Consider the following 71,398-nt stretch of genomic DNA (forward strand, 5'->3'; position numbering starts at 1 on the left):
CTGTGTTTCTATATACTACCCTGCTTTTTAAGAAATGCTATTTTATTAAGTGTTCAGTTCTCCTAAGGCAGGGTTCTCCAGTGGTGCTGTGGCATTTGCCAGGGCTTTCCTTGACACCCACCAGACTTTTCAGAAAGTCACAGAATCACAGAGTTGGAAGGGGCCGTACAGACCATCTAGTCCAACCCCCTGCCCAGTGCAGGATCAGCCGAAAGCATCTGGATCAGCCCAAAGCAAGTCATTGTAAGGCAGGGCTTGCTATTGGCTGCCCTCATTCAAATGAAAAAACTTTTCCACTGGACGACTGGGATGGGTAGCAGGAGGGGTTCCAGTCCCCTTTCAGGCTTTCCTTATTCCCAGGAGGAGTTAAGAGGGACGTATTCAGCTTGGCTCTGCCTCCTGTGACAGCCATTGGGGGTGGCTCCCCCCCCACCTCTCTCAAAATCCAAAGGTCGAGGACCCCTGTACCAAGAAGTAATAATAGGGGAGAGTCCAGTAGCACCTTTAAGACTAACCAACTTTATTGTAGCATAAGCTTTCGAGAACCACAGCTCTCTTCATCAGATACATTGTCAGCTTTCAAAAACCAAAGCTCTCTTCGTCAGATGCATTGTCAGCTTTCGAGAACCACAGCTCTCTTTGTCAGATGCATTGTCAGCTTTTGAGAACCACAGCTCTCTTTGTCAGATGCATTGTCAGCTTTCGAAAACCAAAGCTCTTTTCGTCAGATGCATTGTCATCTGACGAACAGAGCTGTGGTTCTTGAAAGCTGATGATGCATCTGACCAAGAGAGCTGTGGTTCTCGAAAGCTCAGGGCCAACTTCCTTCCTCTGGCAAAATGGTTTCTTATCCACACAGGCTTCTGCCTCAACAAATCCCTTTGCCATTAAGAAGCAACAAGAATCCTTGCTGGTTGAGCCGTGGGATGGCTGCCCTTCCGGGATGTTTCCTTCTTCGAGGCATAGGATAATGGAGTGACTTGGGAATTTGTGCTGTCATTTTTGTGTGTTTGCAATCTGGGCTTGCTGTGCTTGTCGAGATTGTGGTTGGTATGGTCATTACAGAAAAACTTGTATTAACCTATATCAAAAGACTATAATCAAAAAACAAGGTGGGAGAAAGTACTAGACTCTGAGACAAGATGGTGGAGAAAGGCATTTATTTTGAAGTTCGATCTTCACAATTCTCCTCCCTCACACACACTTGGGTTTTAAGTTTTCTCAATTAGCTGAAGACAGGCGGGAAGGGGAAGTTAATTGCTCCCAAGCTTCCCCCATCTTGCCAATAGCAATAGCTCCTGGCGGCCAAAGACAATGAAATGGCCAGCTCACAGCTTGGAAGGAATCTGATACCTAGAAGGGGACAGGGGAGGGGGGGGAGACCAAGGGGCTGGAACGTTTTACTGGAGATTTCAGGAAAGGATTCTTTGACCCAGAAAGGGGAAGGGGAAATCCCTTAACACAGAGGGGAAAGGTTCCCTTTTGGCTGATTCCAACGGGAGAAAGGAGGGCCATTTCCGTATGTCTTACCTGCCTGCGGAACATCGCATGAAAGACCCGGAAGACAGCGTCTTCTTGCGCGAAATCGCACCAGGAAGATGCTGTTATCCAGGAGTTTTGCGCAATTTCGCTGTCTTCCTATTAGACATTGAACCTTGTGCTCAAGTGATTTCAGCCAGGCAGTGGTTTCCGCTCATGAGAGTAACTTTACTGCAAGAGAACTCTGTCGTGGCTCCCGGAGGAGCCAGATATATACACCTCAAACTCCACCCCCTTTCAGTAACTGCCCAATAAGAACACAGGCACCAGGATCCTTCATTTGCATGCAGTGAACAAAAGGCAGCAATTGGCTCATAACCCAGAGGAACGATTGGCTGCTGCTAACCCTAATTCTCAATAGGATTGGATACCTGAGGAGCTCCGTTTTACTCGAAGCTAGTCCAATACATAACACTTCCGAGTCTTTCGCATGATGTTCCACAGGCAGGTAAGATGTGTGGAAATGGCCCATATCGCACACCTGAGCTCCATCTCGATGGCTACCATTGGCCCAAGGAGCAGACAAAGGGACAAAGACTCCAAGGTAATGGGAAGATTTTAGACCATTGTAACATAATTCTTACTATGGTATTCTCCATTACTATGTATGGATGTGAAAGTTGGACAAGGAAGAAAGTGGACAGGAAGAAAATTGATTCATTTGAAATGTGGTGCTGGAGGAGAGTTTTGCAGATACCACGGATGGCCAAAAAGGCAAATAAGTGGGGTCTCAATCAAATCAAGCCTGGATTCTCCCTAGAAGTTGAAATGACGAAACTGAGGCTTTGGTCACATCCCTTGTCTCCCATACAGTCCACCACAGTCTCTGCGTCTAGAGGCGATGCTTTTGTGTCCCTCTCCAGCACTTGTGGTCCCTCTTCTCCTTGGTTGCTCGCTGGGCTCCATCAGCAGACCACCCTAGCAGTTCTACGCCCACCAACTCTCCATTTCCTTCTCTTGAGGAATCGTCGTGGGGGGCTGGATCGACATGTTCTTGTCTTCCACAGTGTTCTTTTTAAGAAGTCTCTGGTTTTAAGCTGCCATTGTTGGCATTTGATTCACAGTGTCATACGGAATCCAGATTTCGCCTTGGATGAGCTGCTCCACCGCACGAGTGCCGCCCTCATTGACAAGAGGCTCCTCTGCAAGGGAAGTCTCAGACTCATTCAGAGCTTGCTGGGGAATTGACACAGCTGGGGGTTGGGGGAAAATGCCCCCTGCAACGTTCCCCAATTCGAATGCCTCTATTTTTGCAAGAGGTTGCAATCATTTCTAACTCTCCGAGTAGCATGTTTTACTGCACCTGAGACCTGCAGTTTGGAGTCTCACACGTGTGGAAGCAGCTCTAAAGAAAGGCCCAGCGGATTGCACCCCCCACCATGTTTCTTGTGCAATAATGTAATGCTTTTTGCGGTTATCCTGGAGAATTTACCACACACAGTGAACTTGAAGCATTTTTCCTCAAGCTGTCCCCCCCCTCTGTTTTACATTCTTAGCAGATGTTCCATAACAACCAGGGGTTTTTTTCTGGGAAAAGATGTGGTGGAACTCAGTGGTGGAACTCAGGACTGCACAATGACGTCACTTTGGGTCAGCTAGAACAAGGGGGGAGTTTTTTAAAGTTTAAATCGCCCTTGGCAAAAATGGTCACATGGCCATGGCCCTGCCCCCTGATCTCCAGACAGAGGGGAGTTTAGATTGCCCTCCGTGCCAGCGGCACGGAGGGCGATCTAAACTCCCCTCTGTCTGGAGATCAGGGGGTGGGGCCATGGCCATGTGACCATTTTCAAGAGGTGCCGGAGCTCCGTTCCACCACATTCCTGCTGAAAAAAAGCCCTGATAACAACCATCATCTGGGGAGACCCAGGAGCTTGGTGGCCATGCCGGCGCCTCTGCCTTTCTAGGCCAAGAAGCGCCGAGTGAGTCAGCCGTCAATGGGCTCCCATCGTCCCATTCCTTCACCTGCCCTCTTACCTGTCCTCCTCCTCGACTGGCTGGAGGGTAAATATAACCTCCTGAAAAGGCTGGGTAAAAAACTCCAGCTGCAAATCCAAATTCCTAGGTCTGTGGAGAGCTGAAAGAAACGAGACGGGGAAATTCAAGGGAACGTTCTCCAAAATTTAGTCTTCTTCTTCTAACTTGACCTTGAATCCATGGGTTTTGTCGTTGTTGTTGGGTAGTGTTTACTTTGTCTAGATAATACGAATTAACACCATTCATTCATTTCTTTACTTACGGTCATTTGACCAATCATGTAACACCATTGCACTAAAAAGAAGGTTCAAAGCATAGAATAGAACAAATCAAACAGCGTGGGGTTAAAATCACATTACAGTACGATATGCTTTCCAAGACCTGAATATCACCAAACAATATCTGGCTCCTGGATAGGTCATCTTGGCATTCTTATCAGGCAGAAGGTAATCAGGTGTCGCTTTTTCAGTGAGACCAGAAATTTTATCCAATAACGGTATGATTATCTCATCACGTGCTTCCTTATAATATGGGCAGCTAAAAACATAATTTTTAAAGCTCCCCACCACACAACTGAATTTTAGGATGGGCAACTGAAATGCTCTCCCTCAGAAACTAAGATTTATACAAAATTTCATTTCAACTTTGTCATGAGCCACTTGCTTCGATAATTCAATGGGACCTCTACGTACAAAGGCCGGCTGGTTCTGAACATTCGATGCTAGAGACGAAAGACAGGGGAAGGCTCAAGCTTTTATGCCTGAGCTTCTGGAAGCATCCAAGCGAGTAAAATGCCAGACCAGGTGAAGAATGGGTCTGATCCACCCAGAGCCAAGCTACACGTGACGCCTGATACAGGTTGGACACTTGTCAGTTTCCCTCAAGTTTTGATGGGAAATGTAGGCATCCTGGTCTTGCAGCTTACAGAAGTTTACATAGCGGCAGTCTATGAGAGGGAGAACATGCGGTCGGGAGGGGAGTGCAGGCGTCGGGCTCTTACCGGGCACCCCCCTTCCCCTCCACTGGGTGTGTGTCTGTGGGTTTCTGTAAACTTCAATTAAATGGAGAGCCAAGCTGTAAGACCAGCATGCCTACATTTCCCATCAAAACTTGAGGGAAGCTGACAAGGGTCCAACCAGTGTCAGGAGTCACTTGTAGCTTGGCTCTCATTCTTCTGTTCTCGCGTGCCTGGAGGCCTGTATAAGGGAGCGGAAGGAGCAGTGGCCAAGCATCCGAGCACCGGCATCTGTAGTTGCTGGTTTGTTGCACAATTTCAGTGCAACCCTAAGCTTTCTAGTTTCTGACTTTGGGCTCGTATGCATAGACTATTTATTGTATGCGTTGCCAGGGCTTTTTTTTTCTGGGAAAAGAGGTGGTGGAACTCAGTGGGTTGCCAGCACAGGGGGCAACTCTTGGTGGGAGGTGGTGCCCCTGGTACCACATGTGCGTGCAAAGTGCACACATATTCCCAGGACCAATGATGTCACTTTGGGTCAGCTGGAATAAGGGGGGGGGGGAGTTTTTAAAAGTTTAAATCACCTTTGGCGAAAATGGACACATGGCTGGTGGCCCCGCCCCTTGATCTCCAGACAGGGGGGAGTTTAGATTGCCCTCCACACCGCTCCAGTGGTGCGGAGGGCAATCTAAACTCCCCTCTGCCTGGAGATCAGGGGGCGGGGCCATCAGCCATGTGTCCATTTTCAAAAATTCTGGAACTCCATTCCACCACGTTCCACCTGAAAAAAAGCCCTGTGCATTACAATGAAACTGTTTCCCTGTCTGAGATGTATGTGTGTTGGATTAGCCTCATGGGGTGGAGCGCCTGCTCCTTAGTTTTGCTAGTTAATTCAAATTCTGGACTGCTTGAGCTCCCTTGTCCTGAAACCAATTGCTCCCATCCCTGGGTCTCCTTGCTATTAAATACTTGCTATTTTGAACACACCCCTCTCCACAGTGTGCACGTAGTCTTGACCTGCAAGCAAAGGGAACATCTGGCCCACAGCTTCTGGCTCACAGCTTCTCCCCAGAATTTTCCTCCAGTCCCTCGGCACAGCTGTAGATTTCCATGAAAAATTTTAGCACCTTTGAAGCTAGGGTTTTCTCATTATATTGCACCCAGAGAATAGTGGTGTAAATGCTTCGTAGTCTCCAATCCTTGACAGCCCCCCAACCTTAAACGACTTCTCACACACAATCATGAATCGGCTAGCAGAGTCACCAGCACAGGGACCAGGCCCTGCAACAGACCCAGATGCCAGCTCTGCCCTTATATCTACCCAGGGAATACAATTACAGGACCCAATGGCATCAACTACACTGTCTCTGGCTCTTACAGCTGCTCATCCTCCAATCTGATATATGCCCTCATGTGCCAACAATGTCCTTCTGCTCTGTACATTGGACAAACCAGCCAACCTCTATGCAAAAGAATAAATGGACACAAATCTGACATTAGAAAGGGAAACGTCCAAAAACCAGTGGGAGAACATTTCAATCTACCAGGACATTCCACCAAAGACTTAAAGGTTGCTGTAGTTCAACAGAAACCTTTCAAAAACAAAATCCAACGGGAAGCTGCTGAATTGGAATTCATATGTAAATTTGACTCTGTCAAGCTGGGACTGAATAGGGACTATGAATGGTTATCTTATTATCAGAGGTAACTGATTTCCTCAACAGAAGCAAACTGATCTCCATATCAGAAAGAGCTGTTTGCATCTCCATATCAGAAGGAGTTGTTTGCATCTAACCCGCCCTCCCCTCTCCTCCTCTATATCTGACCAGTTCCTTTTTGCCCTCCATGCATCTGATGAAGAGAACTGTGATTCTCGAAAGCTTATGCTACAATAAAATTGGTTAGTCTTAAAGGAGCTACTGGACTCTTTTTGATTTTGCTACCACAGACTAACACGGCGAACTCCTCTGGATGTAATGCTAATGTAACCCCCATGAGCTGACTGGTTTCGCCCAGTAGGATGGAGTTAGTCTCTGAAGGCCAGCAGCTGAGGAAGAGGCTGGCTGCTGGGAGCTTGATAACATGTTACATGCTGTTATCGCCTTGAATAATTCCCCAAGAAGAGGAGAGAAGCCTGAGTTCCAGTTGCTTCAAACTAGAAGGATCGTGGCAAAAGACTCCGTCACTTGGTGGAATCCAACAAGTTGAACTGTTTACCTTGAGTGGTTTTCAAAGATGTTGTTGGCTGAAAGTTGCTGCGTATGTTGATGGTGATGGAAAGTGCTCTCAAGTCATAGTTGACTTATGGCGACCCCTGGAGGGTTTTCATGGCAAGAGACCAACAGAGGTGGCTTGCCATTGCCTGCCTCTGCAACCCTGGTCTTCATTGGAGGTCTCCCATCCAATTACTAACCTAGGCCAACCCTGCTTATCTTCTGAGATAGAATCATAGACTCATAGGGTTGGAAGGGATCTCCAGGTTCATCTAGTCCAACCCCTTGCACAATGCATGGAATTCGTAATTACCTTCCCCCCCACACACACAGTGACCCTTGCTCCATGCCCAGAAGACAGCTCACCTGGATTATCCAGGTCAGGGCTCTGTAGCACTTAGGAGTTTGTTTAACGAAAGGGAAAAAAATAATTGTATTGTAGTAATTGGTAAAAGGTATGGATTTTTTTTCTTAACTTATATTTGTAAGAAATTTTGCTTCCTAAGCCCCGTAGAACCCGTATGAAACCCATTAGCTTGGACTGAAGTGACACACACATTCCAGGCATGAGAAATTAAGACTTCATACACAATTTCAACTTTTGGTCTTTAATTGTAAAGGACACATTTTTAAAAAAACAAAACAAAAAAAAACGCAACCCATATCTGCGCGCTTGATGACATTTTAAGACAATATAATGTTATATGAACTTCAAATAAAAACTTCAAAATAAAAATGCAACGGCCATTTCCTGCAGCCACTAAAAGCCATTAATGCAATATTTCCCATTATTAGGAATTTTGCAGGAGACTTCACCAGGAAAAAAAAAAGGATATGACATTTTTAAAGGCAAAGTTGCATTAGAATTTGCTTAACTTTCCCCTCACCATTCAGCCCCAGTCCTGATTATTCCACCAACCCCACCCCCACAACAAATGAATCACTGTTTCACTTTTCTCTAAAATAGGTAAAGCCAACAATGAGCAAGGGACAGTGTGGATCATTCAGGATGGTGAAAACCAAGGCAGATTATGACAAGCTCTACAAAGATCTCTCCAAACTGGCTGAGTGGCAGGGGAGGATCCTGGGGAGGGCAGGGTTTGGGGAGGGAAGGGGAGGGAGCTCAGCAGGGTGTAATGCCGTACAGCCCACTCTCCAAAGTAGCCATTTTCTCCAGGGGAACTGACCCCTGCACTCTGCAGATCAGTTGTGACTAGAGATGGGCACCAACTGGAAAAAAAAATGAACCATGTGGTTCGTGGTTCGTCAAATTTCATGAACCACGAACTTTCATGAACCTGCCCCTGGTTCGTGAACTGGTTCGTTTGGTTCATGAAAACGTCACACCCGGGTCAGAAAATCATCACTTCCGGGTCAGCAGAAGGTCTGCAGGAAGTCCATTCCCTGTTGCCTAGGTAACTGATTGATTGGCACCAGGCTGCCTGGAGTGATGAATCAAAAAACGAACCAAACGAACCAGCCTACCACCTGGAGGTTGACAACCCGACCGCCACAGCAGCTTTACTCACCTGAACAGGGCCTTTGGCAAAGAGACCACCCTGCAGTTGGACTAAATCAACAACTCCCCATACAAGTGCTTTCTCCTTGGTAGCCCCCACTTTTTTGCATAGCCTGCCTGGGGAGGCCAGGGAAGCTCCCACCGTCCTGCCTTTCTGCAAACTATGCAAGACTGAATTATTCAGGAGGGCTTTTGACTCCAGTTATAGGGCTGGGTCATGACTGCCTTGGTCGGGACAGGGATTATAGACTAGGCTCCTGGGTACTGTCTGCTGATGTAGATGTTCTCCTACTGGGTAGTTCAATGTTGCTAAAGATGTTAATTACTTATACTTTAATTTAGAAAGGTTTCATCTCTGTGTTTGGCTTTCTTCTAGTTTTCAGATTTGCAGGTACCATACTCTACTGTGTCTGTTTTAATGGAATGCTCTGTTGATTATTTTGTGTTTTTGCTCAGTGATTGCCCTAGCTATTGATTATGTTGTATTCACTTGCAGTATACAATTTGCCTTGGATCTCAGTCACAAAGGTGGACTATAAATAAACAACAACTGATCTTCATAGTCTGGAGATCGGCTATAATTCCAGGAGGTCTCCAGGCCCCACTTGAAAATTGGCAACCCTGCTAGTGTGTTGACAGCTTATGAACTAGCCCAACTAATGAAATCCCACAAATCTTTAACAAATACGGCATGCAACACAAGTATATACACTCACTTTCTGTTGCATTTGATCAGCAGGACAGAGCGTCAGTGAAAGGAAGTCCTGACCCAGCGGACTGAACCCGCTCTAGTTCATACAAGATAACAAAAGAGGGGTACATTTCTTAGGAGATCAGTTCCAAAATCGTTACTGCAAGACGGGGATGAGAAAGCTCAGGAAATTGTGTTCTTGAAAGGAGTGTGGGTGTGTTGGGGTGGGTGTGTTCTGGAACAGAAGTTGAAAAGGTCAGGCAGATCTCAGTAGGAAGGAAGTCAGGAGCGTCAACAGGAAACGGAATCTCTGAGCAAGGATGACCCAGAAGAGCCTGGGGGGAGAAGGAGAAAAAAGAGGGGTCAAGGAAGTGGTCTGGTGAGCTTGCTATCTATATCGCTGGCTGAAATAACAACAACAACATTCGATTTATATAGCGCCCTTCAGAACAACTTAACACCCACTCAGAGCAGTTTACAAAGTATGTCATTATTATCCCCACAACAAAACACCCTGTGAGGTGGGTGGGGCTGAGAGAGCTCTGAGAGAGCTATGACTAGCCCAAGGTCACCCAGCTGGCTTCAAGTGGAGGAGTGGGGAATCAAACCCTGCTCTCCAGATTAGAGTCCCGCGCTCTTAACCACTACACCAAACTGGCTCTAAACTGGAAACTGGATCCAAACCTGACCAAATCATTCAGCATGGAACTGTGGGAACAGTATTTGTGTGAAGGTGTTAGAGATCTCCGTAAGAGCTTTTCATCACCACACAGAACCAACGGTCATGCGTGCACACACCCATGCCATTTGCGTATTCATTGTATTGGACTGTATTGCTCTCTCTGTTCTAATGTATTGGTCTCATGCAGTGACCATATAGCTGTGCTTGTAATGTAGCCACACAGTCATGCCATTCTTGCCTGCCTGAAAATGAAAGTTTTCAAGTAACAAGTATCTCTGAAAGTTATCTCTAAGAGTATGCTGTACTGACCTTGTGGCTGGAACCAGAAATGTAACCGTTTCCCAGGGGAGAGAGAAAGACTTTGATTTCTTTGTAATCTTCTGCTGTTTCTATCCAGACTAAGCTATTGTGTTCTCACGCAACTTCAGAGGTTTTCACGCATAAATGCACACTGCGCCAAGGGAGGGGGGAATAGTACTCCCTATATCAATAGTGCCTTTGCCTGTATAATCATTCCTGCCAACTTTACCATCTATGGATGTACCCGTGAACTTAATGGATCCCTAAATAAAGACCTTTTAACCAATGCACTGGAGTGCTTGCTGTGAGGGGCTTGGGGATCTATCTGCAAAGGACTGCCGTCCCTAGAACTGACACCAACATCCTTAGCCGGGATGGACAACTGGGGTGTTAAAGCAGCCCTGGAGAAAGCTAAATAATAATGGCCCCTTGGCTACGCTTGTTCCTCTCTCTGGTGTCCCTCCACTGCAGTCACCTGCTGGTAGGTGAAAGGGCTGATCCTCGAGTTGGCAACCATAGCCAGTCCATCCCCCCACGCTCCAATCCATCCTGGGGTCTTTTGAAGGGAACAGTCTTGCATTTCTAGCACCAATGTCAGCGCCAGACCTGCTTTAAAGGCAGTGCAAAGGAAGGGGGGGGGTCCTGCCTCCCCAGACCTCTGCTTCTGTTCCTTCTCTTCCCACTCTGTGTCTTGTAGGGCTGATCCTGAATTGGTCCTGCCTACTGTTTTGACATAAGGCTGATTTGCCAGCTGCAGCAATTTCTGAAGCAGGTGACTTGGCCACAGTCCCACAAGCCACGTAACATCCAAACTTGTCTCCTGTCCACAAATGCTATGTGGGTCTGTCCCTGAAGGCTGCAGAAGCAACAGTTGGTACAAAATGCAGCGGCCAGAATCCTGACTGGGTCGTGTTGGAATGCACACGTGAAAACCAGCAGTGCTTCGGCTGCCCTGGCATCTGCCCAGCTCCAGCACTGGTTTGGACTTCCAGGGCCTGACATGGCCTGAGACCAGAATGAACGCCTCCACAATATCAACCTGCCTGAGCTCCGAAGTCAGTGGATAGCGCCTTCCTCTGAGGCTGACCTCAACTGGCTTTTCTGGATGCTGCCCCCCCTGTGAAATTCCCTCCCCTGAGAGGCAAGGTAAGTGCTGCTTCTTCGCCTTCCAGAGGAAACAGCAGACGCTGTTACTCAGGGCCTCCTTTTAACTAGATTCGACAAAGAGGATGGTGTCCCGTGATTAATTTCCCTGGGCTCTTGTTATTGATCTGTCTGATGGCATTATTCTGTGGTAGTTTTTTTAAAAAAATCTCATTTGTTGTATATTTTAAATCCTGAGTAGCTAGCTATCTTGAAGACCCATAAATGGGGGGGGGGGGCATATACTTGCACTAAATAATGAAATTAAAGCAAATTTACGAAATAGACTGCAAAAACGGGAAAACTGAAACTGTGGATAAAGATGGAAACAGCAACAACAAAAAGAAATGATATCAGGTGATTACAAAAGACCCCCCGGGTTCTCCCCCCACTCCGCTGCCCCACGGAAAACCACCACGCCATGTTTTTTAGTCCGTTCATTTCCATGCACAGAAATGTCCTGTTTTTCGGCAATAGACCAGGAGTGAAGGCAGACATGGTTTCTACGAATTCTAGCAGGCTGTGTCTTACCTGCCTCTGCTAACCCCTGGAGTTACTCAGCCGGTTCATCCCAATCCGGTCTAGAGGAATTCCAAACCGCCGCTTCGGCACTTCCACCACTTTCCTGCAGGATGGGAAGAATCGGTCGTTGTGAACTTGTGTGACACAACGGAATTCCTCCCTGCAGGACGGCAGCAGGAGGGAGGCTAAAAAGAGCTCAGCTACTCTGAGGCCATTCAGTAGCCAGACCAGCCCCTCCGGGGAGAACATCTGACCCTTCCATGGGTGGTCAATTGGCAGACATCCAGGAGCAAAGCTTTCTCCACATCATCTCCAGGCAGGGCAGGGGAAAACCCCATCACCTATGGGGTTTCTCCCGTGCAGCCGCTAAAGACCCGGGAGTCGTACAAGGGGAAAAAGGGGAACAATCCAGTGAATAAGCTGCCTCTGCTCTGCCCCCTGGCTGTGGTTGCCCTCTTGCTGTCCTCATTTGCCCTCACTGCCCTTCACTTCTGTTCGCTGAAGTGACCCGTGCAAATTTATCAATGGAATCCTGAGCCAATGTCAAATATGAGCCCATCACAGTTGTGTGTTAATGAAACCATGTAAATTGCCACAGACAATTGAATTATGGTAGCATGCAAAATGAAGTCACAAATAGTGAAGGCGATGCAAAAAAAATAACATCGCTGAGAAGCAGCAGCGCCCCAGGGAACAGGACCATAGACGATGCTGCCTAGAACGGCGTAAGGCAGCTCCGTCTGCTTGGATGGAAGTCCCGGGATGGAAGCTTCGTATGAAGGCGGCTCCGTTTCGGTCTCTACAAGAAAGGGAGAAGCACCCTTAGATACGGAGCTAAGCTACCAGAGTGGAAACTCACATCTAAGGGAACAAAACAACGGAACAATAAAGAATCTTACAGAATATAGAATTTTAAGTGATTTACAGTGGTGCAGTGCATGTAATATCAAACAAGTATATAAATATAATTCATGCAAAATTCATACAAAACTCACAGGACAATGACAGACACGAGCAAACGGCCAAATGTGGAAAACTTTCTTATTCCAGCAATGATACTTTGAAATTGAACAAGGAGATGCCGAAGGGAGCCAAAGTTCGTGCACAGAAAGCCGTGGGGAACCACTGCTCCTGTTCTGGAAAATATTTAAGTTGACGCTCTCATCTTGCTTTCTTTTGTCAGATGGAACAAGGAGGTTGCACACTGTGAAGGACCGAAGACCTGATAAGGAACCAGTCAACAAAACGCTTATTTCCAAACTGCATCGGGGGTCAACAGACTTCATCACCATATGTCTCCAAAGGCCACGCTGACGCTTTAACAATTCCAAGCAGCAGTCCGACGCACCCCTCTTTGGCCGTTTGCTCGTGTATGTCATTGTCCTGTGAGTTTTGTATGAATTTTGCATGAATTATATTTATATACTTGGTTGATATTACATGCACTGCGCCACTTTAAATCACTTAAAATTCTAAAAGATATATTCTGTGAGATTCTTTATTGTTACATTGTCTTGTTCCCTTAGGTGTCCGTTTCAGTCTCCGGCATCTCCAGCTCCGTGGATCTCAGGGCTGCTGCAGCCCTCAGGGAGGCATTGCCAGGCAGAGGAGCCAGGCCAGGAAGAACGTGGCTTGCACTGGCTCCAGGAATCAGCGGTCGGAGCTGGAAGAAGGCAGCCCCATAGAGTCAAAGGGAGCCGATGAACTTTGCAAATGCTCAGCGAGGAGGGAAGTGTTTCCTTGGCCACCCATTTCCACCACCTCTGCTACTTTTGAAGTGACCGTATCACAATGCAGGGGACCGTGGGGTGGCCTTACCCAAAGCAGCTTATATTATTCTCCTCCTCCACACTATCCTCATAACAACCCTGAAAAATATAGGTTAGACTGAGATATTGTGACTGGCCCAAAGCAAGCTTCTATGGCAGCAAGCTTCTATGGCAGAGCGGGGAATTGAACCTGGGTCTCCCAAAGCCTAACACTCTAACCATTGCACCACACTGGCTGTCAGGAGTGCAACGGGACTCCTTAGTATCAGAAGCGCAGTGGGAGGGATCTGGTAAAATGCTGCCGCAAAGCTGTATCTGCTGTTTCCAGAAGGCCTAAAATATCAAGATCTGCGGAATGAACTGACTGTGTAAACAGAAGGGACCCTGGCAAATGTTATACAGATTAAGGATTAATGTTCAACACAAAGCAAACAAGGAGGCGACCTGACTTTGGTGAGGAAAAGGTGCCCTCTAGTGGCTTTCTCACACTATAGCAATGATTCCATTTCCTCTGAACGGAGCAATTCTACTGAGTCCAATTACAATCCTCTAAGGCAGCTGGTCCCCCAAATCTATTTTGCGTGTTATACAAATCAATTTGCACAATAATGTGCAGAGCATGCAAATTATGTTGTTATGCAAATCAAGCACATGCATTGAAGCCATCTTTCTTTACCGGTGGGGTTGTGTCTGCTCCTGTGGGGAAGTAGCCTTGGACTACAATGGAGAAGACACAGATTCAAATCCCCCACTCAGGCAGGAAACTAGAGATGGACACGAATTGAAATACGAACCCAAGTTCGGAAGTGACGAACCACGAACCAAACAAACTGGTTTGTGAACTGGGGCAAGTTCGTGAAAGTTTGTGGTTCGAGGTTCGTGAACTGTGACGAATCACGAACTGCGCAGTTCGGTTTTTTCCCGGTTCGTGCCCACCTCTGCATGAAACTCAGTTATGCTGGGCCGGTCTCTCTCTCTGCCACGACAAAGCAAGAATGATGTTCAGGGGCCAGATTCTGACTGGACCTGGTACAAGAAGTTTTGGGGATTTTAGCCTTCCCTCCATCTCATTTTCCTGGAGAGCTGAAAATGGAGGTTGCTCCGTCCCTGGCTTCCCTTTGTGCCACGCTCATGACTGGAATCGGGGCCCTGCCTGCTTCATAAATAACTGAATTAATGCCACACTGCTGGGAGCTTTGTTCACTGCCCTGATTTCCTCAGAGATTGCGAGATTTTTTTTTAAAAGGTAATACAAATAAAAAAAGAAGTTAAAAGCCATTGCAATGTTGGGGAAAGAGCAGGCTCGTGGCCAGAAAGTGGCGCCTCCCTCATCTCATGCCTGGGCCTCCCTGCTCAGAGCTCAGCAAAGTTGGTGGTGGGAGGGGGGGCTTCTCTGGCATTGGCCTATGTTCCTCAATGAATAATAATAACAACAACATTCAATTTATATACTACCCTTCAGGACAACTTAACGCCCACTCAGAGCGGTTTATAAAGTATGCCATTATTATCCCCACAACAACAACCACCCTGTGAGGTGGGTGGGGCTGAGAGAGCTCTGAGAGAGCTGTGACTAGCCCAAGGTCACCCAGCTGGCTTCAAGTGGGGGAGGGGGGAATCTAACTCAGCTCTCCAGATTAGAGTCCTGCGCTCTTAACCACTACACCAAACTGGCTCTCAGGGGTAGGAAGTTCCAAGAAGAAGGCGGAGCTTCTTGTTTCCCACCTGAGTCCTGAATCCCCCCCCCCCCCCAGGAGAAGTCCCCTCTTCCCTTAGTGGGTCAATTCAACCTTGGCTAGAAGGGAAGGGAGGGGAAGGACTTCTTGGGCCTCATCTGCAGAACTGGTCTACGCTTGTGGCTCGTTGCCTGCCTGCCTTGGGAGCTTAGGAGATGGGGCAAGGCATGGGGATGGTGCTGTGCACCGTGCTGCCGTAACTTCCGACTGACACCTTGGGCACAACGACAGTATGTCCTGTCTGGGGTTTCACATGGGATTGACCGTCACACGTTATGACATGTCATTTCTGCCCCCCACATTTCTCCCACCGGCCAAGAAGCGAAGGGCCATCCTCTGGAAAGTTGCCTGCCTGAAGAGGACAAATGGTAAGATTAGTAAACCAGCCTCACACACAAAAGAGCAGGTGGTAAACCTGGCTCTGGACTTTGGGACTTCAACCGAGGGTTGCCAACCAAGCTGGAGCAAAAAACCTCTTTCCTGTCTGTTTATTAGAGGCTCACTAGGACGTTTTTTGCCAGGTGATGCTATTTACCTTTGTGCTGCAAAAAGCCTGAAGGGCCCATTTTTACACTTAAAGGAAACTATCCTAAACACGTCTACTAAAAAGTAAGTCTCATTTTATTGAATGGAACTTACTCCCGGGAAAGTGTTCTTAGGATTGCAGCCTAAATCTCTACTGGAGGAGCAGAACATATTTCTCTGGGCCATTGGCAACCTTACTTTAAACTGGTAAAGAGTCCAGTAGCACCTTTAAGACTAAACAACTTTACTGTAGCATAAGCTTTCAAGAACCACATCTGACAAAGAGAGCTGTGGTTCTTGAAAGCTGATGATGCATCTGTCGGAGAGAGCTGTGGTTCTCGAAAGCTTATGCTACAAGAAAGTTGGTTAGTCTTAAAGGTGCTACTGGACTCTTTACTATTTTGCTACTACAAACTAACATGGCTAACTCCTCTGGATCTATTACTTTCAATTGTAGGCATTGGGAGGGTCACATGATGGACTACCCCCGCCCCTGCAAATATATTGCATACAAACAGAAAAATCCAAGGTAGACAGAAGGCAGGGAGAAGAAACTAGTAACACACCTAGAATGCCAGAAATATCTAGACTTCTGGATACTATGATGAGGTGATCCTATGTGAGTTTCCCAAAGACCTCAAAGCAGCCTTCACAACAACCCTGCAAGGCAGTTAGGCCCAGAGACTGCCTTTGGGGCTAAAGGGGAAACTGAACTCTGACCACCTAAGTTCTTGCTCCTTCCAGTTCCCTTCTACCCTTATTAGCTGTGGCAGAAATAACCCCAGGAGAAGACCAGAATATTTGCATTCCTCTGGATTTGCTCACCTCTGCTTGGCTTTCAGATCCAGGGAGCCAGTTGAAAGCCTGTCGAGGGGGGAGCCAAAGCCCGGGAAACTGCGCTTCTTCTTGGTCTCAGTGACGTCGTTCTCGAGGGACACCAGTTCATCCAAGAGCAAGAGCTTCGTGGCCAGATCAGCAGCCGACCTCTCTTCGTCGGAAGGGGATGGTGGGCCCATGCCCAAGACGAGGGAAGAAGCAAAGGGCTGCAAAGGAAAGGGAGAAGGGTTGGATGCTGGCCTTCCCCCCTCCCCTAGCATGGCCAGGCAAGGCATTGGTTCAAGATCCTGGGGGGCAGCCTTCCTTGTAATGCCCAGGTCAGGTTAGAGCCCCATGGTGCTCCTTTCCCCCCACCCTTCATCTGTATGCATGACACTGTCCTTTGTATCTGACGAAGGAAGCTATGATGCTCAAAAGTTCATACCTTGGTAATCTATATCCAGACAAGTTAGCCATGTCAGTCTGTAGTTGCAAACTAGTAAAGAAGAGTCCAGTAGCACCTTTAAGACTAACCAACTTTATTGTAGCATGAGCTTTCGAGAACCACAGCTCTCTTTGTCAGATGCATCTGACAACGAGAGCTGTGGTTCCCGAAAGCTTATGCTACAATAAAGGCAGTTAGTCTTAAAGGTGCTACTGGACTCTTTACTACCTTGGAAATCGAGTTGGTCTTTAAGGTGCTACAGGACTCAAACCTTCCTCTTCTACTGCAGACCAACAAAGCTACACACCTGGAACTGTCCTGTTTGGATTCTGCAGGATCAATCCCAACTATTATCAGGACGGAAAGAGGGCAAACTACAAGGAGCCGATAAGGACAGGAAGAGGGAAGAGGTTGGGGGAGTCCTTCGTGAGGAATGCGGTCAGTAGCTCAGGCCCAGGGCTGGTTCTCAGGCCAAACCACACAAGCGACTTGGTGGGGAGGCACAAGGAGGGCACCCATGCTGTCCTGACTCTTGGCTCATTCCCAGCCATCAGTGGCCATGGGAGACAACCGGCATCCCCTCCTGGCGCACACCCAGAGGGCGGGCGTGTCAAAGTCAAGCCCCTCCTTGTGGTGTTGTCGATAAAGGTGTCTGGTGTCCAGTGCTCAGAATGAACAACTACTTGAGCCTGGGTCGGGTAGGTCCCCGAGGGGGGGGGGCAGTCAGCATCTTCTCATCTTGTCTCCTGTTTCCCCTACCTCCTCCCCCAGGGGATCTCTCAAGGAAATTCATCACGTTTCATTTCACTGAGGTTTAGATTCCCAGATAATGAGCACCTTGTCTGCTTGTCCCTGCCGGAGAAACTGGAGAGCACCCGCTCAAGGCCTCCACTGGACCTGGAGATCAAGCACCAGCTGTCTTTAGAGGTGCCCCGGTGGAACTTTACGGCAACCAGACAGGGAAACCTGTGGGTGGGGTTTGCCCTCCCCTTCAAGTAGGGCAGGTTTTAAGAAGACTTTGCCTTTCTTTTTGTGGTTGCCAACACTAGCTTGGTAAATTCCTCAAGATCTGGGGGCAGAGCTTGCAGAGACGAGGGAGTTCAACAGAGATGGGATGCCAGAGAGTCCCAACCCTAACCCTAAGCAATCTCTTTTAGGGGAAATTTTGGGAAAACTCCAGGCCCCACCTGAAGGTTGGCAACCCTGCTTCCTGTGCCTGCATCAGCAGAGAGTGCCATGGACTCCAATGTGTCTGCCTAGTGATGCTGGAACAGCCTCTGGTTTGATTTACGCAGGGCTTTTTTTTCAGCGGGAACACAGTGGAACGGAGTTCTGGCACCTCTTGAAAATGGTCACATGGCTGGTGGCCCCGCCCCTGATCTCCAGACAGAGGGGAGTTTAGAGGGCGTGGAGGGCACTCTAAACTCGCCTCTGTCTGGGGATCAGGGGGCGGGGCCACCAGCTATGTGACCATTTTCGCCAAGGGCAACTTAAACTTTTAAAAAATCCCCCTTGTTCCAGCTGACTCAAAGTGATGCCATTGTGCGGTCCTGGGGGTGTGCACGCACTTTGTGCATGCGCATGGGGTACCAGGGGAACCCCCTCCCACCAAGAGTTTCCCCCTGTTCTGGCAACCCACTGAGTTCCACCACCTCTTTCCCCAGAAAAAAAAGCCCTGGATTTACGGTTTGTCCACAAACTGTGATCAGCAAATTGAATGCTTGAAAAAAAATGTTTGTTTTTATCCAAACAGTTTACTGATGCGGAAAAAGCCAATGGACCCTGCTGGTTCCGCCCGGGCTTTCCCGCAGCTCCCCTCCCCTCCCTCCCCTCCCCTCCCCTGCCGCTCCCTTCCCGTTCATGAAGCCCACCCGCTGGGCTTCCTGCTGCGAGATGCCGTCTTCATATGGTTTGGAGTACTAAACGAACGCCTCCCCTTCGCAATGGAGACCTGCAGCTAGCCAGGCTCTCCAAGGCCCCTCGGGCAAAGCGGCTTCTCTGCCCTCCTTCATGCCACTCCCCAGGATCTTGGCTTTCAGCAAAACCTTTCCAGAAGCCCCCAGACCCCAACATGCCTGCTCCTTTGGCCCCCCCTTCCCCTTCTATAATCCTGTTGGGCAACCCTCTCCGGTCACATCATCTCCGGGGGCATTTTGACAAGACCTCATTTCACTTGCAAGGTGTTTTCTGCGGCGGGAGCCTTATAATAGGGCGAAATATAAATCTGGCCACTGGAGGGCACTTTCCAGATAAGAAAGGGATTGTCTTGGGAGAAGGATCGGGGAAAGGTACCATGCAGTGACTTTTGCTGGGCGGAAATGCAGACATCACATTCCAGACGGTCCGCTTACCTTTTGGGATGCCTCAGCCTGCAAAGAGGGGCCGCACGGCCACTGGAACAAGGCGGCGGCCAGGATGAAGTAGGCAGCCACTTGCAGCATCTGCAAAGCAGAAGAGGTCATCTTTTGGAGAGCCGCACAGAGTTGCCCAGCAGCTGGGCCCAGTCCGCAGCCCACCGCACGGCTCTGCACCGGCTTTTCTGTGTCAGAAGCCAGAGGCAGAACCTGGCGGTGGTGGTCCGGCTTGGCTTCATCACACTGCAAAGCACCATGGGCCGGATCCAGGCACTGTGGCAGCAAGTGCCGGAGGAAGGAAGGACTGGCTTCTTCTCCACTGGCCTGAAGCTCCCCTGATGTAGAAGGCCAAGGCGGAGGTGGAACTGCAGCTTCTTGCTCGGCAAGGAGCAGGAGGCACAAGTTCAGGTCTTCCAAAACTCCCAATTTTGGCCTGCCTCCCCATCTCCAAGCCCTGACCTGGATAGCCCAGGTGAGCCTGATCTCGTCGGATCTCAGAAGCTAAGGAGGGTCAACCTTGGTTAGTAATTGGATGGGAGACCTCCAACGAAGACCAGGGCTGCAGAGGCAGGCAATGGAAAACCACCTCTGTTAGCCTCTTGCCATGAAAATCCCACCAGGGGTCGCCTTAAGTCAGCTATGACTTGTGAGCACTCTCCGCCACCACCCCATCTCCAACCCCCTTGCTGCTTATGCACAGAATGGGCTGTTCTGAGGTGCCTTTGACCTTTGGAAAGGCTGGCCATTTTGCATCCTCTGCAGGCCATCTGGAAGAGTCGGGCCTGCAGACGGCCTCTGCCTTACTCTGCCCCCCTTGGATCACTCTGCTCTACCTCAGTTGGAAGAAGGACTTTTTCAGCTGGAGGACTGGGAATAGAATGGACTCAGGAGCAAGGGCACCTATGGTTTCCTGCAAGCATCTAGAGGTGCCCTGTTTTAGACAGCATTTTTCTTGGAGTCTGATGACAGGCTATAGATCCAGAGGAGTTAGCCATGTTAGTCTGCAGTAGCAAAATAGAAAAGAGTCCAGAATCACCTCTAAGACTAACCAACTTTACTGTAGCATAAGTTTTCGAAACCACAATTCTTGCATCTGACGAAGAGAGCTGTGGTTCTCAAAAGCTTATGCTACAGTAAAGTTGGTTAGTCTTAGAGGTGCTACTGGACTCTGTTCTGTTTTGATGACATGCTAGATTTTGTGGTGGGTGGCTGTAATTGCTACCTGGTAATTCATTTGTTAACCACCTTGAGTCATCAGAGACTGGTGGGGTACAAAAACTTGAATACACTTTAATAAATCAATACACTTGGAAGCCCTTATTTCGCTGGGCTTTGGGGGAACTGGATGCAGAGCTTGTGCTGCCTGCTGCAGGAGGCTGCTTGTCTCCACTGCGCCCTGCGTGCACATTTGGAAATAAATACACACTATAGTAAAAACAATAGTCTTCTGAGCTCTCTGTCGCATCAGATAAACATAAAACTTTGGACTTCTCACTGCTCAGGCAATACCTTCGAAACCAGGAGGCCTAGAAGCATGCAATTTAATTTTAAATATCACTTCCTAGGAGGTTTTTTTTGTGCACTCCTGCAGAATCACAAAAAGATTAAAATTTAATAACAATGCTTATATAATAAAGCAAAAAGATCTTATCCTCGTGCTTTGATTTGATGGTAAAGAGGAAAGGGGAGTCAAGAGGAAGCGTGCGTGTCCCTAATGCTCAGCCTCACTGGCTAAAATCCCCTCCCCTGTCATTAAAGCTTGCAGCCAGCCCTGGACAAGGATTTTACTACAGGTGTGTGTGGGGGGTGGGGATTGGCTAGTCACAGTGAGGTCTGTCACCTGCAGCATCTTGGTGTCATTTGTGTTTGGGCTCACACCCTGAGGGTCAACCAGTGCTCAGTGCAGAAGGTGGGAAGGCCCTTAATGAAATCTACAAGCTGGCTCCCCCCATTATTTGCCCCTCTAGTCTAACCCCTCCCTGTGGTCCTCATAACACCCGCCCCAGCTCTTCCTACAGGGAGCAGGACAAGAGTTGGGGAGTGCATGCTCACAAACTATGCATGTTTTGCTGAGGGGTGTGTGTCGGTTTTTGCAAGCCAGGCAGAGCCATCAGTTGTGCAGGAGGGTCTGCGCAAGTGGGGGAGGTTCGGCATTGGAGGCCAGGCAGGAAAGCCCCCCTGGAAGAGCAGAGTGCGCCTCGTCCTCCATTCTGCATGCTAAACATCCACAGCTCTGGGTTTCTGAACCAACTACTGAGATGATCCCGAATGTGCTCGGTGTGTCCCTTTTGGAATGACACCATCATCTACCCAAGCCCAGTCAAGATAGGCAATGCTCCTCTGGAAAACAACCAGTGGGCTGAAATCAGGACCGCTGGGTCCAAGCCACAGGCTATGCACAGCTGCTTGGTGGCACAGGAACAGCATCTGGGCCCTGAGGGTGGAAGGAGGGTCAGAGGGAGGGGTCCAAAATAAGACAGTCCTTCAAGTACTTGAAGATGGTGATACAATGACCATCTTCAAATACTTGAAGGGCTGTCATAGAGAGGATGACGTGGAGTTGTTTTCCGCTGCCTCAGAAAGTCAAACTAGAACTAACGGGTTGAAATGAAATCAAACGAGTTTTCAGCTAAACATTAAGAAGAACTTCCTGACAGTTAGAGTAGTCCCTCAGTGGAACAGGCTTCCTCTGGAGGTGGTGGGCTCCCCTTCTTTGGAGATATTTAAGCAGAGGCTAGACGGCCATCTGACGGCAATGCTGATTCTGTGAACCTGGGCAGGTCATGAGAGGGAGGGCAGGAAGGGTTACATCAGTGCTTGGTTCTCGCAGCCCCTTCTTACATGCCCAGGGTAAGGCCGATCACCACCTTGGGGTCAGTAAGCAATTTTCTCCAGGCCAGTCTGGCTAGAGATCCTGGAAGTGTTTTGTGATCGTCTGGCCATGGGGCTGGGGCCACTGGGGGGATTCTAAAATAGCCCCCAAGTCCCAGGGCTCTCTGTTGCAGTGTGAGGACTTGACCTCTGCCCGGGTTATGTTTCTCCAAGGCCCCTTTTTGGACAGGGAATCCCACCTGAGAAGTGGCTCTCCATCCTGCACAACGAACCACATCCTGATTATCTGGATATGGAAGTGGGGTGTGTGTGTAAAAATAAATGGCCCGGTTAAATACACACAGTTTTCATGGTGAAACATCTGCACTGCTGTTCATTCATCCCTGCGAGCTAAAAATAAGCACCGGTATACTAATCAAAATAAACAGGACGGACCCGCTGTACAAGAGTCATCTTGACTTGGGCAAAATTAGTAGCGAAGGAAAACGGGCCAGCCGAGTGCCCAGCGTTGCTCTCCAGAATTTGAGGGGCCTGCCTGAGGTGGGGCTGCCGTCTGGAAACAGCTCTGTGCTCCCCAGTTTGTGGGGTGCAGCAACCCACCAACACTGCCAGTGTGGGGGTCGTGGTTGACATAGCCTCCAGCTATTCAGAAAGACTGGCTTTATGATTATAGTGCCTTGTGCAGCCTCTTTGGGAGGGGAGCGCACAGGCATCTCACCGGGCTTGGCCTTGCTCCCCAAATCTCCGCTGCTCTCATGCGGCCAGGGCTTGAGCGGAAGCAGCACGGAGAGGGATCCTTGGTGGCAAGAGCAGAGCCACGTGGAAAGATGGAAACATAGAGCTAGAAGGCACCCCAAGGGTCATCTAGTCTAGCCCAATGCAGGCAATTCACAGCGATCTCCCCCCTTCAATTATTATTGTAATAACAATAATAACATTCAATTTATATACTGCCCTTCAGGACAACTTAACACCAACCAGAGCAGTTTACAACGTGTGTTATATTATCCCCACAAGAAACACCCTGTGAGGTGGGTGGGGCTGAGAGAGCTCCGAGAAGATGTGACTGACCCAAGGTCACCCAGCTGGCTGGGTGGAGGAGTGAGGATGAGGAATCAAACCCAGCTCTCCAGATTAGAGTCCCACACTCTTAACCACTACTCCAAACTGGCTCTCAAATACTCAAATACTCAAGGCCTCGGAACAGCCTGCCCAAAAGGAGCCCGAGTTTTTCCTCCAAGCTTTTGGTTTTTTGATTTTCAAAACTGTTTGTCTACTGCTGGTTTAAAGTGTTGCCCAGTTCAGGCTATTGATCTGAATTTTGCGTCTCTTTTTAATTTTATGCCAGGCTCCGAGTGGCTGAAAGGAGGCGGGGCACCGTCTTGTCTGGGTAGGTGTCGATTTAGTTATCTTTTCAGGAGAGGAGGAGGAGAACATTCAGGACAGTTTGATGCAAGTCCCATCAAAAGAAACTTTCTCCTCCGCGTTTTTCATGCCCTGCCCTGACCCTTATTTAATCATTCCCAGATTACAAAGCCCTGCCTCCTATTTCCCACTTAAAGAAAGTGAAGGTGAAGATCTCCTGAACCGGAATCCTGGAACTGATACTTGGGGACAGGGCTCATTTTGAGGGGGAACGGGCCGGAACACAGTTACAGCAGTTCCCCAAAGAGGTCACGTGACAGGTGGCCCCACCCACATCACTCTCGGCCATTTGGGGCCCATTTCAACCTGGATTGGGGCCAAAACGGCCCAGATCGGGCCTCTGACAGGTAGTGGATCACTCTCCCACTCAGCAGGGGCCCGATCCTGACCATTTTGGGCCCCTTTTTGACCATTTTCAGCCCCCTTTTGCCATTTTGGGCCCAATTTCGGCCCTGAATGGCTAGGATTGGGTCCAAAACAGCCAGGATAGGTGATGTCAGGGGGTGTGGCATATGCAAATCAGTTATGCTAATGACACACTTCTGGTGATGTCAAGGGGCGTGGCACATGCTCATGAGTTCCTCCAGCTCTTTTTCTACGAAATGACCCCTGCTTGGGGGTATGCAGTTGCAGGTGGGTAGCTGCGCAGGCCTGCAGTCAAAGAGCAAGAGGACACTTGGTCCAGCTTTCCCCTGGCTGCCTCCTGGCTGTAGGGTTGCCAACTCCAGCACGGATGCTTCCTAGAGATCTGGGGGTGGAGTGCCTGGGGAAGGTGGTCTTTGGGGAAAGAAGGGAGTTTGATGGGGATATGGTGCCACAGAGCCCCTCCCCTAAAGCAGCCATTTCCTCCAGTTGGTGGCTGGAGATCTCCCAGAATTACAACTAATCTTCAGGCCACAGAGATCAGTTCCCCTGGAGAAAAGGGGTTCTTTCAAAGGTGGACTCTACGTATGGCAATAGACCCCACTGAGGTCCTTCCCCCCACCCCTAAATCCTGCCCTATCCAGGCTCTACCTCCAAAATCTCCAGAAATTGCCCAATCAGGAGCTGGCGCAACCCTACCTCCAGGGGAACTGCTCTCTGCTCTCGGGAGAACAACTGTAATTCCAGGGGAACTCCAGTCCTCACCTGTAGGTTGGCAACTCTGCTCCAGGGCAGCGTCCCACCAGGAGCTTTACTGGGAAGCTAAAAGGCCAGCCTGCCCCTGCAAGAGGCCAGCTGTCTCCACCACACCCCATCTGTGTCTGGCTTGGATGGGGGCTTTTGGCTGACCACTGTTGGAGGCAGAGCCCTGGGCAAGGAGAACGCTGTCTTGATGCAGCAGGACTGCTCATCTCGGAGCAAACAGGGCTGGGGGCAAAGGAGGGAGGAGCCTTGACTGAGGCCACCAATGGAGGAAAGGGGCACTTGCTCAGTGGATTGGGGGGGGCTGCCTTTCAAGCCCTCTTGGTTAAGGGTTAAGATATCTTTTCCCTTTAGGAGTCCACCAAAGTCCAGCTCTGATCGACATCCACAAGCAGCAGCAAAGTTTCTTCTTGGAGAAGCATTAAGTGGCCAGAAATCAGCATTAAAAAAAAAAAGTATTCACTTTCTCAAGTTATTGTTAAACATCAGGGCGGTTCTTTGTGCCACTGTGGCCCATGCTGAGGTCCATCTTCACAGACACCTGGGCTGTTGCCCAAAGAACAGAGCCCCCTGGAAAGCAAGTGCCCCACAAGCCAGTGGCATCTCCTCGTTTGCCCGATGCCTACCCAGTGACGCAAGCAAGATGCATGGACAAAGGATGGAGAACGCTCAGAGGGCAAGGCAGTTATCTTTGAATTCATACCTTGCAATCTGCTAAATGCCACAGATGCTTCTCAGCTCCCCCCCGCCTCCTTAGATAATCTTATTTTGCATTACCGGGAAAATGGCTTGGCTGGAATGAATCACGAACGTTTTATCCCCTCTGCCCGCAAATTATTTAGCCCAGTTCCGTTGGAAGGAGAAGTGACGTCAGGAGTTGCACACCTCTCTCTCCTTCTTTTACGTGCAGGTTTATCATCATAATCATAACAGACGACCATAGGTTTAAACAGACACCCATTTCCAGGAGTTATCAAAAGGTGCAGGGATTTGTCATTGAGAACAGAGGTGACTTTGCAGCCAAAAAAAGGACTCAGATCAGCTAGAAGCCAAACTATCCTGGGGGATGGAGGCATGACAGCGGAAAATAAATAGGTCAGAATACATTCAGGACCTACAGAATTCCCAAGATCAGGATGGGAGTTATTCCTTTGGATGAAAAGCAAACCGAGAAAGAGCCCCGATCAGCCAGACGAAGGGTCGCTCAGCATGTGACTTCTTTTACGAGTTTGCCACAGAGCCAACCTGTGGTCCGCGCAGCCACACAGCAGCTCCAGGGAATGGCTTCGATAAAAAAGGAGCGCACAAATGGACTCGGAAAGCTGCCGCCAGGAGAGAGACAGTTCATGTCTTTCCCCAAGCTTTATTTCTCTGTGCAAAAACAGTGTGTAGGGGGGAGAGTTTTCCCATTTCTGCTGCCGTACATGCACACAATAAAAACCTCCATGTGGAGCAGCCCAAATGGGGAAATCTTGCCTTGGACATGGAGGTGGTTCCATTTAGCAAGCATGGCTAAAAGACTTGCCTGAAAGCTCTTCTTCAGCCCCACGGATTTCCTGAGAAGAATTAAATCAACTGGCATTAGATCAGTTCCATTCGACTTCTTTGTGGGCTGGCCTGCTGTGGTAGGAAGTGTCGGAAGTCTCTGAAGCTCCTAGTACTTTGTTTATCTCAATGAGGAGATTACCGGTTAATTCCAGCCAAACATGGCTCGATCCAACCTGTAGCTACATGAAAGGAGCCCTTCTGTTCTCATCTCCCGAGAGAGAAAAAGAATCCACCAGTAGGCTGCTCTTAGTAAAAAATAAATAAATTGCTTTGAACTCCGGTGCTGCCAGGAAAAGGCATCACGTAGAATGCCAGATAATGTATGTCATTAATCACTTTTGAAACCCAGTGTCATGATTTCCGAGTCTTGAGAAAACACACTGCCTTTAGTACAGCCACGCAGGGTTTTGTTAACATTTTCAGCAGTTCTGCGTCCATGCCACGGCTTTTAGGTAATTTTTCAGCGCTTCGTCCAGAAATATTTACTTTTTCATTTAAACTGCCCTCAGTCACCCCCAGTGATGCCTGGGCGGCAATCTTTGCTCGGTCTGCGGCACCGCATGACCCCGATTGGGTGGGAACATCCAGGGGAATATCTGAACCATCTTTGCATTTTTCCTGCAAAATTTCTATCTCACCCAAATTGCTCGATTCTACCCCAAAAACAGATGACAAAAAATATGACACTACTTTGAACTGGATAATTTAGGCAGCATCTTATCGAAACATACTGACTAGAGATTTGATACATCTCTAGTCAGTATGTTTTGATACGACGCTGCCTAAATTATCAGGTTCCTAGTAGTGTCATATTTTTTGTCAGCCCTTGTTTCTTTTGAAGAAACACATTTGCTCCCTGCCACAGTGAGTGGAAACCAGAGGTACCTTTGAAGAACCCACTTCTGTGTCAAAACTGGTCACTCTTTCTTATCCTGCATTTTTGATAAAGTTGGATCATACTGGAAAACCACCTCTGTTAGGTTTTTTTTGCATGAATCTCCCTTATTAACCCATTTGTAGCTTACCAAAGATAATAGACATCAGGAAGCATAAATGTGTTGTGCCTAGAGCAGAGAGTTTTATTTCTGCCGCTTTTGTCCCATCCCACAAACAGAGTCACTTGCCGGTCTGTATCTGGTGGTGCTGCCAGGTATCTTCAGCAGTTTGTGGTGTGATGGGAACACACACACACACACACACACACACACACACACACACACAAAAAGAGGATACTTCAGCTGCCTTTTTTAAAAAAAACTGCGTGTGCAGAACAGAATAATTCTAATTCAATCAACAAACTTTTGCAGCTTAGGAGAGAGCTGGTTCTTTCCTGTTCTTTTAATAAAACGCACAGGGTTCTAACTTTAATGCCTGGACATTATATTATCCTCCTCTTCCTCCTCCTGCATTCTTAGTACTGCTCTACAACCCGTCACCTGCACTGCAGCCAGGGGCGCTGCTGAGAGCTCCGAGGAGACCCTGTTTGGCAGGCAAACCTTCCATCTTTCCCAGCTTTGCTTCGCAGCTGGCTGACTTGCATTACCTTGCCGGGGGGCGGATTTCGTTTTCTTTCTACCTCATGCTGCTTTCGTACCTGCACAGAAGGTGGAACAGATTTTCCCCAGGGTCATGCGTGGTTGAGGCCAGTAATCAAAGGATGCTGTGTATGCGTCTGTGTGTGGAAAACTATGACTTCCGTGGAGCTGTGTGAAAAGCATGCTATAGATCTAGACGGTTGGCAGCCAATAATGCTGATCAGACAGACATGGGTGAAACCAAGTGGGAAAACTTTTTGTTTTTTAAAAAGGGACATTTCCCCCCCCCCCCTAGTAGTGGACTTTCCTGGATGCCCAAGCTGCCCTCCATGCCCTCCTCGCCCCTCAGCCTTGCTGTGAGGAGGCAGGAAGGGAGCGCCTGCTCTCCCACACCAGGTGCAGAGGCCGCATGTCGCGTGGGCACTCCTTCCTCCCCCCTCAGCACTAGAGTGCTGTGTGGAGGCAGTGGGGCGTGCCCACCCTCCTTGCCACCCACTCACCACAGCAAAGGGAGGCAGAGAGCTGGGCTCACCCCCTACTATAATGGAGGAAGAGAGGGAAGGAAGGAAAGCAGGTTCCCTGGAGCCGAGGGCACCTCCTGGGGCTGCCACTTGCCACCCTGCTGCTGTGGGTGGGCCAGCAGAGGGGTGGGGGCGATGCATGTGACGGGGGTGGTTGCCTTCCCCCCACCCCTGGCACCCTAGACACTTGCCTTGGCGTGGCTAGTGGATGAGCCAGCCACTGCTGTTTTTGTTCATTCTTCATTGAAACAATTGATGGACATGCAGGGGGAGAGGTGGTAAGAAGTCAGCGGGGGTTAATATGCACCATTTTCTGTGCAGAAGTTACCCAGAAAAAAGCCTTCAGTGGATCACAAACACCCCAAACTGCACACTGGACAATCATCTTGCGGCTCACTGGTGGGTGCTCGGTCATTCCTCACTGGGGGTCTTTATCTGCTCCCTGAGATGTACTGCACTGCAAAGTTCATAAACCTACACCATGTTATTTGTTTCCGTCCCACTGAGTTCATGTTGTACACTAATCTCGGTCTCCATGGCTACCTGGGGCTTGCCTCAACAATGCCATGTGACATTCTGCAGCCAATGCAACTTCTGAGCTGGAAATGACATAGCATTACACGCTGATCTCCATAGTTTCGTTACCGCACAGGTTTGAGTGCTGGGGCACAGGCTTGTAGTCAAAATTTTGGAAAGGAACCTCGAAAAAGGAAGCAGTTTAGCATGAATTGTGAGTTTTGGCAAGAACAAGCATGAAAACGGGGAAAGAGTCTGCTTAGCTCTCACAGTGCTGAGCAGCATGTAGAGGGGCGGTTGCCTTTTGCAAGGAGTACAGAGCTGATCATGTCTTTGGATGCAACTGCGACCAGACCTTCCCACCTTCACGTTATTTTCAGGTTGCTGGCTTACACTGGCCACCTCCCTCAGAGCAGGAGGCCAAGAAAGGGCCCTCACTCACTGCACCTTCTCAGCTATACACAAAACGGGGCAGCAGTGCCCAGGGTGTGTTGCACTGGCATGGAAACCAAGACAATGGCTGGTGTTTTCCTGAGCTTTTCGAGGCTCACAGTCGCAGCATCATAATTCTCTAGTGGCCAGCCGACTCTTTTTTTTTTTTGCATGCTTCCTTTGAATTTCGAAATACTCAACACATCAAATAGAAATCTGTTCATTTCAGACGAAGAATATATTGTAGCTCTGAGAGTGGCATCAAGGCCAAATGGAGTTTGGTATCAGCTACAGTGAGTAAAACTGTGCCGTTTTGTTTGTTTTTTTTCAAAATTTTAAAATTTCCATTTTGGGTGGCACAGTTCTAGGTAGGGCATGGAGATCTCCTGGAATTATAATTGGCCTCCAGATGCCAGAGAAAATGGCTGGAGAAAAATAGGTGCAGGGTACGTGTTCTGGCATTATACCCCACGGAGTCCCTTCCTCAAGCCTCACCCTCCCTTCACCCCAAATGTCCCCCAACGACCCCTGCCTACTCTAATTCCAACCCTGCCTCATACCTTAGGCTCTTGGGCTTGATTTAAGCATGATCTGGTTGAGGCAAAAGAACTCCTCTGGCCTTGGGACTTTGCACTCACCAAACATCTCATGGACACTGGACTGCCACCGCCTCTGCACAGGAGCAACGTGGGACCGCTAACCAGCCCTCTGCAACACAAACAGCCACTGCACATGAGTGCGGCTAGCTTGGTTTAAGCCAGATGCCATGTGAATGCAAAGCCTCACAGGAAAGGCATTCTGCTGCTCTGCTCTCATCCCTAACAATGCTCTTGGAAGCAGAAAGCACCATACCAGCATCCAATAAAGCAGCACGGAAAGCTTCAGGAGAAAGTCAGGTTGCCAGCTGTGGCTCGGGAAACTCTTGGAGATTTGGGACAGTGCTGGAGGAGGGAAGAGTTTGGGGAGGGGAGGCAGCTCAGCAGAGATATGATGCCATATAGTGTCTACTCTCCTTAGCTGCAATTTCCTTCAGGGGAAATGATCTATGTAGTCCGGCGATCAGTTGCAACTTCGGGAGAATTCCAGGGCCCACCTGGAGATTGGCAACCATAAGTGGCCCCAGGCATACATGGACCTCTTGCCTGCCACAGGCCTGCCCCCCCTTCTTGTTTATCCAGGCCAAAGCAAGCTGCAAAAATGGTGTGGGCCACTAGGAGGGGCATTGCTGAAGAGAGACATTCCGTTGTGTTGACGTCCCAAAAGACATGGAGTCAAATGCAAGATTTTGCTCACGTTAGAATTGAATGGTCATAGATCCAGAGGATTTAGCCATTGTTAGTCTGCAGTAACAAAATAGTAAAGAGTCCAGTAGCACCCTTAAGACTAACCAACTTTACTATAGCGTAAGCTTTCGAGAACCACAGTTCTGCATCTGACGAAGAGAACGGTGGTTCTCGAAAGCTTATGCTACAGTAAGTAAAGTTGGTTAGTCTTAAAGGTGCTCTACTGGACTCTTTACTATTTTGTTAGAATTGAAAAGACATTAAGGGCGCTAGTAAAGGCACCCAGCAAAAGTCATAAAAGGGCTTCCACCTGAAGTTCACAAAAAGACGTCACAAAGAGGAGGGAACATGGTCAAGGACAATGTTTAACATTTGTGCTGTTGGAATGGAGCAATCTGGCCTTTCCACCAGTGTGGGCACCCAATGCAGTTCACAAAGTAATACAAACAATTTAAAAGAAAAGAATTGCATTTCTAAAGTTATAGGAAAGAACCAGTTTCTTGATTGTGCCACACTAGAAAGGGGAATTCTACACACACACAAACACATGCAAGCTCACATTCTGTTGTTAAAGCAAAGAATGACTTTCTAAGAGCAAAAAAAACCCCAAACAGGAACCCCTCCCAGGGAACAGGCCATTATGCCTTCTGTCCATCATTGTCATCTGTATTGCTCCCACCTCAGTGCTCTCTTAGAGACCAGCCACAGCCCTGGCAAGCATAGCCCTGATGCGCTCTTGGTGAGGGGTGCCACAGTTTGCACATTTCCTGATGTGTGGGGAGGAGCAGGACTGTTCGTTTCCCAGCCCCAGAGCTGCAGAGGAGAGCAACCAGGATGCTCCGGGGCCTGGAGACCGAGCCCTGAGAGGAAGGACCGAGGGACCTGGGGATGTTCAGTTTGGAGAAGAGGAGGTGGAGGGGAGGCATGAGCGCTCTCTTTAAGTGTTTAAAAGGCTGTCTGTTAAGGGAGGGGAGGGAGCTGTTCCTGCTGGCAACAGAGGACAAGACTCAAAACAATGGGCTTAAACTATGGAAGGGAAGGTACTAGCTGGACATTCACGTTAAGAGTAATTCAACAGCAGCATTGGCTGCCTAGGGAGGTGGTGAGCTCCCCTTCACTGGCAGTTTTCAAGAAGAGGCTGGATGAACCCTTGTGGGGGATGCTTTAGGCTGTTCTGCACCGGGCAGGGGGTTGGACTAGATGGTCTCTGTATGGACCCTTCCAACTCTAGGAGTCTAGGATTCCATGGAGATGCTCCTGAGGAAGGCACCGCAGTCAGGGGAGCCGATGTGGCGTGATTCTCGCTATCACAATGATGAGAACATTCACACAACGTTTGCAAGAGAGTGAAATAAACCCAAAGTCGGAGCAGCGCAGGCCTCTGCTCACAAGCAGGCAGGGGAAGGGGAGGTGCTGAGAGGAACGAACCAGAGCACGGGTGGATCTTACAGATGGGCGTATTTCCCCCTTGTGGAGCTCACAGCAGCACATGTGGAGCTCTCCGACCCTCTCCGCTCCAGCTCCTGACCCTGCCTCTTGCGCTCCCCCCAAAGGCTGCCCTTAGTCACACGGCACAAGAGTAGACCTCATTTCAGGTGGCGTTGAATTATGCTTAGAAAATGTCTTTATTCTGCACTTAGAAGCAGGTGGCGAGTCTGAACTGCCCTCTTGAACGGCTCTTTAAAACCCACCTGCAGCAGTGAACACCCGAAAAAGAGTTCATTGGCCAATAGAATCCCTCCCACCTCCTACGGAGAAATTCTCTCTTCCAGTTCGTTGTGCAAACTTTGCATAGAAAAGGAGCAGAATGTGCCCGGAGCCTGAATGGCAGCACCGCCAATCCCGTGCCTTCCCGGCTTCCTTTATCCTGCTTCTCTAGAGGTAACATTTCATGCAATTATTCTGATGTTCCACTAAACAGAAAGAGCATTTTTTTAAAAAATGACCACCTGTTATATCTTAGGCTGCTGTCTTCGACATATTTACTTTGAAGGAGGCCCTACTGAAATCCAGGAGGACTTACTTCTAAGAAAACAGTCTGAATATCACACTGCTTGCCTGCTTAAGCAGACGACAAGCCGCTTCCGGTAGAGTGAGCATAATTCTCCCCGCTAAGACAATTATGGTTGTTATTTCTGTTTTAGGGAATCGCAGTGAGACATGCGGCTTCCGAGGTGGAAGGGGAATCACGTATTTCCCCACACAAACGGCAATTATTCTTACTGGTTCTGGAATGGCTTGGGTTTGGATTTTTTAAAAAAGCATAAGAGAAGCAAAGAGCCATCAGAAAAGTAGCAGAGATGCCTCCTCCTCACTCACCTCGCCTGCAGCTGCAAAGGAACTGCTGACCCCGGGAAAGGTGGGACCTTCTGGGCTGATTCCCTTTTGATTTATCTCTGGCGTTCATTTGCGCTTTGTGTTTTTATAGTCTCTGATGCAGCCTTCCCACTGCCTCCGCTCCTCTTACATCATTTCTCAAGATTTTCCACTGCTCCTTCTCCTCAACCTCTCCCTCCCTCCCTCCCTTTCTCCCTCCCCTCGGCACATTCTCCCGTCTCTCGCTTCTGCTTTATTGCTCTGATCAAGGTGATTGGATTATCAACAGCAACTGCCCAGGCTGGATCCAAGCAAGCTCAAATCAGGTCCATCGTTCACTGAACACCATTCCTCTTTCCCGTGGCTCAAAAGGCCGCAGCCCAGCTGCCAGCAACTTTGATAGGATGGTCTTTTGGTTTTGTTCAGAAAGAACACCAAAGGTTAATGTAAGGTGCCGATTGCCGAATGCATTCCTTGCTCCCCTTTACCATTGGCAGGGCAATCTCCAGGTAGATTCCCATCGTCAAGAACGTCTCCTCTGCAAAGATGCACCTGTCCCATCATGAAGCGCATCTCAAAAAGCAACCCAGCCAGACTGGTCTACAGCCTGCTCTGTTCTCTGGTCCTTTTTATGCAAACATAGAATCATAGGGTTGGAAGGTATCTCTAGGGTCATCTAGTCCAACCCCCTGCAAAATGCAGGGAATTCACAACTACCTCCTGGACTCCTGCTCCATTCCCAGAAGATGGCAAAAAAACCCCTCCAGAATCCCCTGCCAAACTGGCCTGTGAAAAATCGCTACCTGACCTCAAGGTGGCGATCGGCATTCCCCTGGGCATGTCAGAAGGGGCCATGAGAACTAAGCACTGATGTAACCCTTCCTGCCCTCACCCTCGTGATCTGCCCAGGTTCACAGAATCAGCTTTGCTGTCAGGTGGCCTTCGAGCCTCTGCTTGAAAACCTCCAAAGAAGGAGAGCCCACCACCTCCCGAGGAAGCCTGTTCCACTGATGGGCCGCTCTGACTGTCAGAAAGTTCTTTAATTCCTACCCATTGGTTCTGGTCCGACCTTCTGGAGCAGCGGAAAACAACTCCGTGCTGTCCTCTATATGGCAGCCCTTCACGTACTTGAAGATGGTTATCGTATCACCTCTCAGTCGTCTCCTCTCCAGGCTAAACATTCCGAGCTCCTTCAACCTTTCCTCATAGTATTTGGTCTCTCCAGACCCCTCACCATCTTCCTTGCCCTCCTCTGGACATGTTTTAGCTTGTCCATATCCTTCTGAAACTGTGGTGCCCAAAACGGAACACAATACTCGAGGTGAGGTCTAACGCATATGGTGGGTGGTGCATTCCCATCTGCTTTGGCAAAAGAAAAGAGGATCCTCTATATGCACGACAGCTTCATGTTTGCATTGGAGCTCTTTATCCAAGAGAAGCTGCTGGATTGGGCAGGCTACACTTTGTGTTCAGCGAAGGGGGCACAGCTAACACCTGCCATGTATCACACACAGGATGTTGTCTTTGGCCCAGCCATCTAAGCAAATCTTCTTTGTGGCCCACTGAGAGCCGCTGCAGGTCTCCTGGCTACTGGTGGTGGGAGGGGTGACATACAGGCCCTCTGGACTCACTTAAACTCAGCCAGCAGAGGTGTAGGAGGAGGCAAAAGGTACCCTTTGTTTGGGGTGACAAAATACTGTGAACAGTTTGTAGCATAAGCTTTCGAGAACCACAGCTGTCTTCGTCAGATGCATCATGTATCTGGCGAAGAGAGCTGTAGTTCTCGAAAGCTTATGCTGCAATATAGTTGGTTAGTCTTAAAGGTGCAACTGGATTCTTTACTATTTTGCAACTACAGACTACCATGGCTTACTCCTCTGGTTCTTGAACAGTTCGCATCATATCCTAGGGGAGAGTCTTGGCTTCCTACGTGTGCCTGAACACACATGCAAACCAATGCACATGCCTCACTCAATGAGTTCTGCTTCAGAAGGAAGGCTGAGGAGCATGGCCAGAGTCCCTGGTTCTCTGCTCTGGCAGCCGCTGCAGTACAGCTCCCCTAGTGTCCTTTCCACTGCATGTTGCCTCCACACAACACCCAGAACTCAGACAGCTCTTCCCTGCCGAGGCTGAGCTGAGGAATGCCCACTTTCCATCAACTAATTAATTAATTAATTTATAGTCCACCTTTCTTGCTGAGACCTAAGGTGGATTACGCAGCGTAAGTCAATAGAACCCACAGCTGGATCATTCAATGAAAACAATACAATATCGTCAACATATTAATTCATAATGTCTTAATTGTTTGTATAAAGTGCCTTCAAGTCAGAGTTGACTTATGGCGAACTCTGCTGGGGTTTTCAAGGCTAGAGATATTTGCCATTGCTTGCCTCTGCATAGTGACCCTGGACTTTCTTGGCCATCTCCCATGTAAGGACTAACCAGGCCAACCCAGCTTAGCTCCTGAGATCTGACGAGTTTGGGTTAGCTTGGGCCAGCTAGGTCAGGGCTTTATGGTGGTAGAGAGTGCCCTCAAGTCATAGCTGACTTATTGCGACCCCTAGAGGGGTTTTCATGGCAAGAGACTAATACAGTCTAACAATGGTTTGCCATTGGTGAGCCAGTTTGGTGTAGTGGTTAAGAGTGTGGGACTCTAATCTGGAGAACCAGGTTTGATTCCCCACTCCTCCGCTTGAAGCCAGCTGGGTGACCCTGGATCAGTCACAGCTCTCTCGGAGCTCTCTCAGCCCCACCCACCTCACAGGGTGTTTGTTGTTGTGGGGATAATAATGGCATACTTTGTAAACCGCTCTGAGTGGGCATTAAGTCGTCCTGAAGGGTGGTATATGAATCAAATGTTGTTGTAGTTATAATTATTATTTGAATTATCCGAAATACAATCAACAATAAGGAGAGGTCACATGTTATTATTGATTGGCTTTGCTAAGCTGATACAAGTTTCCACCAGATACCTAAGTATCAGCCAGTTATCAGAGTAATATTTACGCTGTTCCAAGTAGCGTCATCTTTTGCAGTTCTGTAGGTGTTGTGTCAGAAAGCTGCAGTTCTTCCATATGAATTGCAAAGTTCTTCAAGAAGGTTCCAAGTGCCCCGATGACAATGGGGACTACTGTTGCATTCTTCTTCCATAGTCGAGTGGTTTCTATCGCCAGATCTCTACATTTAATCATGTTTCTTGTTCTTTTTCTTCGACTCTGGCATCCACCGGAATTGCAGTGTTGATTATCCAGACTTTTCGATTTTCCATAACTGTTATGTGTGGTGTATTGTGTTCAAGGTGCCGATCGGTTTGAAATCCCACAAGATCTTGACTTGTTCAGTTTCTAGCACCTTTTCCACCTGATGTTCCCATGAATTCTTTGATACTGGCAGATTATACTTTTTACTCAATGACCAATGAATCAGCTTTGCCACCCTGTCATCACGTCCAGCTTTGTAGTCCGTCTGTGCAGTTTTGCTGCATTCAGAGATAAGGTGGGGCACAGTTTCATCTTTCTCCTGGCAAAGTCGACGTTTTGGATTTTCACTGATTTTCTGAATTTTGGCTTTCATAACATTCGCTTGCAATGCTTGTTCTTGTGCTGCAAAGATCAGACCTTCAGTTTCTTTCTCAATTGTACCCATCTTCAACCATGCCCAAGTTAGGCTGCCGTCACTTTTTCCTTCAATATTTTTTAGATGTTGCCCATGTAAGGGTTTGTTCTTCCAGCCATTTAATCTATTCTCAAACTGTTTCTTCTTGTATTCAGCCTTTCTGTTGTTTTAATATGTTCTCTGTTTTCATAGCCTGAAGTAATTTTTTTGTGCTTCTACTGATGTAATCATTCAGGCCTCTCTTTTCTTCTTCCACTACCTGGTGTACTTGTAACAGTCCTCTTCCACCAATTTTTCGTGGTAAATATAACCTGTCAACATCACTTTTCGGTGTAAAGAGTGATGCATGCTCATTACATTGTTATTGCTATTGCTATTGCTATTGTTGCCTGCCTCTACAGCTCTGGTCTTCATTGGGAGGTCTCCTATCCAATCACTAACCAAGGCCAACTCTGCTTAGCTTCCAAGATCTGCTGAGATCAGGCTCACCTGGGCTATCCAGGTCAGAGCTTTGCCTTACTTACAAGTCTCAAAAGGGAAGAAAAGGACAAATGACCTAGAGGCCTAACAGCAATATAAATACTTCCTGTCTATATTAAGTGTAACTTCCACACCACTACGTTAGCGTTCAAAAAACCAGCACTATCTTGACTGTGGCTGCTGACACCATTTTAAATCACAATCCAGATTGTATGTGTGTCACGGCAGCTCTTGTCCGCCAGGAGCTCTTGTCCGCCAACCCCCCACCCCCATGCTTTATGGTACATTGGACACCACAGTGCCTTTCTAGCAAAGAACGAAGTAGAGAGTCTAATTGCTGGCCCTGTAGTTTGCAGGATGGACACGTTTCCCAAGTAGATGTTTTAGAAGCTCCACAGGGTCGACCTTGGTTCGCAATTGGATGGGACACCTCCAGCGAAGACCAGGGCGGCAGAGGCAGGCAGTGGCAAACCACCTCTGTTAGCCTCTTGCCATAAACACCCCACCAGGGGTCGCCATAAGTCACTTATAACTTGAGGGCACGCTCCACCACCAATTTTAGATTAGAACACCCATTGATTTTTGAAGATGCTTATGTAATTTTAGATTCAGAGGAGTTAGCCGTATTAGTCTGCACTAGCAAAATAGGAAGGAGTCCAGTAGCGGCTTTAAGACTAACCAACTTTATTGTAGCATAAGCTTTCAAGAGCCACAGATCTCTTTGTCAGATGCATCAAAGCATCTGACGAACAGAGCTGTGGCTCTCGAAAGATTATGCTACAATAAAGTTGGTTAGTCTTAAAGCCGCTACTGGACTCCTTACTATGTAATTTTAAACCACCTACTTGGAAATTAACCAATGATCAATGAAAATGGACCCTCCATGCCCTTACTGAAGCCAAAAGACTTACATTACAACACTGGAGAGACAACACTGCCACTTCCGATGATTTCTGCCCTACCCTACTCCATTCCTGGACCCAGCCATCCATGAATTTGGGAGAAAATGGATTTCACCAACTGTGTATGTGCAAAAGTGGATGCAAGACAGACAGAAATGAAATCAGAATCACAAAATCACAGAATCATAGAATCACAGAGTTGGAAGGGGCCATACAGACCATCTAGTCCAACCCCCTGCCCAATGCAGGATGAGCCTAAAGCATCCCTGTCAAAGATTCATCCAGCCTCTTCTTGAAAACTGCCAGTGAAGGGGAGCTCACCACCTCCCTAGGCAGCTGATTCCACTTTTGAACTACTCTGACCATGAAAAAGTTTTTCCTGATATCCAGCCGGTACCTTTGTGCATGTAGTTTTAGCCCGTTGCTTCGCGTCCTACCCTCTGCTGCCAACTGGAACAGCTCCCTGCCCTCCTCCAAATGACAGCCTTTCAGACATTTCAAGAGAGCTGTCCCCACAGCTGCCATGTTGCTCCAGATCAGCTCAGCTCCCTTTCCGTAGTCAAGGCTCAACTCGGGCCTTGAATAGGGAAAGGGAGATGAGCTGATACAAAGCTCAGCTCAGGAGAGATGGTGACCGACAAAAACGGGACCATTCACCACGAAGGTCTCAGCATCCCAACTGGTAGTGGCGACGAGCAACCTTGAGAGCCAGCGTGCAGCAGTAGTTAGAGTGCTAAGGCAGAAGCTCAAATCTCCACTCTGCTGTGAAGCTTGCCGGGCAACTGGGACTTGTTGCTCTGTCTCAGCCTGCACTCCTTTACAGGGTTGTTGTAAGGATAAAATGAGGGATAACCAAGGATGCTGTCCAGAGCTTTTTAGTAGAGGGGTGGGCTAAAGATGTGATAGGCAGGCAGGCAGGCAGGCAGGCAGGCAGGCAGGCAGGCAGGCAGGCAGGCAGATAGATAGATAGATAGATAGATAGATAGATAGATAGATAGATAGATAGATAGATAGATAGATAGATAGATAGATAGATAGATAGATAGATAGATAGATAGATAGATCCAGTGTGGTACGGTGGTTAGAGTGTTGGACCACACACACACACACACACACACACACACACACACACACACACACACATGCCATGAAAACTCACTAGGTGACCTTGGGCCACTCACACTCTCAGCCTAACCTACCTCACAGGGTGGTTGTGAGAATAAGATGGAGGAGAGGAGAATGTAAACCTCTTTGGGTTCCCAGCAGAGAGAAAGGCGGGATGTCAATTTAGCAGATAAAAAATCAAACAGAACAGAGAGGTATTCCGTAGACAAGGCACGCACACTGCCAGTGTACAGGCCAATGGACGTATCTCCTGCGGGGCCCCTGCTTTTTAAAGTTTCCCAAGCAGTGACAATTCCAGAATTCTGTGAGTGGATTCAGGCTGGGAAAGCTATAAGTATAAAAGCCACTGTGTATGGCATTGCAACTCCCTTCAATCGTAGACCCTGGAATCAATTCCTAGTAAAAATAATTTAGAAAAAAGTCTTGCAAACATGATTGTTCTATATGTCTTTGCATTGAGGTCCAGTGAGAAGAAAGAAAGAGCATGTGTGTGCGTGTTTTCCTCTTGGGTCCGACCTCTTCACTTCTGCTCCCGCCATTCCTCATTAGTACCTGAAATAAACTCTTGCAACGCATCCCAGCCAAGCTTTATTAAAAAGCCTCCAGCCGGCCAAGGGCAGGAAAATAGATGCCTTTGCAACAGAACACATTGTTTCCTCCTCAACCTAATTGCCTCTGTGGACAGAGGAGCATGCAAGGTTGCGGCGGGGAACTGCGGTTGCGTGAAAAAACCTGGGCAGATCGCAAAGTTTTCCCTGAGTCAGGCAGTACCTTTCTTGACAGCATCAAACTCTCATAATCTTTCATGTCCACTCACAATCTTTTATCTACACGGAGGGAACCCTCGTCACCCTGTCTTTAGTGAATCGTAGTCTGGGGCCTGGCGCAAGGAAGCTAAATGTTTAATGTTCACAGGCAGTACAGGGGAGTAGGCACCAGATGCTGAAAGACCAGTTGTAGTTCTGGGAGATCTCCAGGCCCTGTCTGGAAGCTGAAAATCCTAAACTCAATCTTGCGCCAAAGTATATGATTCAGTTCCTCTAAATATTTTCCCAACACATCTCTTTTGCTATGTAATAAGCCTACTTGACCTCCCCACAATTTGGCATCAAAGTTTCAGGGCCACAGGGCAGCCATCGTTGGCAAGATTCATTCCCTACTCGCCTCTTTCCTAGAATACACAGATTTCATCTGAATACGATAGAGGGATTATTTGGAACACGGCAGTTAATTATCTTCGGGAGGACATTATGCTAACGTGTGGTGCACCCACTTGGAAATTCAATAGGTTTGCCGGAGAGCTCCCAAAAGTACTACAGATCTCCAGAATGCAGAATTCAGAGCTAAGCTACAAGAGACGAATTACGCGAGGATGGGCACGTGAAGGGAGTTGCAATGTTAGCGGGGAAGCTGAGTTTTAAAAGAGATCGGACGGCTTTGTCAAGAGCCAGGGAGATCTGCTCAGAGGGTTTGTTAATTTCCTCTTTGCCTGGGCTCTGGTTCTCGAAAGCTTCTGCTACAATCAAGTTGGTTAGTCTTAAAGGTGCTACTGGACTCTAGAGACTCTACAGACTAACAGGGCTAACTCCTCTGGATCTATTATTCACTGATTTAGTCACTTAGTTTATACTCTTATCTTTCTCCCAGAGACTCGAGGCAGATTTACATTGTTAGCTATTGCCTGATCATTGAGCTGTATAGATTATTCACCTGCTGGAGATTTATTTAATTTATACAATTTATATCCTGCCTTTTTGCCCTTATGAGGGTCACCAAGGTGGCTAACAGGTTGAAAACATACATAATAAAAACATCTCTGAAAAACCATTAAAACCAGCCCCAAACTCATAATAAATACAATTGGAACAAGCTAAAAACACATATACAAAAACATTGATACATAGGGAGTAGGGTTGTCAACTTCCAGGTGGTGGCTGGAGATCTCCCAGAATTGCAACTGGTCTCCAGGTGACAGAGATCCCTTCCCCTGGAGAAAATGGCGGTGACATGTATGTCTGCCTGCAATCCATGCCATGGGGGTGTTGTATACTGCCTAGTGGTCCTCTGACACTGTGAAGAGTTCCCGAGTGCCTTTCAATGTCTGTTGTTTAGAAGCTCACTGTGTCATCTTTGCTTTGAAGTAAAACACTCTCCCGGGGAAGCAAAATACTTCCTCTTGAAGGCAAGCCACCTTGAGCCCGGCTGCACCCAACACCAATGAGGCTTCTCCAGGGAACAGGAATGGTTTCATGCTTACTCTGTAGATTTTTTGTGTGTGTGGCAAGGACCGTTTACTGTGGGGCGGCCAGGCGGGGACAGAATGCAGACCCCCTCCTGGACACAGAGGACAGTTGTGCATTTCCACCCTGTTAAAATAAGGTTGAATGCACCAAACCGCCCCCAGCAGAGCTTACTCTGTAGATGCAATCTAAACTGTGATCGTTTTTCTCTCTGGCGTTCGTGCCAGAATTTCAACTGCTAACCTGGGGGTGGGACTTACTTTACTCTATAACTAACCATGCTTTTCCTGTACACGTCACTTCTGCCAAACTGCCTGAGCGCCTTGAACCGGATGGATCTCTGATAAAGTTTACTTCAACCAAATCACCTGTGTGGTTGCTGTGGAGTACTTGGGGATTTACTTGCCAAGGACCGACAGCCGGCTGCCTTGGGAAGTGGATTCCATGGCATTATACCCAACTGAGGTCTCTCCCCTCCCCAAACCAGGCCCTCCCCAGTCTCCACCCCTTCAAATCTCTAGGAACTTTCCAACCTGGAGCTTGCAACCCTAATAGGGAGAGATTACTAAAGGAATGTCAAACAAAAGTCTCCACCTGCTGTTGGAAGAGGACAACAGAAGAGACCGAGTTCCTGCGAAGAGAGTTACAGAGTTTTGGTGCCATAACCGAGAAGGCCCTGGGCTATGTTGCCACCTGCCTAACCTCAGAAGGAGGGGGAAGCCAAAGCGGGGCCTCGGATGGTGACTATAGCAGTCAGGTAGGTTCGTAGCCCAGTGGTTAAGTGGTTCGGCTGCGAATCAACACTCCACTGGTTCAAATCCCACTACTGCCAAGAGCTCAGCAGGTGGCCTTGGGTAAGCCACGCCTCTCAGCCCCAGCGATATTGTGGAGATAATGAGAACACTAACTTGTTCATCACTCTGGGCGATATATAAGTGCAGTTGTTGCTGTTGCTGTTGTTATTATAGGGAGCACATGTTCCTTCTGGTAGATTGGTCTTAAATACAGCGCCTTAATGGTCAACTCCAGCAACTTGCATTGTGCCTGGAAACAGATCCGGAGATGGAGAGTTGTGTACACACAGGAAAACCCAGCTGTGAATTATTAGCACAATATCCAACAATTGTGCAAGCTTGGAAAGAGGACGATGGAGGAAACAGTCTAACGTGGCGGCAAGGCTGGGCTTTTGGCAAATTTGTGCAAGGGCTGGTTTCAGGATGGGGCTCACAGTGCTTACTCAGGAGCGGCGTCTCCTGTCCCACCCCCTCCACTGGTTTGGAGTCTATTTTGGGCTCTTTATCACTTCCAGGGAGACTCTCAGAAGGGCCCTGCACCAACATTAAACCACTACATTGGTGCTCCTGCGGCCAGGGTGGTTCGAAGGCTGCAAATCATTTTCAGATGCCGTCAGCATCTTTCCCTCCTTCGGTGCGCTGGCCTCTACACTCCTCCTGTGACTATTCTCTTGGAGAGCAGCACTGACACCCCATGCGAAGGGAGGGCTCACATATCAAAGAATCCAAGGAGAGAACAATTTGGAACCCAGAAGCCGACTGGCCGGCTGGCCCCAACCTTTGCGGGGCTTGATCTTGAACTCTGCTGACAAACTTCTTTTTGAGGGCAGCAGATCGGCCCAGCACCCGTTCAGAGTTGTGTCCAAGCCTCATGGAACCAAAATAAATACAGGGTTATCTGAGAAACTTTTTTGCAGATGGGCCTCTGCGTTCCAAGACGAAATGAAGACTAAGCACATCTTGATTGCATCCGTAAGCAGCAAGGCAGACCGCTTGGCCCCTGGAAGGGCAGCAGGCCACTGGGAAAGGGTCCCTGGTAAGTAACGGGGGCACGCTTTTCTGAATAACGGGTAGTTCAGTCCGACTTCTCTGGCAGAGGCAGACGGGACCCCCAGAGGCATGCTATCTGGCCCCGCCTTCCTCCCCAGGACTGCTCACTGCAACATGTCATCAAAGCTCTCCTGCACATACAACAGCTTGCCCCTCTCAGAAAGCACGGGAGATTCCCATAAGGAGCATGAGTAGAACACAGAACTCACTGCCACAAGATGTGATGATAGATGGCCACTGCCTTAAAATGGCATTACGAGGAAACGAGAGACATTCACTGAGAGGAATTGTATTGTTGACCACTGTCAGCCACGGAAGCTCAATGGAAATTCCATGACCACAGGCAGTTTGTTGGGGGTAGGGTTGCTAACCTCCAGGCAGGGCCTGGAGATTTTGTGGAATTGCAACTGATCTCCAGACTACAGAGAAAAGACTGCATTTTAGGGTCAAACCAGGCCAAAGCAAGGGAAGGCAAGAAAGGCACAAAACAGGCACCTGTCTCTTCCCTCCTGGAGCTTACAGCAGCTGGGGAGAGCATTTTCAACCAGAAATGTGGCATAGATAAATCCCCCTTTCCCAAGCATCAAGGAGACCCTAAAATGCCCATTTCACAGAGCAGGAACTGAGGCCGAGAAAGAGCAAGTTGCTCCTGCCCCACAGTAGCTGAGGTACAACTCGAACCCATCTCTCAGAGACTCAACCCACAACTCACCAGTTGCCAAATTTAAGTGTCTTTGGATGCAATGCCAAGTCTCCCTCCCCCTTATCTTGGCTACTATTTGCCAGTAAGAGTTAGCCGGGGTAGGATTGGGGTGGGTGTGCATTTCTGTTTTTAATCAACCCCCTCGGCGGCAAGATCTATTTATAAACTCCACACACTTTGCATCTGTCTCCATAAGCCACGAAATTAGCAGGCTAGACGGAATGGAGGGGGGGGGGCTTTTTTGCTACATGACGGAGGCCAGAAACTTCAGCGCCCGCCTGCCTTTGTCTCCCTCGTTGGCAGTTGTCGATTCAGAAGCAGGACCATGATTTGTTAAGGGATAGCTCCCAAACCAGCCCAGATTTTGCAAATTGTTTTCTGCGAATTTGAAATCACTTTGGAGAGAAAAACTTTGGCTCTAAAAGTTGGCTTGCTCTGCCCCCCACCCACCCCCACCCCCGGCTCAGAGATCCAGAAAGACTGGCTCCAAGTACATTTCCATTTTATTTCAGGATTTCTGTTGCCGTAAAACTGTAACTGAGGGTAGAAACGGGATTGCTAAGACTATGCAAAGAGAAGGGAGCGTTCTCTAACGGGGGGCCTTTGGCTGAGAAGAGAGGGGCTGTGGCTCAGTGGAAGAGCCCCTGCTTTGCATGCAGAAGGCCCCAGGTTCAGTTCCCAACATCTCCATTTTAAAAGGACCAGGCAGTAGGTAATACGAAAGAGCCACTGCAGGGCCATTTCCACGCGGCTTACCTTCCCTCGCAACGATCCGGAACATTGCGCAAAAACCACAGAAGATTGCGTTTTCTCACGTGAGATCTTCTGCGGTTTTTGAGCGATGTTCCGGGTCATTCTGAGGGAAGGTAAGCCGCGTGGAAACGGCCCTGGTCCGAGTAGATAACGCTGACCTTGATGGACCAAGGGTGCAATTCAGTATGAGGGAGTTCCTTGTGGGTGCGTTCAAGCATTACCATCCCCTGGAAGCCTCCAAACTGTACTCACTGAATGCTCAGAAAATGTATTAGGCAGGGAGTTGTGCAGGGATTTCGTCCCCTCAATCTCCTGGCGGGGAACAGGGGCCTGGCACTTACCTTTGTGGAGAGGGGGGTGCACGCGCCCCACAGGAGCAATGACATCGCTTCGGGGTGACATCATCGCACGGCCGGGCACTGTAGAACGCACCTGAAATGGGCCATTCTGCCGTGGATCGGGCCCATTTTTGAGGCACTGCGGAGTGCAGGAGCATTCCTGCACTCTGCAGCACCTCAAAACTGGGCCCAATCCGTGCCGAAACGGGCCCATTTGGGGGCGCTGCGGAGCACAGGAGTGCTCCTGCACTCCGCAGCTGCTGAAAACAGGCCTGGTTTGCTGTGGATTGGGTTCCTGCGCTCTGCAGCAGCCATGATCCCTGCCAAAATGGGCCCGATCCTGGTGGCTGTGGCACACGGGAGTGCACCACGCTGCGGGGAAGCGTGCAAGGAAGGTGTGCATCCCCCCCCCCGCTGCTCAGGTAAGTGGGGGTGGGGTGTGAGGAGTGGGGGTGGGAGATCCCCCGCCCCCACAGGGGGTCTGGGATCCCTACTCATATGGTCTATTTTTTCATCATCGCACAGTTGGTGCAAAAATCCAATGGACTAGAGGCTTGGGAGGACTGCACCTGCGCCAGGATAAAAGGTGAGTTGTCGCCAATACGGCTCACCTTTTCTCTAGTACTAGATTATTATGCAAAAAAATGCAGATCCTTTTTTGCACTCTATGCAAAAAATGCAGATTAGTTATTTGTCTTCAGTAAAGAGATGGTCAATTAAGACTGAATCTTCTCCACATGCAACGAGGAAAAGTTTTGGCACATACATCGATAAAACATAACTGATTCAAGGGCTTCTGGCCAGAAAACCTGCTGGAAAGTCACACCAAATAAAAAATGCTGTGGATTTTATTCACCTTGGGTGGAAGAAAACCTCCCTGGGACCACTTTGACAGAGGCAGCTCCAGGAGGTTGACACCTACTTGGGGGTGTGATTGATATCACTTGGCCTAAAAATGGGCCATTATTCTACGGAGGGCTGCCAAGTAAGGATGCGAAGAGTTCTCTCCATTCCCAGACATGTGTTCCTTCCCAGACGATATGCAAGGAGAGCTGACCTTATATGTGCATGCATGGGGGGAGGGTGTTAGGATTCCCCATATTTCTACATTTCCGTTCAAGTGCGGGAAGTTGTGCCTGGCTGTGGGAAGAAACATGTTGAAAGCAATTCTCTCCGTATTTGTGCTTCAAAGCAACTTACAGTCCGGGTCCAGATGAGGCCTGGAATTCCTCTGGAATCACAACTGATCTACAAAGATCAGTTTCTCTGGATAAAATGGCTGCTTCAGAAGATATTCTTTATGGAACCACATCCCTGCCAAGCCTCCCTGCCTTCCCCAAGCTCTGTCCCTAAATCTCTCTGAATTTCCTGAGCCAGAACCGGCAACCCCAAATTGCAAATAGATCCAGTCCGTTGTGCCAACTGGGTGTGTATGTTGAGTACTGATGTCAGGTGACATGAGAGGCTCTGCGGGAGCAAACTGTCCTCCAATCCAGACAAGGGGTTCTAAGGGCCAGCCAGGCCACACACAAGGTGCCTTCCTATTGCATGCCAATTAGTTGCAGGAGGTTTTAGACGGGGTGGGGCGGATTGGCACCAGTGGAACGGGTATCACTTAAACATTTCATTGCCGCTTCACCTTCTCAGCTGCTTTCCCACAGTGTGTGGGGGTGGGTCTCGTCTTTTCTCGTTGGGGCCTGGGGGTGGGAAAACTGTAGCAGAAAGTAACTGGCAGGAAAAAGGTAAAGCAGCATCCCTGTCCTCACCAGACTGTCACTCAACTCAACCAGAGTTGCTAGTGCCAGCTTTGGCTTGGGAAATTCCAGGAGATTTGGGGGGTGGACCATAGGGAGGGTGGGGTTTGGGGAGGTGACAGACCTCAGTGGGGTATCATGCCATACAGCCCACCCTCCAAAGTAGCCATTTTCTCTGGGGGAACTAAGCTATGTCATCTGGAAAGCAGTTGCAATTCTGGAGATTTCCAGGCCTCACCTGGTGGCTGGTAACCTGACCATGAATAGGGTTGCCAGCCTCCAGGTGATGGCTGGAGATCTCCTGGAATGACAACTGATCTCCAGGCCACAGAGATCAGTTCCCCTGGAGAAAATGGCTGCTTTGGAGGGCAGACTCTTTAGAATTATACCTTGCTGACTTTTTCTCTTCCCGAAACCCTGCTTTCTCCAGGCCCCATCCCCCAAATCTCCAGGAATGTCCCAACTTGGAGCTGGCAACCCTAACCATAAATCACCCACAGCAGTTTTATTACATAACAGAGAATCCGTGTGTGGGATGGGGGGAAACGCTACCCTGGAACTTTGACTTCCTGTTACAGGTTTTGAGACAAGACTATTTTGGAAATTTTGGAAAGGAGACTTGTTTTTCCCAGGACAGCTGCCAATACCTCCCACCTCTGTCACTGAGATAATGAGAGATTGCCAAGTGCCCTTCATCTGGGCATCAGGTCCAGGACTGACAAAAGGAAATAAATGCTTCTGTACTCAATGAGTAATTGCATTGTCTTATTAACTGCCAGTGGATGGAATGAAGGCCCTGAACATAGATGGCTTTGGAAAAGAGCAAGCGTCCAGTAGCACCTATAAGACCAACAAAATTAGTGGTAGGGTAGGAGCTTTCGTGAACCTCAGCACACTTCTTCAGATACCATCTTGATCTATAGATGGCTTTGAGAGTGAATTAGGCAAATGCACGGAGGATAGTCTAACAATCTCTTCTATGGGGGGTTAGTTGCTTTCCTAAAAACATTTATATGCTGCCTTTCCGCCTGAAATAGGACCCCTGTGTCAGCGAACAACAGATAGGAAAATATTAAAATAACATTTGAAATGCATATAAAAATATAATAAAAACATACAGACATATAAACAACAAACACACGGGACCAGGAAGGAAGGCCACAAGATGTTTGCTGGGGGTATGCCAAACAAAACAGAAGTGTCTTTACCTGCTGCTGGAAGGTGCTGGCAGTGGGAGGGAGTTCCATAGGTTTTGCACCACAACCAAGAAGGCCCTTTCTCGGGTTGCCACCCATCTGGCTTCCTATGGTGAGGCACCTGAAGCAGAGCCTCCAAAGATGGCCAAAGTGGCTGGGTTGGTTCATATGGGAAGAGGTGATCTTTAAGCTCTGCTGCTCTAGGGCTGCCGGGTCCCCTTACCCTCCTGGTGGGGGTGAGGTGGGGGAAGCCTGGCACTCACCTTTGTGCCATCCTGGGAGTCCTCCTTGCACATGTGCAAAGAGCACGCATGCCCCTGTGCAATGACATCACATCCGGGAAGTGACAGCATTGCACAGGTGCAGGGGCCCACTGCAAAGCGTGGGAGCGCTTTGGGGCAGCGTGATGATGTCACACCTGTGAAGTGATGTCATTGCGCTGCCCTGGGAGCACATCTGGGAGGTGTTCTCCCCCCCTCTTGCTGGCCATGTGAGTGGTGGTGGGGGGGCAGAGGGTGAAAGCAGGGGATCCTGCACCCCCACCAGGGGAATGGGCTCCCTGTGCTGCTCTCAAGCCATATAAGGCTTTAATAGGGCCCAAAAGCAAACTGGAAGACGGTGCAGACGTGACAAGACTGGTCCCTACGACCCACTGCCGTCGACACGGCAGCTGCAGCACCCTGTTCCAATTGCAGCTTCCGGACAGCTCAGTAACTAAAGGGGGCCTCCACGTTCAAAGGCAGCAGACCTCCGAATCCCAGAGCCGGGGGGCAACCTCCGGGGAAGGCCTTGGCCTCTGTGCTCTGTAGCTTCCGTGTTACCACTGTGTGCTCCAAGGGGCGGGGAGAGAAAATGTTTCAGAGTCGCACGTGCAGCTGCTTCACTCGCACACTATCTCAAGTAGACTTTGGGGGGATTCCTAGAGCAACCTGTTGTCCCTTTGGTTTTTTCTCCAGAAATGGCCGTGCTCCATGGGACGCAGCTTTTCTGGCTGTTTTCAGGACCTCCAAGGATGCAGCAGGAAGAGGAGGTGCCCTGGACAGGGCATGCCCTTTCTTTCCTGGCATGCGAGATGCTCTGCCGTTTCAGGGTTCTGGGGGCCAGGGAGCAAGAGAGCCCTCTCCGTTGCCTTAGGCACCACCAGCTCCATGCCGGGAGCAGGAGAGGAAGTGGTTGCCAGTGTCCCTGGGCGAGCTGGTGAGGATGAGTCAGTCCGTTGGTGCAGTTTGGGCTTAGCGGCCTCTTAGCAAATTCATGGTAGGCTCATACGTTTTTAAATACAAGTGGAACGCTCCCTCTATCGAACATGCAAACCCCAAATTACGTGCAATTCCTTCTGGGCTTTTCAAACTTTTATTGAGATCCAGCGTGGTATAGTGGTTAGAGTGCTGGACTAGGAACTGGGGCCCCAAATTCGAATCCTCATTCTACCGTGGAAGCTCACATGGTGACCTTGGGCCAGTGACACTCTTTCAGTTTCACCTGCCTTACAGGGTTGTTGTGAGGGCACTTTTTTTTTTGTTTGGCCTCACAACAGCTTTGAAGCCCCTTCTTAACTATACTGTGGTTGAGATCACTGAGGCAGGATGGTGCAAAGCCCCATGGTAAGCCCATTGCTGCTGTGATATTTGGCAACCAGCAGTCTAGCCAGGGGTGAAAGAGGGAACAACCCCCCGTACAGATATTGCTGATCTCTGGCCATGCCCCCTTTCAGGAGATGGATGTAAAGTAGCACAGCTACCAATCCTTTTGCTGGAACTCTTCAGCCTGCTCATTGTGTCTCCGCTTGGCCACCCAGAAAGCAGAAACGCAGTGCTGATGGCATGGAGACTGAATTCATGCCAGTAGACCTAAACAGAAACCAGACTTCTGGCTGCAGGTGTTGATACAAGAAATGCACCAAGAAGGCCTTTACCCGCTGGATTGTAGGCATTCCAGATGCCCGCCAGTGGTGGGCAATCTCCTGATGGTTTACCTTCTTGCCTGCTGGCTGCTGGCAACTGGCAGGAGGCTTTGGGGCATCCGCGGAGACCACCCGCCACCCGCAGGCACCTTGGGAACATGAGACGTGCACGCGCTTCCAGAGGGTGCAATGACATCACTTCCCGAAGTGGCCATGGGCATGCTCCTGTGCTTCATTGGGGTCAATTTTGGCCCCAAATGGGCAATAATGGGCCCTGCTCAAAATGTGAGACCACGCTCATGGCCGGCATGATGACATCATTTCCTGGACGTGGTGTCATCATGCGAGTGCGGCACTGCGTGCATGCGAAGACAAGCATACTCAGGAGGACAGGGGGTAAGTGCCAGGCCCCCCTTCTCCTGCCGGGAGGGTGTAGGGAGGGACCTGGCCACTCTCGTTGCTCCTGATAAGCACGTAAGAGCCCTCTCCGGTGGAAGCTGTGCCATCAAGCTGGGGAAGAAACAGCTGCGCTTAATCTAATGACTCCATACAGATTCGTCCAGAAGCACATTAATCTTGCAAGAAAGACCTCACGGCCCTCCTAAATATCTTTGTTTTCCAAAGGCAAGGCCCTGGGCAAAACCCATCCATTTAATAGGTATAGAAAGAACCGATTTTAGAGCTACAGCAGAAGAATGATCCAACCCCTCGTCACAAGGCACTGGGGCAATTTGCAAGGAGCAAATAAAAAACGCATCCAATACAGCTCATTATTTGCAGCAAAAGTCACGCAAAACTTTTTGTGAGGTGCCCAAGCCTCTAAACGGAAATTGTGTTGATTACTGGATCTATTTTCATTCAAATATCTTGCTTTTGTGAGCCATGTGAAGGCCAGAAGGGACGGCATGCCATTGTGGCTGGAATGAAGTCCAAAGGGCACCAGCGCCCGTTTCATCCCCATTGGTGCATTTCGAGTTGGCTCACGTTGATCACGGAAGAACTGAAACCTGTTGCTACACCAAACAGATGCTGCTAGGATTCCAGAGGGCTCTTCTTGTACCTGAGGAAGTGAGCTCTGTCTCGCAAGATACTGGGATACGTTAGTCTTTCAGGTGCCCCTGGACTTCTGTTTTGTTTTGCAGTTCTCATACTGCTATGAACGTGATCCTGTTGGCAACAGAGGATAAGATTCGAAACAAGGGCTTTAAACTATAGGAGGGGAGGTACCGGCTGGACATTAGGAAAAACTTCTTCACATTAAGAGAAATTCAGCAGAGGACTTGGCTAACTCGGGACGTGGCGGGTTCCCCCTCACTGGCCGTCTTCAAGGAGCGGAGAGGCAAGAAGGGAAAAAACCCACGGGAAACTGAAAAGACTCACGGTCCACCGCGTATTTTGTATAACAAAGTGAAAATTTTTAAAGTGCAAGTGCTACTATAACCATTCAATTATTATACAAATACATTCTTATACAACTGCATAAATATCAGAGAATCTAACAGAATAAACTCTACAGATATAATTGGTACAACATTTTTCCCTTCTTGCCTCTCCGCTGGTCAATTACGGGAACGGCCATTGTTGTCTTCAAGGAGCGGCTGGAGGAATCCTTGTCGGGGATGCTTTAGGCTGTTCCTGCTTTGGGCAGAGGACTGGACTAGATGGTCTGTAAGGTCCCTTCCAGTTCTATGTTTCTATGAAGTTGCCAGAAGTTGATGATTCTATGAAGTTTCCCCCTCTAGATCTAGATGGAGACTCATGGGGAGGGGGCACCATAACACCATCCAGACCACCCTATGCACAAAGGTATGAAGACATTTGCCACCCTCTTCCCCTCACTGGTGACTTCCTTGTATTGGGGTCACTGGGGAACCAGGAGAGTGCCAGACCCATTGGCAGCATTGGCTTGCACACACCTTCAGTCAAGACAGGAAAGGGATCCCATAGTAAGGATTAGGCTTGAGAATCCAGGCTTAACAATGTCAGTGTGTGAACTGTCACCTCCAGTGCTGATAACGAACCTCAAGACAATGCATCCACCTGGATTGAATTGAGACCTGGGCTTCCTGGCTTATTTCCAATGCTGATTTCTCCACACCCACCACCCCTCTGCATACCCCACCCTATCCAATCACGCCTGCTATTGTCATTCACCGGCTGTTATCTTTCGGCATTTGAAATCACTCCACTCACCGTGATATAAGGACAGATGGACTCACATTCTAGCTGTATCTGAAGAAGGGAGCTGTGGCTCATGAAAGCTCATCCCTTCCACACATTTTGTTAGTCTTATAGGTGCTACTGGACTCTTGCTCTTTTCTACTGCTGCAGACAGACTAACATGGTGTAGGAGAGCCAGTTTGGTGTAGTGGTTAAGAGCATGGGACTCCAATCTGGAGAGCCGGGTTGGATTCCCCACTCCTCCACTTGAAGCCAGCTGGGTGACCTTGGGTCAGTCACAGCTCTCTCAGAGCTCTCTCAGCCCCACCCACCTCACAGGATAATAATAACATACTTTGTAAACTGCTCTGAGTGGGTGTTAAGTCATTCTGAATGGTGGTATATAAATCAAATGTTGTTGTTGTTGTTATGGCTACCCATCTCGATCTGCCTCCAGTGCTGTGATGCTCTGCTCTAGGTGTCTAGCAGATCTTGCGGTTGGCCGTGCAGAAGGGCAGAGGTTTGCAACAGCAGCTCCCCTATTTCCACCTCTGAGAAGAGAGGGGGTTGCTCCAAAGGCATTTCTGGAGCTTTCTGGGCTGCAGAGTCTCAAGGCCAGAGAACAAAGGCCAGAATCGCCCCTGCCAGCTTGGCCTCGGGGTGATGACTCAGGGGGGTGATTCACTGGAGTGACATCTTTGTATTTCGGTCTCTGGTGTGCCACGTTGCCCCGGGGAGAGGAAAGTAAGGCAGGGACATTGTCCCAGCAAGCCGTCCAGTTTCCTGGAGAAGAGATTAGAAAGCTGCAAAGAGCCTTCTCCTCCAAGATGGAAGAATTAGACTCCTGGTCCAAGACCTCTGGCGACAGAGATAATTGCATGGAAGGACTGACTTTGGCGGCTTTCTGTAAGAAGGTTTACACTGTTCTAGGGTGAGCACTTGCATCCTGTATGGTTTCCAGTCCTCTGTATCCCAGATCTCTCTCTGCCACTAATTGGTAGGGCGTAGAGTGTGAAGAGTTGACACTCTAAAACTTGGAACTCTTTAGATATTAAGTTCACATCTGTATGGGATGTGTCCGGAGTGACAGCCGATCAAGGAATCGAATGTTCTCGCAAGAGAAATGAGCAACACTTCAGCTTTCACATTCGTGGTTGTCTTTATCTGATCTAGCAGAAAGACGGGCTGTCTGTCATCAACTCTTTATTTGCAGATATACAGTTGAGTCCAATTAGCGGCTCTATCGAGACACAATGCTAGCCTCTGGCATTGTGGCGAATTGCGCCACAAACCGGAGTCATGATGGGAAATCACGCCGGGAAGATGCCGTCGTTCCGGGAGTTTTGCGCGATTTTACACGGCCACTAAGACATGTGAAAACAGCCAGTGTCTGGATCCCCAAAGCTCCAAAAACACTTGTGCTTTTTCCAGCTCTGACCTGGCAGTTTGGAGAGACCCAGCTCCTCCTGGCAAGGGGTGTGTGGTGTGTGCCACCAATGGAGATGAGCTCCATCAGAAGATCTCGGCTGGATCCAGTGAAAGGCCCTTCAGATCAACAATCTCTTTCTCTCAGCGGCTCAGAAGTAGGGAATGAGAGATTCAACCTCCCACTCACCTTTGCCGATTCCCCTCGTGTGTCTTGTCTCTTTAGACTGCAAATATTACTGAGAAGGACACCAAGTCCTAAGAGACCTAGATTAAATTTTTAACTTTTAATTTTTTGAAAGTGCAAGTGCAAGAAGTGTAAACAAAGCTTTCTTCTCATATATTCCTTATAATACTACAATACCCCACGTAAACACTATTTAGGAGTTGGTTAATGCCAATACCACCCACATAGTCATATTTACGTTCTTTCTTTTCATAGGCAAAACCCGTTGAGGAGAATCCACGACGAGAAAATGTCTCCAGGGAAGTTGGCAACAGGTGCGGCTGCCTTTATAACATCCTGTTTCACTCCTCGCTTCTTCACTAGCCAACTCCTATTAATTGCCTGAAATGTATAAAACGTTGGACTAATAGACTATTTAAATGTCTATTTAAATAGGACTACGAATTATGGACTTGTTCTATGAATTATGATACTTACCTGAGGAATTGTTCACTTGATGAATGTTGATACTTCTTTGTGACAAGCCCTGGTTTGGATGCTACGTGGATGGTGTTGGCATTGACCAACTCCTAAACAGTGTTTAAGTGCAGGAGGAAGTGTTCCCGAGGTGCCTGCCGGTGGCAAGTAACCTCTGGGAGCTTGGCACCTTCTGCCAATCATGAGTGGGTTGGCGGGCAAGGAGGCAAAGCTCTGGGACAACCTCCCACTCCCGCCAGGAGCGCCTGAGGACCGGGCAACCCGAGTCACAAAGACTGACTAGCACGAGTGCTATCCCCCAAAAACCATTAATATTCGGCGAAGAATTCTTGAGTGCACAAGATTTAAAAAGCAAATGGAACAAAGAGCAAACATTATTTGGAGGGTTCAGAGAATGTTCAACTGTTTCCTCCAGCCAAATGCTGGAAAAATATCTATAAATCTGTCAAAGGAACATTTGCAAATGAACGACACAACGGTCACCCTGACCCTTCCCAATCTCTTCCTTTCTTGGCTCCGTCACTTGACATACCCCTGCCTTGTCACTTGTCACATCCTCTCCTCCAAGCAGAACGAACACCTTCACTCCTGCCCCCCCATCTGTCACTCAAAGTCATTCCACCTCGCACACATGTGCACTCCCTCCCCCCACCCCCCACCCCCATCCCAGCCAACCACTCCACCTTTTAAACCCTTCAAGTAGTGCACACTGCATTCACAGCAGTTCAGGACATTATTTATCCGTCTTACACACATTACATTGCAATGCCTTCTGAACTTCCGAGTCCCGTGCAAAAAAGGACCTCCCATCTCTGGCAAAGGAGCACTGGAGGGCTGCTTCCTCCCACCCCCTAACTCTAACCCTTCTCACCTTTGAGTGCTTCACTTTTCCATGCTGTCCCTTCAGGCTGGAACTGCTCCACAGAATTCACATATATTTTACTTATTTTTATTTATTCTAGTCTGCCCTTCTCAGTGAGACTCGAGGCAGACCACACAGTGTAAGTCCGTGTGACAAATGGCTGGGAGATTCAACAAACAATACGTTCAGCAAATGATACAAGCAGAAATCTGATCCAGAGCTGAAACAAACATAAGTTGACATGACTTATTGACAATATGGAGAAACTCCAATAGGAGGATAATTACAGCAAAAGACAGTATGCAGCAGTATAGTCTACAGTCCCTTTCTCTGTGACAATACACCTCTCTGAACCATTTCCTTACAGGAGAGTGAGAATAGAGAGGATACTCATTAAATTTGCGATGATATTAAATTGGGAGGGGCGGTAATCTTGATGGGCTGGAAAACTGGGCTAAAACTTACAAAATGAATTTCAACAGAGAGAAATGTAAAAATCTGCATTTTAGCTAGGAAAAATCAAAGGCATAATTTAGTCTTGGCAGTAGTACATGTGAAAAAGATCTAGGGGGTCTTAGTAGACCATACTCTGAACATAAGCCAGCAGTGTGATGCGGTAGCTAAAAAGGCAAATGCGATTTTAGGCTGTATCAACAGAAGTACAGGTGGTGGGCTCTCCTTCTTTGGAGGAATTTAAGAAGAGGCTGGATGGCCGCCTGACAGCAATGATGATTCTGTGACTCAATATGGATGCATGCAGATCGGGAGAGGGAGGGCTCGAACGGAGGAGCACGTGCAAGGCGCTTGTGGCACTTTCTTATCTGCCCAGGGTAATATTAATTACCACTTTGGGGTCAGGAAGGAATTTTCCTCCTGGCCAGATTGGCTGGTGATCCAGGAGGTTGTTTGCCTTCCTCTGGGCATGGAGCAGGGGTCACTGGGGGAGTGGAAGGGGGTTGCTGTGAATTTTCTGCACTGTGCAGGGGGATGGACTAGATGACCCTTTGGGTTCACTGTGCCTGTATGTTTCTATGTTTCCTGACCTCCTCAGGCAGGCCATTCCATAAAGCGGGGGCCACACAGAGAAGGTGTGTGTATGGGCAGCAGCTGATTTTGCCCTTTTCTAGCATGGCCCCTGTAGGGTGGCGTTGTTCAGATGACCGTAGCTGCTGTGGTGGAGCATAGGAAGAGAGGTGCTCCTGCAGATATGAAGGGCCAAGGCCGTGAAGGGCTTTGTATGGGACAGCTGACACCTTTAATTGAACCTAGGAATTGATGGCAGTAGGAAAAGAGGAAGACCTAAAAGGAGATGGCTGGACTCAATCAAAGAAGCCACGTCTTCCTGTTTGCAGGATCTGAGCAAGTCTGTTGATGATAGAGGACATTTTGGAGGTCTTTCATTCATTGGGTCACCATAGGTCAGAGACGACTTGACGATGCATAACACACACACAATTGGTGGGAAGCCCATGGAGTGGCATAGAATGGGAGCAATATGCATGCTCCGCTCAGCTCCTGATAATAATTGAGCTGCAGAGACCTGTGCCCGCTGGAGTCACCAAGCTGACTTTGAGGGAAGACCTATGTAGGATGCATTACAGTTGTCTAGTCTCAAAGTCACCATGGAGTGAATCCAGGTGGCCATATCAGCCGGGCCACGGTAGGGGGCCCTCTTCCAGGCTAGTCTGTGTTGGGAGAAGGCCTCTTTTGCAGCTGCATTTACATGCTTCTCTTGCAGCAGTGAGGGGTCCAGTGTAACTCCGAGGCTCTTAATTGAGGGCCAAGCGACAAGTGACAAATGACACTTGAACGGCAAGTGTATTTCTCCCTGTTCATTTGCGCTCCACTCAATCCACTTGCCATTCAAGTGTCATTCGTCACTTGTCGCTTGGCCCTGAGTCAGCCAGGATCAACGGAACCTCTCGGAAGGTGGCAAGCATGGTGCCCTTTAATAGCTCTGCCTTCCCAACGGGCACCATTTCTGTCTTGCCTGGGTTCATTTTCAATTTGTTCGCTTTCAGCCATTTGAGCACAGCTGTCAGGCAAACAGCTTAAGGCCTCCTGAATCACCCGGGGATTTGGACAGCGAGACATGGAGCTGGGCATCATCCGCATGTTGATGACATATAATTCCAAAGCTACCAATTATTTTTCCTGCAGGCTTTACATAGAGGTTGAATAACATGGAGGATAAGATTGTGCCCTGAGGATCCCCGCAAGATAATCCCCACACTGAGGATAGCTGGTCTCCAACAGCAACCCTTTGGCCCCACTCCATGAGGAACCATTTAAACCAGTCCAAGGAAGATGGCCTGACACCCACTGCTGCCTCTGTCCTTAATGGAATAGCAAGGTCTACTGTATCAAACGCTGCAGATAGAACCAGGGGAAGTGTTTAGTTAGAGATACCAACCAGACCAGTTAGATGTCGAGTTGTTCTTCCCGCCAGGGTAAAAGGGGAGTTGCATGCTTAATGAACAGATCTAAGATTGATTATGGGCTGACCAGGTTTATTGGGGGGCAAGTGACATTCTTTCCTTTTCTCAGGACGCCATTGCTCTCCAGTTAGTTAGACCCCTAACTTTAGAACATCGGGATGTAAGGATGTAGGAGCTAAGTTAGCTATTCTTTATTTGATCTCCAATGTACCCTGTTTTTCCCTACATGTAGTAAACGTTTATTCTAGAAGCTGAATGCACATGTATCTGTGATTCTTTATCTGCTGTGCAAATAATTTCTACTCTGCAACTTATCCAACAGGAAGTAACAGAGAAATGTGGCCTTCAGGGCTCATTTCGAGGGGGAATGCGCAGGAACGCAGTTCCAGCAGTTCCCCAAAGAGGTCACATGTCAGGTGGCCAAGTTCTCTTTGTCAGAGGGAAGCACCTTTAAGACTAACCAACTTTATTGTAGCACAAGCTTTTGAGAACCACAGCTCTCTTCATCAGATGCATCATTGGCTTTTGAGAACCACAGCTCTCTTTGTCAGATCTAATGAAGAGAGCTGTGGTTCTCGAAAGCTGACGATGCATCTGATGAAGAGAGCTGTGGTTCTCGAAAGCTTATGCTACAATAAAGTTGGTTAGTCTTAAAGGTGCTACTAGACTCTTTACTATTTTGCAACTACAGACTAACACGGCTAACTCCTTTGGATCTATTTCCTCCAGGGGAACTGATTTCTGTGTTTGGGGATCAGTTGTCCTTCTGGGCAAACTCCAGGCCCCATTCATGTATGGAATTGAGCACTTTTTGCACTAATTGCACTTTATGAAGATACATCAGAAATCTTATTTCTATTACTGGTTACTCCGGGAAGTTTCTGGTTGCTCCCACCTGGAGGCTGGCAACCCTACTTGTCTTTCCTGTTATTGTCTGGCCCGAAGACAAAACTGTGTCTCTAAAATGGTCTTTTAAATGCCCTTTTACACTACGTTAGTGCAAGATGAGAAGAGTGTCCCCAAAGGTCAGAGGCAGAGCACTGCCTGCGACAAATTTGTCCTAGAGAGCAAAAGCGAATGGGCACATGGAGGGGCTACTCTTACCTCTGAGGGGAGGAACTGGGGTCAGGGCATGCGCGCGTCTCTCAACCTGCAGGATGTTTGGTGCACTATTGTCCTTTTGTCCTAACTTCTGTGTCTTCTGGGTTGGAGGCGGAGAGGGGGGTGAGCCAGCTCAGCGGAGTCCTCATTTGATCTACCCTTGCGTCACTCATCTGTTGACAGACCTTGACATGACAAGGTGGTGGCAGCAGCAGCAGCGGCGGCAGCGGCGGCAGTTTTCCATTTCATTTACACTTTTTGAAAACTTGGTGGCATTTGGATTACATTTACCCATTTGAGGGGATCCAGCCTTACATGTATGTGGTGAGAAAGGAAGGAGGAATCACTACGAGGGGGGAAGAGCTGCGGGTCAGCGGCAGAGCCTCTGCCCGGCACGCAGAGAGTCCCAGCTCCAAACCTCTGGCACCCCTAGTTAAAAGGACAAGGGCGGGAGGTGACGTGGGAAGACCTCTGCCCGAGACCTTGGAAGAGCTGCTGCCAGTCTGATGGGACCAAGGAGCTGCTTCAGGAGAAGGCAGCTTTATGTACATGGGGGGTCCTGGCAACTACAAAGACCAAAGGCACGCAGGACAAGGTCTGTAGAAAGGGAGGGGAGTGGGTGTTATTGAGTGGAAATGCTGGCTGGTCCCAGCCCTTCAGTCGTGACTCGTGAGGATTTCTGAAGCTGTGCTGATCAAAAAATGTCATGGCAGCTTACACTGGAGAAAATGAAGAACCGTCACCTGCAACCAGCTCTCATCAGGACCTCCGGATCATTTCCAGGCACAAAATACTTGTCCTAACGATAAGCACATTCTGCGTCGTTCCAGGAAGACCTGCCAAGAATGTAACGACTGGGTTTTTTAAAGGAGTGCGCAGCGGCTGGGGCGGGGGGGGGGTGGATGCATCTTGGGGGAGGGAATCAGCTCTTTGCTCCTGTGCCGTTTTCTGGACCACACTTGCCCCACCTCCTCTGCGATGTCAAGCTCCCCTCTTGCTCTTCCATGGCCCTGAACCTCTCCGTTCCAGGGGCCGCTATTCAAAAATGGAGCGAGGTCCACCTAGGCATGTACCCAAACGGCAAGTGGCTCAGCCATCTTCCTGCCAGGACTTGATAGACGAAGATGGATGGCTTGTTGTGAGCTGTGTTTGGCTCGGTGGTTGCTCACAAACCATGTGAAACTGGAGCAGGTGGAAACACGGGGTTGCCAGCTTCCTGGTGGTTCCTGGAGATCTATACAAATTATTTGATCTCCAAACCATAGCGGTCAGTTTCCCCTGGAAGAAATGACAGCTTTGGAGGGTGGCCTTCATTGCATTATATCATTTCTGAGCCCCTCCCCTTCCCCAAACTGCTCCCTCCCTGGGCTCTGTCCCCAAATCTCCAGGAATTTTCCCAGCTGGAGATGGCAACCCTAGCAGAGCACAATTGAGATGTAACAGAGCGGACAACCTTACATGATCTGTGTGCCTGCACAGTTGGTCTGTGGCTTGCCCCCAACAGCTGGCGATGCCGAGGCCTTTGACATGAGGGCTGCTGCCAGGTGAATTCACCTTGACCGAGCGCCCTTTCTTGCACGCAGGGGGTGCAGCTTTATGCTTGGGGCCGCAGCACTCACAGTCCAGTCCCCTCTGTGTACTTGTGGATGTATCCTTCAAACGACTTACGTAAGATCTATAACCTGCTTTATGCTCCTGAGAAACCAGCGGCATATATTGCGAAGGGATTGCAATGACCAGTCACAGTGTCAGCTGAGCGCATGGGTGGACTCTGAAGGCAGGCAGAAATTCCTAACTAGTCACACAACTCGAAAATCTAAAACAGAGGTACAGTACACACGCACAAGCATACACTTCAACAAAAACAGAAAATCCAACAGGGCTCCAGCACACCCTCGAAGCCAGAGGGTCATCCCACCCTGGTGTGGGTCCTTATGTACCATTCACACAGGGCCACAGCTGTGAGCCACAGGCGAAGATCCAGGGGGCAAAGCCGGGCTCTGCATCCCTGTAGAAATAGGAGAGGCAGCTGCTCAAACGGGGGCCTCATTCGGCTGGCTCATAAGAACATAACGTAAGGAGGTCATACAAGCCTTGCTGGGTCAGAGCAGTGAGGGTCTACCTAGTCCAGCATCCACACAGCGGCCAGCCAGTTACTGGAGAGGGCTGACGAAAGGGCATGGAGACCTTCCCCCGGAGGGTCACTGCCCCTGAACATGGAGGCTCCTTTTACTCACCGTGGCCACTGATGAACCTGTCCTCCATAAAGGGATCCAACTTGGGTTCCAGTGAGAAGGGCAGACTATGAGCCTCTCTACACAAGACATCTTACACAGGGGCGCTCAAGTGAAAGATCTTCCCTTGCGGATACACATGCACTGCTAGGGAGACAGAGCACACTTGAATATAAGGCCACACCGAAAGGAAGTCACTTGAGAGTCCCTGTGTATGATGTCCTGAGTAGAGAGACTCTATACATTATTTCCACTGTGTACAGTTAAATGTGGTGCCTTCCACGGAGACAGATCAAGAAGGGTAGCTGTGGTAGCCGTGTTAGTCTGTCTGTAGCAGTAGAAAAGAGCAAGAGTCCAGTAGCACCTATAAAACTAACAACATTTGTGGTAGGGTGTGAGCTTTCGTGAGTCACAGCTCACTTCTTCAGATCACTTCTTTGTTGTATCTGAAGAAGTGAGCTGTGACTCACAAAAGTTCATATATCTTACCACAAATTTTGTCAGTCTGATAGGTGCTACTGGACTCTTGCTCTTTTCTACTGCTACAGGCCAACATGGCTACCCCTTTCGATCTGTAAATGATGTGTAAATAATTCATCTACTCCCTCTTTAAAGCCATCTCTGCTTGTGGTTATCACCTTCATCCTCAGGCAGAGAATACCACATTTTAATCACTTTTTGAGTTAAGAGGTATTTCCTTCTGTCTGTTCTAAATTTATCGCTCATCAACGTCAGCAGTTTCCCTTGAGTTATTCCAGAGAAGGAGAAGAATTTCCATCAATCCACTCTCTCTACTGCATACATATTTTTATAAACCTCTGTTATGTAGCCCCCCCCCAGTTCTATTTTTTCTGAACGGAAAAGCCCCAGGCCCTTCAGCCTTCCCTAAAGCTGCCCCAGCCCCTTAATCATTTGGTGTCCCATTCTGTGTATTTTCCAATCCTGCAAAGTCCTTTTGGATGTGTGGTAAGCAGAACTTCCAAAGGAGGCTGCACCATAAATTTGTATGGGGACATTATCATATTTGCTGTTTCATTTTCGACCCCTTTCCTAAAAAGAGGAAAAGAGCAAGAAACAAAGAATCACAGGGTTGGAAGGGGCATCAAGGGTCATCTAGTCCAACCCCCTGCACGATGCTGGGAATTCCCAAATATCTCCTTCCCCACACAGTGACTCTTACTCCATGCCAAGAAGATGAGCCTTCGTAACTCACAGCTCACTTCTTCAGATATCTGAAGTTATCTGAAGAAGTGAGCTGTCACTCACGAAAGCTCAAACCATACCAGAAATTTTGTTAGTCTTATAGGTGCTACTGGATTCTTGCTCTTTTCCACTGCTACAACCAGAACAATGTTTTATTTTAATTATTCATTATATTAGATTTTTAGTCCGCCCTCCCCACCAGGCAGGCTCAGGGTAGAGTACAACATTTCAATTTACATAAATAAGTTAAAAACAGATAGAATATTATACAAACATTAAAACAACTTTATACAATAAATACAATACAGCTTCTCTTCAGATGGTGACAATAAAATACTACATTTCAGGGCCTAGCTCATATATAGGGTGGTGGACAGATCTTTAGTGTGGCCAGTGGGGGCCCAACCTAGCCTCCACCATATGCACCTCCACCTCCTGGTGGAACATCTCTGTCTTACAGGCCTGGCGGAAAGATAATAAATCCCGCCAGGCCCTGGTTTCCTCAGACAGAGAGTTCCACCAGGTCGGTGCCAGGACCAAAAAGGCCCTGGCTCTGGTTGAGGCCAGGCGGGGACCTCCCTGGGGCCAGGGACCACCAACAGTTGTTTATTCGTTGAACGAAGCATCCTCTGGGGTACATATGAGGAGAGGCGGTCCTGCAGATATTGCCCAGTCCACATAGGGCTAACCATCTTGATCTAAAAAGAGGAGTTTGCCTTTTTCACTGAGTCAACATTTTCATTGAGATGTTGATGACAAACCCTAATGTCTTTTTCCCTTCCTGGAAATTTGGGGGTGGAGCCTGGGTAAGGTGGGTTTGGGGAAAGGAAGGAGCTCAGTGAACTATAATGCCACGGAGTCCACTCTCCAGTGCAGCCATTTCCTCCAGTGAAACTACTCTCTGTAGTTTGGAGATCAGCTGTAAATCTGGGGGATCTCCTGCCCCCACCTAGAGAGAGGTCTCTGGAGCAGACAATATTAAGGGAGAGATCCAGAGGAGTTAGCCGTGTTAGTCTGTAGTAGCAAAGTAGTAAAGAGTGCCATAGCACCTTTAAGATTAACAAACTTTATTGTAGCACAAGCTTTCAAGAACCGCAGCTCCCTTCAAAAGATGCATCTGACAAAGAGAGCTGTGGTTCTCAAAAGCTTATGCCACAGTAAAGTTGGTTAGTCTTAAAGGTGCTACTGGACACTTTGCAATTAAGCTCTCACTGGAAAAGAGGCATCTTTATCTTCCTCTGGTCACCTTATAAAAAGCAGCCACCTTTGCATATTTTTATGCTTATCGGACTCGGGTGTACCACCCTCTGAGAAGGGGACTCTAAACGTCACGGTGAAGCAACTGCCAATTAACCCATGCCTGTTTAAAGGTGCGAATCCACGGCGCGCGCCTCCCCGCTCCTTCGTGGCCTTCGCGGCTCTTTCGCTCCCTTTCCGCGGGGAGTCGCCGAGAAGGTGGCCCCGTTTCCCGGCACTGCCTCCCCCCGGCGCAATGGCAGGAGAAAGTCATTATGTTTAATAGGCAGCCTCTTTGGTGGAGCGGCGGATAAATTTAGCGCCCTGGTGGCCAACCCTGGCCCGGGAGGAAAAGGTTAGACGGCCCGCGCCCTGGCGCACCGCTCGAGGGCTGCCAGGCGTGGGAGGAAAGGGCAGCGCCCCGCGGGGAAGGGGGCCGGGCCGGGGAGAGAATTAGGAAAGGGAAAAACGGCCTCATGGGACGGAGCTGGCAGCGGGCGAGAGGCTCCCCTCCCGGGGGAAGACCGTCGGGCCGGGTGATTCACTCGGGCGCTGCTCCGGCACGGCCCTGGCAAGGGGGACAGGGTGCCCGCCAGGTCCGTCACTTCTCCAAGAGAATTAAGTTCCAGATGTTTGCAGCAGAGCAGCGGGATCTGCCTGCCTGGCACCTTAGGGGCCAGCAAGATTGTGCAAGGATGTCAGCTTGCCAGAGTGGGAGCTTCCTTCTGGTATTAGAAGAAGTGGGCTTTGAACCTCGGAAGCTTCTTCCCTGAAAATCTTGTTGGTATCTAAGGCAGAGAGTGCTGTCAACTCATAGCTGATATATGGTCATCCCTGGTGGGGTTTTCAAGGCAAGAGGCTAACGGGGGTAGGGGGGGTAGCCATTGCCTGCCTCTGCAAACTTGGTCGTGGTAGGAGGTGTCCTGTCCAAGTACCAACCAAGGCCAACCCTGCTTAGCTGCTGAGGTCTAAGAACATCAGGCCCGCTTAGGCTATCCAGATCAGGGCGGACTCTAAGGTACCACCCGAATAATTAAGGAACTGTATTGTCGAAGGCTTTCACGGCCGGAGAACGATGGTTGTTGTGGGTTTTCTTTTGGTGCTACACCTCTGAAGATGCCAGCCACAGCTGCTGGCGAAACGTCAGGAACTACAATGCCAAGACCACGGCAATACAGCCCGGAAAACCCACAACCATCAATTAAGGAACTGCCCGTTTGCCCTCCCACCGTTCTGCACAGAACCCACCCAGCCAGCTTCCATTTCAGGGGCGAAGTCCTCCTGCGTTCTCTCATTTCAGGGAGCAGTCCACGAAGGTTTTCACAGGTTTGCTCCCATTACATTTGCAGATGGCACCTCTCACCCTCTGCCACCCTTAAGCATTCCCAGAACTTCACTGATGGCTTCTTCTTCTGAATGCTTGGCAACAGGATCTTGCTTGCAGATTTCTAGGAGTTACAATGGATCTCCGGCAGGATTTGTGTCCAGCGGCACCTTAGAGGCCAACAAGATTTTCAGGGCATGAGCTTTTGAGAGTCAGAGCTCCCTTCTTCAGACAGGAGTCCGACTTGTATCCGAAGAAGAGAGCTTTGACTCTTGAATGCTGACACTCTGAATATCTTGTTGGTCTCTCAGGTGCTGCTGGACTCAAGTCCTGCTGTTCTACTGCAGACCAGCATGACTACCCACCTAAAACTGATCTCCAGAAGACAGATATCAGGGTGGACTCAATGGCTTTATACCTGCGGCGGCCCCTCCCTTCCCCCAAACTGCAGCCCGCCCGCCCGCCCCCCCCCAATTTACACAAATTTCCCAGCATGGAGTTGGCAACCCTACTGCAAAAGGAGCCTCCTCAGAGCAGCAGAACCTGTTACCATATTATCTTAAGAAGAGTGAAGATGAAGAAATCAGGAGTCTCTCTATCTGACAGTGTGTGTGTGTGTGTGTGTGTGTGTGTGTGAGAGAGAGAGAGAGAGAGAGAGAGAGAGATCCTTTACTATTTCACTCCACCGGGTGACCTCTCTGGACTAGACATGACAGTCACTGGATTGCTAGCAATGAGTCACTCTCTGAGGTCTTCTCTTTGGAGCTCCGAGATTATGCCAGAGAACAATCATGCTCACATCTCAGAGGCCATCTTATGCCAGAGAACAATCTGTCAGTCCCTGGCAGTTGGGGCCCTCAAGTTCTCCCCAGTTAACACACAGGTGTTCCAGTTGAAGCAACTTTATTCGAGATCCATGCAGTTCAGGGTGTTCACACAATTGGCAGAAGTGAAAATTCAAACAAAGGCATTACTAATTATAGGGAGTCTTCCCGCCTTTGGGTCTGTTGACATTCTGGCGCGAAACCCCATACAAGTTGCATGGGAACTGATTAGTTTAGACTAAATGAAGTACAAAGTGAAAATATCCCAGTCCCTGGGGAAAGATACCACGTTGGCTGCTCGCAGCTCGCCTTCAAGGACACCTGCTGGAAGAAGTGGAAGTACATATTTTCACCAGATAACGGAGAGGCCCCACTGGCTCTCCTGCATCTTATGTTAGCAGTTTACACGTGCTCAGTTGCTATAACAGAATACAACTTTAGCAAAACAGTAATGATCAACACAACATGCAGAATACAATAATGGCAGGTATTCTGGCATATATGACAACAATCAGGCTCACATCTCAAGTTGAAGATTGTACGGATGATCGTAAGTGGCCTGCCATTGTTTCCCAGCAAATCTTTTGGATAAACTCCAGGATTTAAAAAATCTATGAAATATTTCATTTGGATGCCACTTTTCTCCCTAATGGCTTACATTGCTCTCTTCTCCTCCGTGTTTCTCACAAGAGCCCTGTGAGGTAGAGCAAGCTGCGAGTGTGCAACTGGCCCAAGGTCACCGGGAAAGTTGGCATGGCAAAGCAGGGATTTGAACCTGGGTTTCCCAGATCCTCTCCCACTGCACCACGCTGGGTCTCATGTTTTTTAAAAAAGTTTAGAACCTTGATATGACTGTAGTACAGTGGTTAGAGTGCTGTACTCTGATCTGAGAGACCCAGGTTTGAATCCCCACTCTACTATGAAAGCTTGTCCAGTGACACAGAAGAGTTTGGTTGGGGGAGGGGTGGAAGAGAGGACGAGAAAGAAGCAGTGCCCATTTGGGAATGCATGCCAAGCCTGGCCCCATGAGGGCACCAAACCCCGGTGGGTTGACTGAGCCCATGTTCATGATTCAGGGGAACGGCCAGCCCCCAAAGTCCCGAAAACAGCACCTCCCAAGCCACTTTTCTGGAATAGGGTCATTGCGGGCTCCTCCTGCTTCCCAAAGAGCAGAACGCTGCTGCCATTGGTCACCTCCAAATCCACTGGTTTTCTTTGCTGCCCATTTCTTGGCTGCCGTGTTTGGAGGAGGTGGCAAAGTGCCAGGCCGGCTTCTGAACCCCCCCTGCTCCCCCTCCCCACACACACCTCGAGAGCAGCTCCGTTTTCCATGAGCCCAATTGGTCTCATATTGCAGGATGCTGGAAAGGCTGGGATATTTCATTAGCGGCCGCAAAAAGGAGCCCGGGAAAGACATTACTTTGGCAAGAAGGCGGAAAATGACGGTAAGCACGCATCCAAGCTGTCAGCTCCCCAAGGAGAAACTGAACATCATCCCGGACCATAAAGGAGGTGTTTAGTGCTCTGGCGTGAGGTGAAGCTTTCTGCCTCATTCAGCAGCCCCGAGGCAGGCGACGCCAGGCCTTGCAACCTGAGGAAAAGCCGGCCTGCATGGAACTGTCATCAGCAGAGCAGCCCATCAACACAAGCAGGGTTGCCGTGGCAACCAGCCAGGCCAAAGTACTCCAACCGGCCCTCGCACAGGGCCCTTTGAGTGTGTGTTCCCATTGTCCTGCTAAAATTCAATTAATTGGGACTTTAAAGGAACCCAGTGGGCTTGGACTGGATTAACTCTGCTTTGGATTTCACTGATAGAGAACATTCTAGCCACTGAGCAAGAACTGGGCCCAGTAGCACCTTAAAGACCAACTAGATTTTCGAGGTCTGAGCTTTCGAGAGTCAGAGCTGCCGGCGTCAGATACTAGCCACCGAAGCATCCTACAGAAGTCCCACCATCATTTTGCCACATTTGCTACCCACCTATTGATTAGTTGGTCCTGCTTTCCCTCCCAGGAGCTCAGGGGAACCTACTTGATTCTCTCCTCCTCCATGTTATCCCCACAACAACCCTGTGAGGTAGATAGGCCTGAGAGAATGAGTGGCCCGGGGTCAAGTTATTAACACCTGTATTGGTCCACAAGTAAAAAACCAAAAAGAGATGGCATTACATGGAGGGTGTTTTGAGCCCATGGCAAAGCAGGGATGCGACCCCACCTCTCCCACAGCCGGCTTCTACGCTCTGACCACTACACCATATGAGAGAAGCAGCATTGTCTAGTGGTTAATGAGGCCTGAGAGTAAGGGCTCCTCTCTTGCAGTAGTCACATAAATTCATCAGTTTAGCACAAACTGCAGGACTCGGGGCCTCCTGCCCTGTTATGCACCCTCAGCTCATAGGAGGTGCTGCTGTTGTCCACTGAAGCAGAAAGAGACACTCCTGTGTCTCTCTGACAGGGTGTACATATGTGGTTGGATCCTACAACTTCCTTGTGTGTGTGTGTGTGTGTGTGTGTGTGTGTGTGTGTGTGTGATGTGCTGTCAAGTCTCCTCTGACTGATGGCGACCCTATGAATGAAAGACCTCCAGAGCGTCCTATCATTAACAGACTTGCTCCGATCCTGCAAACTGGAGGACGTGGCTTCTTTGATTGAGTCCAGCCATCTCCTTTTAGGTCTTCCTCTTTTCCTACTGCCTTCCACTTTTCCTAGCATTATTGACTTTTCTAGACAATCTTGTCTTCTCATGATGTGACCAAAGTACGATAGCCTTAGTCTTGTCATTTTAGCTTTTAAGGAGGATTCAGTCTTGATTTGATCAAGTACCCACTTATTTGTCTTTTTGGCTGTCCATGGTATCTGCAAAACTCTTCTCCAGCACCACATTTCTCCCTGTTGGATACACACCTTGATGCAGTGAGGTTGTTTGAGTGTGTCAGTGAAGCTGAGGGCAACACCATCAGGAGCACGGGCTCGGTCAAGAGTCTAAACTCCTGGAAGAGTCACTCAAGGCGGAATGGTCAAAGCTGAGACACCAGACTAAGATGTCTCCACCCCCTTCAGGAATCAGCCGTCACATCAGCAGAAGTGAACTGACTGTTCCAATGGCGATGGGAGTGGAGGAATCCTTGGAGGCTAGCTCCTGGGCAGCAGCAGTAGTGGAAGGTGACACTGGCGGAGGATCTCTCAGAGACAACGGCAGTGACACTTCAACTAACCCTGGTACTGCAAAGCAGAAGAAGGCAATGGTAAACCACTTCTATTAATCTCTTACCTTGAAAACCCTATGATGAGACAACTTCCTTAAGCAAAGAAAACTCCTCCCTGCTTACTCTGGAGAAAGAAGTCTTGCTCTAGAGCAAGAATGTGGCCTCCAGGGTCAGACTAGCGGAAGGGAGATGCAGGATGTAACCCTGACTTTGTTCCCCTGAGCTCCTTCTTCCAAGGATGCCCAAGAACTGTGATTCTTGAAAGCTTATTCTACAATAGTTGGTTAGTCTTTAAGGTGCTACTGGACTCTTTACTATTTAGCCTCTTCCAATAAACTCTTATTTGTCTGAACATAGCACCTCCCTCACTGCTTGTCATGAGTCAGCCTCAGCCTTGACTGCCACCTTACCTCTTGCCCAGAGTCCTCCTAGGAGGATGAGCAGGAAGAGCCAGCAGGGGCTACTCTGGATCCAGAGCCAGCCGTGACAGCTGCTGCTCCAAAGGAAACTCAGTAGGAGCCATCAGAAACCTCTGCAGAGGCTGTTGGAAACAAAGACTCCCCCAGAGGAAAAGAGAAACCTGAGCTCCCTGGGCCAACTGAGAAGAGGAAAAATAAAACAAAGGCAGCTCTGTGGGAGAGGAGAAAAAGTGCTCGTTTGCAGGCACAACACCGACTGGGGCTCTTGGGCAGAGACAACACCTGCTCCTCGTTAGGACAGTATAAGAGAAAGAAGCTGAAGAAGCCAAGCGTGGAAGCAAATCAGCTTGCCACTCCCTGCCACCAGAGCGCTGAGCCTGGAAGCTCCTGGCCTGCTGTTGTCTTGTGCCCTGCCCTGCTCTGCTTCTTGATTTATCAGACTCTGACATCAGCCTGCCTTCTGACTTCCCTTCTGCCTGCTTCTCTCTCTGACTGACATATTGGCTCTGACACTTGGCCTGACTTCTGGACTCTCCTTTGCCGGCTCCTTGGCTACTGACTTCCTGGCAACTAACCTTGACGTGGCTTGTATACTCCCAGCAACTGCATCTCGCTGGGACCATCTGCAGTACCAGTGAGCCGCCTGCCTGTTGTGGTTAGCCCTGAGCGTGACACTGCTTGTCAATCTCTTGGATTGTATGGAGGTGGAGGAGCAGGATAGGATCGCATCTACTGCCCCTACTGGGTATATTTCTTTGGTTTTTCTTGCAGCATATGTAGATGCAAATTTTGAACAGAAGGATCTCAGGAATTGATGGCTAGTGCTTAGGTGTGGGGGCAACAGATCTATCATATGTTCAGCAGTTGTAGGGCAATAAGAAGTGCAAACCCTGGCAAAACTTAAGAGTAGAGATGGGCACGAACCAAAAAAAACCAACCATGGGGTTCGTGGTTCGTCAAATTTCATGAACCACGAACTTGCATGAACCTGCCCCCTGGTTTACGAACCAGTTCGTTTGATTCATAAAAACGTCACATCTAGGTCAGAAAATCACTTCCAGGTCAGCAGAAGGTCACTTCTGGGTCAGAGCTTCATCTGGGTTTCTCCATGTTCTTTCCACCTTGTCCAGGAGTTGCATGGGTATTCTTCTCCACATGACACAGTGGAGTAGAGTTTGTGTTGCAGGCAGTTGCCCTGTTTGGAGTTCCATTTTACACAACTGAGCAACTCATGCTTCATATCCCAACGGTTATCATTAATCAGACATCTGGAATTGCCAGGGAAAGATGGTGCTAAAATTAAATATGTTGTCCTGTAAGGCTCCTTTTTGCCTTCACCCTCTGTCACAAACCTGGAGAATTTGTTATCCAGGGACAGACCAGACTTTCTGGATTGTTTCCCTGATAGTAAATCACTCGTCCGATTCTGTCTTGTTCGCTGCTTCCCCTGGTGTTCTGGCTTCAGTCTCGTTCACAGACTCGCTTAAAGTTAAATTTCTGAGTGTGCATGTCAAATTTAGGGCCAGCCTAATCGGTTCTAACAAATTACAATAAAAATAGAACAATTAGTCCTAACAAAATCATCGGCGTGCGTGTGCACACTCTTGTCTCCAGAGAACCAAGCATGCATGGGAACACAGAGGTACCATGTGCTTGCGTACATGGACGTTGCAGAGACCGATTTTAAACTGTTGCCAACATATTATGGGAAATATGCCTACAGTCAGTAAACAGTTCTGCTTGGCCTGGCAAAAAGGCTTGATTTTTCTGAGCATCAACGAAGAATCCTTGAAGGGAAATTTCACGCCCTGGAGAGTGGTGCATTGGGGAACCCTTTCGCATGACTCATTTTGAGGGCCGTTGGAATTGCCTCATGTCCGGAGAAGGCCAATGCGGTTTTGGATGGCAAAGGTGCCTCTAAGAAGCAGCGCCCCAGGGCAGAAGGAAAACCACACGTCATTTTATGGTTATTTTACGGGTCTTGTAATGGCTACCCTCATGCTTCATGGGGGACTGCCAGTCGCTCGTGTGTGTGTGTGGGTCTTGCTCATGTGTGTATTTTAATCCATTCCTATGCCAGTTAAAGGCCATTCCGTCTCTTCTCAAAGCAGCAATATAATTGAAAACAATGCAGATGGAATGGAGTGCCCCACGTAAGACTGTGTTTGGGGGAAACAATGACACAACTGACTCTCTGTGTGGGTTTCCTCTGGAAAAAGGGAAATGGCCCAAAATGTGTTTATTTGCATTCCTCTTTGTAGAGAGCGTGCATCTTCTTTGGTCCCCCTTCGTTGGAACTGGTTAGGAATCCCCAAGTCCATTTTTTGCAATCGCTTTCATTTATAGGTCTTGGTGACTGTCAGTGGAACTAGAATAAAAAAGAGTCCAGTAGCACCTTTAAGACTAACCAATTTTATTGTAGCATAAGTTTCGAGAATCACGTTCTCTTCATCAGAAGAGATGAAGTTCACGAGTCTGTGCCAGTGAATTGAATTGTGTCTGTTCTTACCAGCCCGTGTCCTTTTTGCCCAAACTTAACATGTGTTCTGTGCCTCTTATCCGTCGCTAAACGTGTGGTCATATTGGTGCGTGTCTGCAGTCATTATCATCAAGTCCCCTTTGCAGAGTGGATTTTTTTTGTTGCTTCTGCTTCTCTTTTCTGCAGTGACAGCTATTGGAGTACTCGGCCTTTGGAAACCTAGGTTCAAATCCTTACTTGTTGTGAAACCAGGCT

The 71,398-nt window shown here is 48.8% G+C and overlaps 1 protein-coding gene across 1 annotated transcript; it reads right to left on the reverse strand.

Moving 5' to 3' along the window:
* Nucleotides 1–7,303: 7,303 nt before the first annotated feature.
* On the reverse strand, nt 7,304–32,768 carry OSTN (osteocrin). Its single transcript, XM_054983705.1, has 5 exons — nt 32,720–32,768; nt 19,181–19,270; nt 16,394–16,611; nt 11,548–11,641; nt 7,304–9,226 (listed from the first exon to the last, which is right to left on the reverse strand). Exons 2-4 carry the CDS (start codon nt 19,268–19,270, stop codon nt 11,557–11,559), a joined length of 393 nt encoding a protein of 130 aa, XP_054839680.1. The 5' UTR covers nt 32,720–32,768; the 3' UTR covers nt 7,304–9,226; nt 11,548–11,556.
* Nucleotides 32,769–71,398: the final 38,630 nt, after the last annotated feature.

The sequence above is a fragment of the Eublepharis macularius genome, chromosome 6 (assembly GCF_028583425.1).
Source record: "Eublepharis macularius isolate TG4126 chromosome 6, MPM_Emac_v1.0, whole genome shotgun sequence".
NCBI classification, from domain to species: domain Eukaryota; kingdom Metazoa; phylum Chordata; class Lepidosauria; order Squamata; family Eublepharidae; genus Eublepharis; species Eublepharis macularius.

What these genes read in the sequence shown, in the direction of transcription:
- OSTN (XM_054983705.1), bottom strand. Translation starts at nt 19,270, where the DNA reads ATGCTGCAAGTGGCTGCCTACTTCATCCTGGCCGCCGCCTTGTTCCAG. An exon ending in AGGCTGAGGCATCCCAAAAG is followed by an intron (nt 16,612 to 19,180) that starts GTAAGCGGACCG and finishes TTTCCTTTGCAG; the next exon opens with CCCTTTGCTTCTTCCCTCGT. An exon ending in GATCTGAAAGCCAAGCAGAG is followed by an intron (nt 11,642 to 16,393) that starts GTGAGCAAATCC and finishes CCCATCCTGCAG; the next exon opens with GAAAGTGGTGGAAGTGCCGA.